Genomic DNA, 72,089 nt, shown 5'->3' with positions numbered 1-72,089 from the left:
GCACCGCCGCCGTCAGTGTCAGCCAGTTTGCCGTGGCATACGGAGCTCCATCGCAGTCTTTAACACTGGTAGCATGCCGCGACAGCGTGGACGTGAACCGTATGTGCAGTTGACGGACTTTGAGCGAGGGCGTATAGTGGGCATGCGGGAGGCCGGATGGACGTACCGCCGAATTGCTCAACACGTGGGGCGTGAGGTCTCCACAGTACATCGATGTTGTCGCCAGTGGTCGGCGGAAGGTGCACGTGCCCGTCGACCTGGGACCGGACCGCAGCGACGCACAGATGCACGCCAAGACCGTAGGATCCTACGCAGTGCCGTAGGGGACCGCACCGCCACTTCCCAGCAAATTATGGACACTGTTGCTCCTGGGGTATCGGCGAGGACCATTCGCAACCGTCTCCATGAAGCTGGGCTACGGTCCCGCACACCGTTAGGCCGTCTTCCGCTCACGCCCCAACATCGTGCAGCCCGCCTCCAGTGGTGTCGCGACAGGCGTGAATGGAGGGACGAATGGAGACGTGTCGTCTTCAGCGATGAGAGTCGCTTCTGCCTTGGTGCCAATGATGGTCGTATGCGTGTTTGGCGCCGTGCAGGTGAGCGCCACAATCAGGACTGCATACGACCGAGGCACACAGGGCCAACACCCGGCATCATGGTGTGGGGAGCGATCTCCTACACTGGCCGTACACCACTGGTGATCGTCGAGGGGACACTGAATAGTGCACGGTACATCCAAACCGTCATCGAACCCATCGTTCTACCATTCCTAGACCGGCAAGGGAACTTGCTGTTCCAACAGGACAATGCACGTTCGCATGTATTCCGTGCCACCCAACGTGCTCTAGAAGGTGTAAGTCAACTATCCTGGCCAGCAAGATCTCCGGATCTGTCCCCCATTGAGCATGTTTGGGACTGGATGAAGCGTCGTCTCACGCGGTCTGCACGTACAGCACGAACGCTGGTCCAACTGAGGCGCCAGGGGGAAATGGAATGGCAAGCCGTTCCACAGGACTACATCCAGCATCTCTACGATCGTCTCCATGGGAGAATAGCAGCCTGCATTGCTGCGAAAGGTGGGTATACACTGTACTAGTGCCGACATTGTGCATGCTCTGTTGCCTGTGTCTATGTGCCTGTGGTTCTGTCAGTGTGATCATGTGATGTATCTGACCCCAGGAATGTGTCAATAAAGTTTCCCCTTCCTGGGACAATGAATTCACGGTGTTCTTATTTCAATTTCCAGGAGTGTACTAAAGTAATTATCTGGGATATAAGTTAACTTTTTAAGTAGTATTTGTGAGATGAAACTTCGTTCCCAAGACATAGAGTTTTAATGGATTATAGTGAGCTATGTGACTGGGCCATGAATGGCTGCAAATAGTCTCCAAGCAGCCGGACATAACCATCTCCAGTCAAGTATCAGTTCAGTTGGATCTTCCATGTAAATATAGCCGGCAACATCGTGTACCCACCACCAGCTTGCACATGCCTTGTTGACAAATCGGGACCACGCCTTCGTGGGGTCTGCGCCAGCCATGAACCCTATCATCAGCCCTTACCAAATGAAATCGGGACTTATCTGACCAGGCCACGGTTCTACAGTCACCTAGTGTGCCGTCGATATGGTTACAAGCCCAGGAGACGCCTGCCATGGCTCATTAACGCCAAATCTCGCGACGCTGCCCTGACAGATACATTCGTCGTCGTTCGTCGTCCATGGTCGCCTTACCGCCAAGCAGTACATCGAACGGATCCTGTTGGCCCATGTGATGACTGCTCAAGACGGTAGTGGTCTGAATTCATCCTCACGTACGATAATGCCAAGTTCCATAGTGGCACACGTCACAAAGGATGACTTGCGAACCGCCGGCTGGGGTGGCCGAGCGGTTCTAGGCGCTACAGTCTGGAACAGCGCGACCGCTACGGTCGCAGGTTCGAATCCTGCCTCGGGCATGGATGTGTGTGATGTCCTTAGGTTAGTTAGGTTCTAAGTTTTAGGGGACTGATGACCTAAGGCGTTAAGTCCCATAGTGCTCAGAGCCATTTGAACCATTTCTTGCGAACCCTGGACAGTAGAGAAATGGAATGGCCAGTGGTGAATCTCGAAGTAAACTCCATATAGCATGTGTCGTGCATGCATGACAGACGTGTTCATAGTCATCCTGTTACATCACACACTAGAAGAAATAATTGAAGAATGGGAACGGGTACCACAGGGTTGTCTACATAAGCTTATTCTGAACATGCCACATAGGTGTCAAGCAACGGAAAACGGTCACGATGAGCATACAAAAAAGTCCAATGGAAAGCACCCAGTATGACTGATAGCACTTTCTGTACTATATTGTAGCGTTCTTTCTACACTCCTGGAAATTGAAATAACAACACCGTGAATTCATTGTCCCAGGAAGGGGAAACTTTATTGACACATTCCTGGGGTCAGATACATCACATGATCACACTGACAGAACCACAGGCACATACACACAGGCAACAGAGCATGCACAATGTCGGCACTAGTACAGTGTATATCCACCTTTCGCAGCAATGCAGGCTGCTATTTTCCCATGGAGACGATCGTAGAGATGCTGGATGTAGTCCTGTGGAACGGCTTGCCATGCCATTTCCACCTGGCGCCTCAGTTGGACCAGCGTTCGTGCTGTACGTGCAGACCGCGTGAGACGACGCTTCATCCAGTCCGAAACATGCTCAATGGGGGACAGATCCAGAGATCTTGCTGGCCAGGGTAGTTGACTTACACCTTCTAGAGCACGTTGGGTGGCACGGGATACATTCGGACGTGCATTGTCCTGTTGGAACAGCAAGTTCCCTTGCCGGTCTAGGAATGGTACAACGATGACGGTTTGGATGTACCGTGCACTATTCAGTGTCCCTCGACGATCACCAGTGGTGTACAGCCTGTGTAGGAGATCGCTCCCCACACCATGATGCCGGGTGTTGGCCCTGTGTGCCTCGGTCGTATGCAGTCCTGATTGTGGCGCTCACCTGCACGGCGCCAAACACGCATACGACCATCATGGAGACGGTTGCGAATGGTCCTCGCCGATACCCCAGGAGCAACAGTGTCCCTAATTTGCTGGGAAGTGGCGGTGCGGTCCCCTACGGCACTGCGTAGGATCCTACGATCTTGGCGTGCATCCGTGCGTCGCTGCGGTCCGGTCCCAGGTCGACGGGTACGTGCACCTTCCGCCGACCACTGGCGACAACATCGATGTACTGTGGAGACCTCACGCCCCACGTGTTGAGCAATTCGGCGGTACGTCCACCCGGCCTCCCGCATGCCCACTATACGCCCTCGCTCAAAGTCCGTCAACTGCACATACGGTTCACGTCCACGCTGTCGCGGCATGCTACCAGTGTTAAAGACTGCGATGGAGCTCCGTATGCCACGTGTGATCATTGCTTGTACAGCCCTCTCGCAGTGTCAGGAGCAAGTATGGTGGGTCTGACACACCGGTGTCAATGTGTTCTTTTTTCCATTTCCAGGAGTGTATGTGTGGTTCACATTCGATCCAGTTATCCTATCTGGCAGTGACACAGCATGAGTAATTTACTTTCGTCCTTAAGTTTAGCACACGACCGTAGAATCGTTTGGTACTTCTCTCACATGACGCCACCCCTTACGCCATTTTTTAAAAAGTTGTGTGAGTTTCGTTTCGGCCAACCGTGTCTACCAGTCACTGATACTCTAAAATTTATATGTATTATTTATAGGCTTAGCCACATCGCATAAAATACTATATCTAAAGACATCTCTTTAATTTCCAGTGGCCCGTACCTCTGCGGACCTTCTGCGAATGATGGTTGAAACAAACAGGAAGCTGCACGTTCAGGAAAAGGTAGTGGCCAAGTTTGTTCCGTTTGTCAACTAGTTCTAGATTTATCTGCGAGGTTGTAAACCTCTTCAAAGAAATCTGACGTGGGAGTCTGGTCCTTTGAATTCAGGACGGACTTAAAGTCACCGATAAAAAAAAATGGATGTATTTATATTACAGAAAAGAGGAATCACCTCATAACCAGAAAAGTCACGTCTGATAAGTCTAGTTTTGATGAAGTTGGTAAAGTGATGTGATACGAGACCTTTCACAGTATATCCAGAGTAATTTTATTCGAATGCGTGTCTGTTAGATTTATCTAGAGAAGCGATTAGAAATAATACAAGCCACCAGTAAATTCAAAACAAAAATATGTCTTAGAATGGTGTGTTCTTCTACGGGATGGCAGGAAAGACTGCTTGTTGTCATGAGCACCAGAAATTATCGGAGAACGAAGGTTCGAGTTAACATTCAATCAGGGCCAATGTTATTGGTCAAGGAACACAGTTTCAGATTGGAGACGAATGTGAAACCAGTTGATCCCTTCCATTGTTTGAGAAGCCAAACCTAATCAGAATCGATCTGTCGTGATTCACCTGTCAATTGTGGGAATACGCCCGAGTACAGAATCCCAAGATAGCGTTCTTTGTCACATCTTGAAAGTGTCATTTCATTCGATGTGTGCTTGACGACGGAAAGAGATAAGGCGATATATTGGTTCACAGTAAATTATCTGATGGTTATCTGTTGCTAAGAGTGTGGCGCGAAATGACTTTATCTTGTAGGCCCGCCTGCACTGGAGAGTGCACACTCGGTACACTTTGTCAACTTATGCGTTCCTCAGCCACTGTGACTTGTGATATTTGCGCAATAACTCTACCTCAAACGAATATAAATGGCTTTCCGATCTACCTGTATTCTCTATAGTTAAATACAGGGTGTTTCAAAAACGACCGGTATATTTGAAACGGCAATAAAAACTAAAGGAGCAGCGATAGACATACACCGTTTGTTGCAATATGCTTGGGACAACAGTACATTTCAGGCGGACAAACTTTCGAAATTACAGTAGTTACAATTTTCAACAACAGATGGCGCTGCAAGTGATGTGAAAGATATAGAAGACAACGCAGTCTGTGGGTGCGCCATTCTGTACGTCGTCTTTCTGCTGTAAGCGTGTGCTGTTCACAACGTGCAAGTGTGCTGTAGACAACATGGTTTATTCCTTAGAACAGAGGATTTTTCTGGTGTTGGAATTCCACCGCCTAGAACACAGTGTTGTTGCAACAAGACGAAGTTTTCAACGGAGGTTTAATGTAACCAAAGGACCGAAAAGCGATACAATAAAGGATCTGTTTGAAAAATTTCAACGGACTGGGAACGTGACGGATGAACGTGCCGGAAAGGTAGGGCGACTGCGTACGGCAACCGCAGAGGGCAACGCGCAGCTAGTGCAGCAGGTGATCCGACAGCGGCCTCGGGTTTCCATTCGCCGTGTTGCAGCTGCGGTCCAAATGACGCCAACGTCCACGTATCGTCTCATGCGCCAGAGTTTACACCTCTATCCATACAAAATTCAAACGCGGCAACCCCTCAGCGCCGCTACCGTTGCTGCACGAGAGACATTCGCTAACGATATAGTGCACAGGATTGATGACGGCGATATGCATGTGGGCAGCATTTGGTTTACTGACGAAGCTTATTTTTACCTGGACGGCTTCGTCAATAAACAGAACTGGCGCATATGGGGAACCGAAAAGCCCCATGTTGCAGTCTCATCGTCCCTGCATCCTCAAAAAGTACTGGTCTGGGCCGCCATTTCTTCCAAAGGAATCATTGGCCCATTTTTCAGATCCGAAACGATTACTGCATCACGCTATCTGGACATCCTTCGTGAATTTGTGACGGTACAAACTGCCTTAGACGACACTGCGAACACCTCGTGGTTTATGCAAGATGGTGCCCGGCCACATCGCACGGCCGACGTCTCTAATTTCCTGAATGAATATTTCGATGATCGTGTGATTGCTTTGGGCTATCCGAAACATACAGGAGGCGGCGTGGATTGGCCTCCCTATTCGCCAGACATGAACCCCTGTGACTTCTTTCTGTGGGGACACTTGAAAGACCAGGTGTACCGCCAGAATCCAGAAACAATTGAACAGCTGAAGCAGTACATCTCATCTGCATGTGAAGCCATTCCGCCAGACACGTTGTCAAAGGTTTCGGGTAATTTCATTCAGAGACTACGCCATATTATTGCTACGCATGGTGGATATGTGGAAAATATCGTACTATGGAGTTTCCCAGACCGCAGCGCCATCTGTTGTTGAAAATTGTAACTATTGTAATTTCGAAAGTTGTCTGCCTGAAAATGTACTGTTGTCCCAAGCATATTGCAACAAACGGTGTATTTCTATCGCTGCTCGTTTAGTTTTTATTGCCGTTTCAAATATACCGGTCATTTTTGAAACACCCTGTATATAAAGAGTTCAAAAATGGTTCAAATGGCTCTGAGCACTATGGGACTCAACTACTGTGGTCATAAGTCCCCTAGAACTTAGAACTACTTAAACCTAACTAACCTAAGGACATCACACATCCATGCCCGAGGCAGGAGTCGAACCAGCGACCGTAGCGGTCGCGCGGTTCCAGACTGGAGCGCCCAGAACCGCTCGGCCACTCCGGCCGGCCTATAAAGAGTTGCTGTTACTCGGAAACACTGCGGCACGGATTAATTTTACTGAGTTACAGATAAACAATCACTGACAAAGTCTGTGAGATTGCTTTTGAGAGTTTCGACATACTTTCTCGCTATCTTAGTTTTGCTTGACCTGCACGACAATACTCGTTTTTCCTTCTGGCTCGCTACTGCCACATTTTATAAATGTTCTAATGTCAGTGCAGGACTACAAGTCTCCCTTATCATTGTTTTACAATGAATTTACTGTCTCACTATATCGCAGTTCTACATATTGTCAGGATTGGCTTGACGATGCATACCATCACTAGATTCATATTACACTCGTTACATATACGCATCAGTTCTGATATTACTGTATTTGAACGAACACATCCTCTGTCAACTCTGATCAAGTGTATTTATGACGGTTCTTCCGTAAATGCAGCTACTTGCTCCACTGTCACAAATGTCTTGTTTGGAAGTTCAGTTTTTTACCGGACAGAGATTCTTCAGTTTCACAATTTTTTTTCCTATCAAAGACTACTGGAAGTACGCTCCCTACCTTTTCCTTTACCATTCCTCAATTCTTATTGGAAGAAATTTCAGTTTACAGACAGTAGCTCTCAGTACTCTTACGAAACAACGCCTGTCTCTGTAGAGGTAGCAGCTGTTAAAAGATGAAAACAATAAAATTTATACAGAAGCATGGAGTCTATTCATACTCCTTTCACACACCTTGGGCAACATGAATCGAAATTCCACTTTCAGTGTAAAAAGTATTCATCCTGCTCTAATGGCTCTGAGCACTATGCGACTTAACTTCTGAGGTCATCAGTCGCCTAGAACTTAGAACTAATTAAACCTAACTAACCTAAGGACATCATACACATCCATGCCCGAGGCAGGGTTCGAACCTGCGACCGTACGGGCGCTTGGCTCCAGACTGCAGCGCCTAGAACCGCACGGCTACTCCGGCCGGCCATCCTGCTCTAATCTGTATGCGAAAATTAGCACGGTTTGCTACAACGCGATGCTGTTCACGTACAAGGCAAGCCAAATGTGTGATATTCGGGTATAAAGCTTTTGAGAGCAGTACTGACCAGAGTATACTCTTTATTTTTCTTTATAAAACTTCTTCTAAGAGCGTTTGTTAATTGACGCAGTGGAGTATTTGGTGACGAGAATACTTCCGAGTTTTGGAGAGAAAGAGAGAGAGAGAGAGAGAGAGAGATGTGGCGTAACAGTAGTTCGTTCACTTTCACTTTGAGGTGGTATCCGAAAGTTCCCGAAATATTATTAGGGAAGAGTGGCGGAATTTGGTCAGTGGGTAAAATGATGCACATCTATACGTCTTTAACTGTGAGAGCTAGTCTTATATGATCAGTGCTGCCATCTGGTGCTTAGTTATACAAATAAGCATACAGAACCCGTGAACCGTTACTTGGCAGTAGGCGCAAGAAGCTTGAGTGTATTTTATCTTTGTTTCTTCTAATATCTGACCTCTAGTTCCTAAGAGGTAAGCCATCTCCTGTTATGTTAAAATACAAGTTTTTGTTGTTGTGCCTATCTTTGCACATCAACACTCACAATTATACAGGGTGTTACAAACAGGTACGGCCAAACTTTCAGGAAACATTCCTTACACACAAAGAAAGAAAATGTACGTCAGGATAGAAGTCAGGAGCGGAGGGCGTTGTAAAATGACAATTAATTGAGTGGAATGGACCCAATTTATTCTGGTAATGATGGTACAGGGGTGCCTACGTAGGGCTGAGCAGCCCCAAGAGGGGTTGCCGTCTGTTCATCAGTGAGGCAGAGGCTAGAGGAGCGACTACTCGGGGCCGAGGTCAGAAGCTAAGAGAGCGCGGAGCTGTTTCCAAGCCGCCCTCGCCGCTCCCGGCCGCGTCCCCACGTGATCACACGATTAGTCTCTGATTGGGGGGTTGATTCCGCCAACGCGCCTTGCTAGTAGCGTACCCCCGTCAGCGAAACCAACCCGTGGGACTTGAGTCTAACCGAGGAGCACGTGGCAGGAATGTGCCGACCATGGTCTTCCGGCCAGCACCTTCCACCACAGTATGCCTAAGCCGGCTACGCCGAACATTGTGCATTGAAAATTTACTTAATAAAATTTTGTCGGCAATGATCCCTCTTGGGGGGTCTCATCCCTGCACAAAAATATGTTATGTGGACATGTGTCCGGAAACGCTTACTTTCCATGTTAGAGCTCATTTTATTACTTCTATTCAAATCACATTAATCATGGAATGGAAACACACAGCAACAGAACATGCCAGCGTGACTTCAAACACTTTGTTACAGGAAATGTTCAAAATGTCCTCCGCTAGCAAGGATACATGTATCCACCCTCCGTCGCATGGAATCCCTGATGCGCTGATGCAGCCCTGGAGAATGGCGTATTGTATCACAGCCGTCCACAATACGACCACGAAGAGTCTCTGCATTTGGTATCGGGGTTGCGTGGACGAGAACTTTCAAATGCCCCCATAAATGAAAGTCAAGAGGGTTGAGGTCAGGAGAGCGTGGAGGCCACGGAATTGGTCCGCCTCTACCAATGAATCGGTCACCGAATCTGTTGTTGAGAAGCGTACGAACACTTCGACAGAAATGTACAGGAGCTCCATCGTGCATGATCCACATGTTTTGTCGTATTTGTAAAGGCACATGTTCTAGCAGCACAGGTAGAGAATCCCGTATGAAATCATGATAGCGTGCTCCATTGAGCATAGGTGGAAGAACATGGGGCCCAATTAAGACATCACCAACAATGGCTGCCCAAACGTTCACAGAAAATCTGTGTTGATGACGTGATTGCACAATTGCGTGCGGATTCTCGTCAGCCTATACATGTTGATTGTGAAAATTTACAATTTGATCACGTTGGAATGAAGCCTCATCCGTAAAGATAACATTTGCACTGAAATGAGGATTGACACATTGTTGGATGAACCATTCGCAGAAGTGTACCCGTGGAGGCCAATCAGCTGCTGATAGTGCCTGCACACGCTGAACATGGTACGGAAACAACTGGTTCTCCCGTAGCACTCTCCATACAGTGACTTGGTCAACGTTACCTTGTACAGCAGCAACTTCTCTGACGCTGACATTAGGGTTATCGTCAACTGCACGAAGAATTGCCTCGTCCATTGCAGGTGTCCTCGTCGTTCTAGGTCTTCCCCAGTCGCGAGTCATAGGCTGGAATGTTCCGTGCTCCCTAAGACGCCGATCAATTGCTTCGAACGTCTTCCTGTCGGGACACCTTCGTTCTGGAAATCTGTCTCGATACAAACGTACCGCGCCACGGCTATTGCCCCGTGCTAATCCATACATCAAATGGGCATCTGCCAACTCTGCATGTGTAAACATTGCACTGACTGCAAAACCACGTTCGTGATGAACACTAACTTGATAATGCTACGTACTGATGTGCTTGATGCTAGTACTGTAGAGCAATGAGTCGCATGTCAACACAAGCACCAAAGTCAACATTACCTTCCTTCAATTGGGCCAACTGGCGGTGAATCGAGGAAGTACAGTACATACTGACAAAACTAAAATGAGCTCTAACATGGAAATTAAGCGTTTCCGGACACATGTCCACATAGCATCTTTATTTGTGTGTGAGGAATGTTTCCTGAAAGTTTGGCCGTACCTTTTTGTAACACCCTGTATACTTCAGTCCGGAGCCACGCGACTGCTACGGCCGCAGGTTCGAGTCCTGCCTCGGGCAAGGATGGGTGTGATGTCATTAGGTTAGTTAGGTTTAAGTAGTTCTAAATTCTAGGGGACTGATGACCTCATATGTTACGTCCCATAGTGCTCAGAGCCATTTGAACCATTTGAATAATTATATAAGTTTATTTGTCTTAAGCAAAGCACGGGTGTCGAACTATAGTTTTGTGTAAGCCACGCTTGTTTGGGTAATTTGACAAACAGAGGCCGAGAACATCATTTCACCCAACTTCACTGCCACACTAATGAAAGTAGGTAGCTAACTGAGACGCGTTAATGTATATTTAATGAAAATCAAAATAAAATATTGCATCATTTTTCAAATATTCATATGTGTGTGAAATCCTAAGGGGCCAAACTGCCAAGGTCTTCGGTCCCTAGACTTACACACTACTTAAACTAACTTATGCTAAGAGTAACACACACACCCATGCCCGAGGGAGGACTCGAACTTCCGGTGGGAGGGGGGTTGGGGTTGGGTTGGGTTGTTTGGGGAAGGAGACCAGACAGCGAGGTCATCGGTCTCATCGGATTAGGGAAGGACGGGGAAGGAATTCGGCCGTGCCTTTTCAAAGGAACCATCCCGGCATTTGCCTGGAGCGATTTAGGGAAATCACGGAAAACCTAAGTCAGGATGGCCGGACGCGGGATTGAACCGTCGTCCTCCGGTGGGAGGGGCCACGCAATCCGTGACATGACGCCTAAAACCGTGCGGCCACTCAGCGCGACGCATAATTTTTATAAGAATGGGTTTCTCTGATCAGATGCCGAGGACGTACATCTGCAACACAGAAAGAGTTTCTTGGACGGCGGGTGAGTTAAGAAATGGCGTCAGTGCTGTTCCTAATGGGACTTGTATTAGTGCGCCATCGAGCAGAAACTACAAGCGGCGAAGACCTGTGCGCAGCGTGTGGTGAATTCGGCAAAGATGGCCGGGAGTGACACCAATGTATTTCTTATGCTTTTTTTAGTATCAATCTGAATGCAGTGGTTACTACAGTCCTAGAAACTGTAACGTTGACTCCTGTCTGAAGAGGCGTTAGTTGCTTTACAGATATGAAGGAGTCCAGTTACTAAATACGCTTATACTCGAGTCGTCTTCTTCATTTTCCTCACTATTTAATAAGAAAACAACTATTATTGTTTTGAATCACTTCAATAGTTAATTAAACTGCTATTTTCACTATTTTCTTCTTTTTGTAAAACTTTTTGCTTAATAAACATGATATTCGTCTTTTTACCCAGTAAGTCGGGTAAATATCTTTTGCTGTTGCGGATGTATGTCACATCAGTATTTCTTGTGATATCGTGAAATGCGATGGAGTTACTGAAAAAAGAAGTAACTTTTTAAAATCATATTAAAATTTATTTTATCATCATCACAATCTACATGGATACTCTGAAAATCACACTTAAATGCCTGGCAGACGATTCATCCAACCTCATTCACAAAAAGTTTCTATTATCTCAGTCTCGAACAGCACGCGGAAAAAACGGACACCTCAGTGTTTCCGTGCGAGCTCTTGTTTCCCTTATTTTAATGCAATGACATCATAATTACTGTTCTTTCTTAAGAAACATGTAGCTGTATATTTACTGTTTTAAGATATGTTACAGTAAACACGTTGTGCTAGTCCTCTACGAAATATGGTTCTCTAACAGTTATAGAATAAACGTTTTATTCAAAATGCCTTAGGTGCGCCGAATTTCCCCCCTTTCCTCTAGGTTTCACGTAAATCTTATTCTGCAAAATCACCTTCAAAATAGTCCCCTTTGGAACCAATAAACAGATTCCAACATCTTTGCCACTTTTGAAATGCATCGTGGAAATCATTCTTAATTTGGGCTTTCTGTGATTCCATTTGAATCTCCTCAAGTATATTCAACGTGCGGACGAACAAGAAGTTACACGCAGCTAACAAGGGTAACCCTCCAAAGGTCAATCTCTGACGCAGACCAAACTTCATACGGGGAAAGAAGGGTAGAAATAAAGGAACAACTGTTTTAGCTTGCTTGCCAACACGCAACAGTTTCCGAGGAAACGACGATTAAAGTTTCAGCGCTAATTTGTCAGTCTATTAGGTAATGCAAGAGGACGTGCGCCAGTAGCATAGTAGTTAAGGCCACAGTCTCAAATATTTAATCTTCGTGTTCGATTCGAATCTTATGCAGCTTTTATTCTTTACCTTTTGTTGTTGCGGATGTACACCGTGTGACCAAAGGAATCCGGACACCGCCAAAAACACGTTTTTCATATTACGTGCATTGTGCTGCCACCTACTCCCACGTGCTCCATATCAGCGATCTCACTAGTCATTAGACATCGTGAGAGAGCAGAATGGGGCGCCCCGCGGAACTCACGGACTTCGAACGTGGTCAGGTAACTGGGTGTCACATGTGTCATACGTCTGTATGCGAGATTTCAAAATGGCTCTGAGCACTATGGGACTTAACTTCTGAGCTCATCAGTCCCCTAGAACTTAGAACTACTTAAAACTAACTAACCTAAGGACATCACACACATCCATGCCCGAGGCAGGATTCGAACCTGCGGACGTAGCGGTTGCTCGGTTCCAGACTGTAACGCGAGATTTCCACACTCCTAAATACCCCTAGGTCCACTGTTTCCGATGTGATAGTGAAGTGGAAGCGTGATGGGACACGTACAGCACAAAAGCCTAGAGGGCGACCTCGTCTGTTGACTGACAGAGACAGTTGAAGAGGGTCATAATGTGTAATAGGAACACATATATCCAGACCATCACAGGAGTTCCACAGGAGTTCCACTTGATCAGGATCCACTGCTATTACTATGACAGTTAGGCGGAAGGTGAGAAAACTTGGATAACTGCTGATAAGCAACACGACACGCCTGCAAATGCCAAACGACGTCTCGCTTGGTATAAGGAACGTAAACATTGGACGATTGAACAGTGGAAAAATGTTGTGTGGAGTGACGAATCACGGTACACAATGTGGCGATCCGATGGCAGAGTGTGGGTATGGCGAATGCCCGGTGAACGTCATCTGCCAGCGTGTGCAGTGCCAACAGTAAAATTCGGAGGCGGTGGTATTATGACGTGGTCGTAATTTTCATGGAGATGGGTTGCACTCCTTGTTGTTTTGCGTGGCACTATCACAGCACAGGCCTACATTGATATTTTATTCTTGCTTCCAACTGTTGCGGTGATTGCATCTTTCAACACGATCGAGCACCTGTCCGTAATGCACGGCCTGTGGTGGTTATACGACAATAACATCCCTATAATGGACTGGCCTGCACAGAGCCCTGACCTTAATCTTGTAGAACACCTTTGGGATGTTTTGGAACGCCGACTTCGTGCCAGGCCTCACCGACCGACATCGATACCTCTCTTCAGTGCAGCAATTCGTGAAGAATGGACTGCCGTTCCCCAAGAAACCTTCCAGCACTTAATTGAACGTATGCCTGCGAGAGTGGAAGCTGTAATGAAAGTCACTATATTGAATTCCAGACACGAACTTGTGAGTCATTTTCAGCCAGGTGTCCTGGTACTTTTGATCAAATCGTGTATGTCCCATCAGTGTGTCTTCTGACATCATGAAATACGATGGAGTTATTGACAAGAGAACTAACTTTTTAAAATCTAATTAAAATCTGTTTTATCATTATAAAACTTATATCATTCACAGTCTACGTATACATCTACACTAATACTCTGCAAATCACACTTAAGTGCCTGGCAGGGGGTTCATCTCGAACAGCGCACGGAATAAAAGAAAACCTATATCTTTCGGTCCAAGCTCTGATTTCCTTTATTTTATTATGGAGATCATTTCTCCCTACGTAAATCGGCATCAACAGAATATTTTCGCATTCGGAAGAAAAAGCTGGTGACTGAAATTTAGTGAGAAGATTCCGCTGCAACGAGAAAAGCCTTTGTTTTAATGATGCCCACCCCAAATCTTGTATCATGTCCGTGACACTCTCTCCCCTACTTCGCGATAGTACAAAACGTGCTGCCCTTCTCTGAACTTTCTCTATGTACTCCGTTAATCCTATCTGGTAAGGATCCCAAACCACGCAGCAGTACTCTAAAAGAGGACGGACAAGCGCAGTGTAGGCAGTATCTGTAGGAGACCTGTTACATTTTCTAAGTGATCTGCCAACAAAACGCAGTCTTTGGTTTGCCTCCCCGAGAACATTTTCTGTGTGTTCTTTCCGATTTAAGTTGTTCGTAATTGTAATTCCTAGGCATCTAGTTGAATTTACGGCCTTTAGATTTGATTGATTTATCGTGCAATCAAAGTTTAACGGATTCGCTTTAGCACGTGTGTGGATGACCTCACACTTTTCATTATTTAGGGTCAATTGCCAATTTTCGCACCATAGAGGTATCTTTTCTAAATCGTGTTGCAGTTTGTTTTGATCTTCTGATGACTTTACTAGAGGATAAACGACAGCATCTGCAAACAACCTAAGACGGCTGCTCAGATTGTCTCCTAAAACGTTTATATAGATAAGAAACAACAGAGGTCCTATAACACTAGCTTGGGGAACACCAGAGATCACTTCCGTTTTACTCGATGAATTTCCATCAATTACTACGAACTGTGACCTCTCTGACAGGAAATCCAATCACATACTGACGCGATATTCCATAATCACGCAATTTCACTACAAGTTGCTTGTGTGATACAGTGTCAAAAGCCTTCTGGAAATCTAGAAATAAGGAATCAATTGAAAATGAAAAATATAAATCCTAATATTTCAACTGTTGCTTACATTTTGACTATCATGTTTCAAGAGAACCAGCGTCTTCCCCCTGACGACATCGATCACGACAACATTTAACCATAAAAATTCGGAGCACCACAAGAAATGTGCGGAGGCACGTACTGCATTCCACAATCACATTTTTTAGTATGAATCTCATTAGGAGAAGCAACATCGTTAGCGTTGCTAAATACTTCGCGATCCGGCGATAATTTCGTGGCAAATCACCATGCATATCGAAGCAATTTCTCGAAAGCTGCAGCCTGCAACTGATGATCGATCGAGGCGTGTATCTTAATTGCATCACTTCTATTCGTGATTTACCTTTGCTGTGCGAAGAGAATGGGGTACTTCAGTTATCAGAGAATGTTATTCTTCATCTGTCGGCAAAAGTGTAGGAGGCAGCGTTGACACAACGGCGTGCACGTTAGCAGAATTACTTTTAGTGAACACATTAGTATTCCGATTCCATCGACAAACAACCCATTATGTAACGAAATTGAAAAACTAGAAATGACATGTTTTTCATCATCAGCTACTATTAATACTCTACAGTTACAATGTGTACAACTTTGCATCCGCCGTTTGCCGATAGGTGGCGACAACGGTAAGTAGCGATCGAAAGAAACAGATCGCAGATGTCAGGCAGTTAGCTTGGACCTCGGTCAACATAACCTCATTCAAACATTAGTCGATTTGTGTCCACATCATAAAGTTGTTCTTGATTGAAAATGTCAGTTTACGAGCCTAATTCTCGTCATTTGAGGGAGGTGTTACTGTTTTGTTTCAGTATGAAGAAAACAGCGGCTGAGTCTCATCGAATGCTCTCAGGTACGTATGGTAAGGACGCTATTAGTGAAATAACGTGTCGTGAGTGGTTTCAACGCTTCAAGAACGGTGATTTTAACGTCGTAGACCGGCATAGTGGTGCAAGAGAGAATGTTTTCGAAGATTCAGAACTGGAGACATTGCTGAGTGAAGACTCGCGTCAAACTCAAGAAGAATTGGCACGATTAGTGGGAGTGACACAGAAAGCCATTTCAAAACGTCTCAAGGCTATGGGCATGATTCAGAAAGAAGGAACCTGTGTCCCGTGTGAGCTGAAACCAAGAGACCTTGAACGGCGTTTGTGTGTTTGTGAACAGTTGCTTCGGAAGCAAAAACGGAAAGGATTTCTGCATCGCATTGTGACCGGGGACGAAAAATGGGTGCATTACGATAACCCTAAATGCAAAAAGTCATGGGGATATTCCGGCCATGCTTCCACGTCGACGGCCAAACCGAATATTCACGGCTCCTAGATCATGCTCTGCATTTGGTGGGATCAGCTCCGCATCGTGTACTATGAGGTATTAAAACCAAGCGAAACAATCACAGGCGCTCATTTATCGAACGCAATCAATGCGTTTGAGCAGAGCATTAAAAGACAAACGGCAGCAATAGAGCTAGAGGCACGGTAAAGTGATTTTGCAGCACGACAACGCTAGACCCCACGTTGCAAAAGAGGTCAAAACGTACATGGAAACGTTGAAATGGGAAGTCCACCCGCCGTTCTCCAGACGTTGCTCCCTCTGACTATCACCTAATTACATCAATGGCGCATGGCCTGGCTGACCAACACTTCCGATCTCATGAAGAAGTCACAAAGTGAATCGATTCGTGGATAGTTTCAAAAGCTGAACAATTTTTTCGACATGGGATTCGTACAGTGCTCGAAAGATGGGATAAAGTAGTGACCAGCGATGGAAAATATTTTGAATGATACATGCGTAACCAATTTGTTTCATTAAATCCTCAAATTTCGGGAAAAAAACGGGGGAAGCAAAGTAGTACATCTTTTACATAAGATTTGTGATGATAAAATCTATTTCTTAATAAGGCTTATAACACTTATATCTGTTGACAATAGCCGGCCGGAGTGGCCGAGTGGTTCTAGACGCTACAATCTGGAACCGTGCCACCACTACGGTCGCAGGTTCGAATCCTGCCTCGGGCATGGATGTGTGTGATGTCCTTAGGTTAGTTAGGTTTAAGTAGTTCTAAGTTCTGGGGGACTGATGACCTCAGAAGTTGAGTCCCATAGTGCTCAGAGCAATTTTGTTGACAATAAATCTATTGTATTTCACGATGTCACAAAAAAATGTTGGTGTCACATACATCGACAACAACAAAAGATAAGGAAAAGAAACAACATAAGATTGGATTTGAACATGTGTCACAAAAATTCGAATCTGTGCTCTTTTTCACTACGCAGTATAGCGTCCCCAGTGCTATATTACGAAAAGACTTAAAAATTGAATAACATATTTTTATCATGTAGCCGTAAAACAATAATTTCTCTGTCGAGAAATGCAAGGAAATGCAATGCAAAGAAATAATTTATGACAAAATGATCTAAAGAGACGACAAGATACGCTCTTTTGTTAATTTTTTAGTCGTCTTCACTTCCTCTTTTGTCTTGAGTGTGTATAGACGGACATCTTTCGAGTGCTGACAAATGTAAGCATATTTGTATGAGTTAAGCAGATAATATATTAAATGAATATTATTGTGCACTTTTAATTTTTAAGAGGTGATCCCGATTTCATGTCCGCCTTCCTTGAATTAACTTGCATTCAAGTAATTTACAGTTCAACAATCGCAGCGGCCGATGCAGCTAACGACGCCATTACGTGGCGATATTAACTTCTCAAAAATTAGCGGAAGCGGAAAACTCGCCCGCTATTAACATAATATTAATTTTTCTCCACAGCCGCCCGACGTTGCAGAAAATACTTAGCTTTAAGATTCTTATTTTCAGTACCATAGCCGAGACCCAGAGCCAGGACTCCGACTACAATACAATGGTTAACGGAGGTAAGAAAAAATACTCTCGCGCGTGTGTGGGCCGCAATTGTAATTAATAACTAAAGATCTTTTGCTTTAAAGTGAATTGACTAGCCGAGGAAATTAATATAAGAAGTTTATTACATTGTTCAGCTTGTATGCTCATGTTTTAAGATGCAGCAAGTCTAACATTCATTAACGTAACAAATAATCTGAGATTAATATTGTTAAAAAGGAGAACTTCAGGAAAGCATTTAACCGTAAAATCGAAATTAAATGGAATATCATTTTTATTAAGGCCCACCACGTAAGTCGGCAACAATCAAAAAATAATAATAATAACAATAATAATATATTAAATTACGACGGCCGACGGACGCGAGAGCAGCCGACGCATTTAAAGCCAGCATTTGACTAGAGACTGAAGAAGTTCGCGCAGAAATTTTAACCGTCATCTTCTTGGAGAGTGCCGAGTGTTGACGCCTGAGCTAAAATAGGTGTCCCCTTATTCTGTCCTTCCTTTCACTCTGTAAGTTTCGTCTGTATCAGAGGGCGGCTTGTGGAGGGTTTCCCTTGTAAGTCTGGTGAACACGGCGGATGGAGAAAAATTGGAATCTTGTTTGAGTTAAAAAAAAATCATGAATAATGTATCTCGCATGCGGTCGTGTTTTGTCACAGCTGAGTACCCAGTCTTTCGTACGCCACCTCTGTTGACTTTTCCTCCTCGTGTGCTCCCTCCAGTGTCTTAGTACATAGCTAAAAAAACACTGTACTGAGCGTCTGGTCAGGAGCGACGAACTCTTTATGAACAATTCCGAAACTACACTCGAAGACAAAGAAAACGACGCACCACGAAGGAAGTATCCGAATGGAACGGAAATCGATAGATGTGATATACATGTACAAACAAGTGATTACAATTTCAGAAAAATTGGACGCTTTATTCACGAGAAAGAGCTTCACAAATTAAAGCAAGCCAACAGCACATTAGTCCTTCTCTGGTTCTTATGCAAGCAGTTATTCAGCTCGGAATTGATTGGCAGTTGTTGCATGTTCTCCCGGGGGATATCGCGCAAACATTCTGACAAACTGGCGCGCTACATCGTCAAAATCCCAAAATGGTTGGATGACCGTGTTTGGCAAGCAGAAAAACAAGCAGTAGAAAGTGTCACTGTGTGCCGACAGGCCTTCTTTAGGTCAAATGTAAGTTCAGGATGGCTTGCCACGAAGGGCAGTAAAATAGGACGTAGAATATCGCCGATATACCGCTGTGCTGTAATGGTGCCACGGATGACAACCAAAGGAAAAAAGTGGAAATTGGCGTATGGCATCGTTGGCCGGGAGACAACTATTCGGGGGAAGTTCGGCCGCCAAGTGCAAGTCTTATTTCATTCGACGCCACACTGGGCGACTTGCGCGCCCGTGATGAGGGTGAAATGATGATGAGGACAACACAACACCCAGTCTCCGAGCGGAGAAAATCTCCAACCCCGCCGGGAATCGAACCCTGGCCAGCTTGCATAGGAGGCGAGCACGTTACCACCTATGGTTTCTTTTTAATCTCATTTTGTTCTATATTGTTCGTTGAATTTGTTCGTGGCGGATGTCCGATGACACCTGTTCAGGGTTCTTTAATCTGTTCACCCAGTATTTTTTTTTTTTTATTACAGAGGGGAGCTAAACACTCTGACCGAACACACTGAGCTACAGTGCCGGCGGCCCAGCTAAGCAGGCGGACACAACCAAAGGAGTCCTGCTATGAAAGGAAATGGCTCCCCAGACCATCACTGCTCGTCGTCGGTTCTTATAGCGGGTGACAGCTTGGTATCCCATAGCTGTCCGAGGCGTCTCCAGACTCGTCTTCGCTGGCCGTTGTTGTTGTTGTGGTCTTCAGTCCTGAGACTGGTTTGATGCAGCTCTCCACGCTACTCTATCCCGTGCAAGCTGCTTCATCTCCCAGTACGTACTGCAGCCTACATCCTTCTGAATCTGCTTAGTGTGTTCATCTCTTGGTCTCCCTCTACGATTTTTACCCTCCGCGCTGCCCTCCAATACTGAATTGGCGATCCCTTGATGCCTCAGAACATGCCCTACCAACCGATCCCCTCTTCTAGTCAAGTTGCGCCACAAACTCCTCTTCTCCCCAATTCTGTTCAATACCTCCTCAGTAGTTATGTGGTCTACGCATCTAATCTTCAGCTTTTTTCTGTAGCACCACATTTCGAAAGCTTCTATTCTCCTCTTGTCCAAACTATTTATCGTCCATGTTTCACTTCCATACATGGCTACACTCCATACAAATACTTTCAGAAACGACTTCCTGACACTTAAATCAATACTCGATGTTAACAAATTACTCTTCTTCAAAAACGCTTTCCTTGCCATTGCCAGTCTACATTTTATATCCTCTCTACTTCGACCATCATCAGTTATTTTGCACCCCAAATAGCAAAACTCCTTTACTACTTTAATTGTCTCATTTCCTAATCTAATTCCCTCTGCATCACCCGATTTAATTCGACTACATTCCATTATCCTCATTTTGGTTTTGTTGATGTTCATCTTATATCATCCTTTCAAGACACTGTCCATTCCGTTCAACTGCTCTTCCAAGTCCTTTGCTGTCTTTGACAGGATTACAATGTGGTCGGCGAACCTTTAAGTTTTTATTTCTTCTCCATGGATTTTAATCCCTACTCCGAATTTTTCTTTCGTTTCCTTTATTGCTTGCTCAAGATATGGATTGAATAACATCGGGGCGACGCTACAACCCTGTCTCACTCCCTTCCCAACCACTGCTTCCCTTTTGTTGTATACATAGTTGCGCGTAGTCAGCGCGTACACAACTTTCCCACTAGGGCGCGCCCCGCCAAGCACAACAGCGCTGGCGCATCGGTCGTCCGTCTCCGCTCTGCGAGATGGCGCTGCCTTAGAGATGGACCAAATTCTGCTTCCGCCGATCCACGTATTAATATATAACACGGTCAATGAGATTGCTACTAATGTAGAACCTATTCTCCTTACGGATCACACTAGCGCAGTGATACATGAACGCGCGAGGTATTATAACGAGTGTACAGACCTCGGATTGGTCAGTCTGCATTTGTCTGCACCAGTCTGTACCAGTCTACATTAGTCTCTACCAGTCTATAGTCAATTGGTTGGTTGGTTTGGGGAAGGAGACCAGACAGCGTGGTCATCGGTCTCATCGGACTAGGGAAGGATGGGGAAGGAAGTCGGCCGTGCCCTGTCAGAGGAACCATCCCGGCATTTGCCTGGAGTGATTTAGGGAAATCACGGAAAACCTAAATCAGGATGGCCGGACGCGGGATTGAACCGTCGTCCTTCCGAACGCGGTCTATAGTCAAGTTTCAGTCTGCGCATAATAAGATTACCATATTCCTTTACATATCCGTGAAGATAAATGAATAGACACTTTGTCAAGTATCATAGATATGTGAGAATAAGATTAACGTACCTAGACCAAAGGAACTTCAGATTGTCAATTGTAAACAGCATCCAGAATCAAGTTACGTAATGTCTATGCTTTTTATTATTTTAATAAACGTGTGTTAAAATTAATCAAGTTCTGTTTAAAGTTGGTCACCATCAATCTGCTACTCTAAGCGTGTAAGTGGCATTTCTATCGTCTGACCTACCGGCAGAAGATAAACACGCCACGATAAGACCACAAGACATATTGCTGACACTAGCCTACTTCGTTAGAGCGACAAGTCAAATAATCTGATGGTGTGTGTACCGAAGGTCTTACAGTACGCACACCACACCTTTCATGTCCCTCAACTCATATAACTGCCATTTGGTTTCTATACAAATTGTAAATAGCCTTTCGCTCCCTGTATTCTACCCCTGCCACCTTCAGAATTTGAAAGAGAGTATTCCAGTCAACATTGCCAAAAGCTTCTCTAAGTCTACAAATGCTAGAAACGTAGGTTTGCCTTTTCTTAACCTATCTTCTAAGATAAGTCGTAGGGTCAGTGTTGCCTCACGTGTTCCAATATTTTTACGGAATCCAAACTGATCTTCCCCGACGTCGGCTTCTACCAGTCATCGGGGCTCAATTCGAAGCGGATCTCATCACTGACGACAATTCTACTCGAGTTAACGAGGTTCCAGGCGGAAGAAGTGTTTGGAGACGCCCCGGAGACCAGTGGGGTACGAACCTGACTACCGCCGGCAAACGACCCGACAACCAGGAGTCATGATTGCGGATGCCATTTCATTTCATAGCGGGACCATTTTGGTTGTCATCGGAGGCGCCTTTACAGAACAGCGCTACATCGACGGTATTCTCCGCCTAGTTTCGTTGCCCTTCATGGGCAGCCATCCTAAGCTTACATATCAGCAAGGTAATGTCCACCCGCATACGGCGAAAGTTTCTACTGCTTGTCTCCCTGCTTGGCAAACGTACCTTGACGAGCAAGATCGCCGGATCTCCCCCCAATTGACACCATTTTGAGCATTATGAGCATAGCCCTCCAGCACACTCGGGATCTTGACGACCTACTGCGCCAACTGGACAGTTTGGCACGATGTCCCTCAGGATGACAACCGACAACTCAGTCAGTGCCAATCCGAATAACTGCTTGCGCAAGAGCCACAGATGGACCAACGCGTTATTGACTTGCTCAATTTGTAAAGCTCTTTCTCTTCTACAAATCATCCAGTTTTTCTGAAATTGTAATCATTTGTGTATCTGTATATGAACATCACATCCACCGATATCCGTCCCATTTGGATAATTCCTTCGTGGTACGACCTCTTTTTTCCCTTTTGCCTGAGAGTGTATATCCATACTGATAAGCCAAAATACGTTGACCAGTTCCTACGGGGAGATCGAATGCCGCCTGGTGGCATTGGAGGCACGTAACGCAGTTAGGTAAGCATATAATAGACCAATGAAAAATTATTATGGGTCGCAAATGCGGCAATCCACAATTTGACAAAGGACAGAGTGTTATGCCTCGGGAACGAGCTTCACGGAAAAGGCGAAGCTACTGTCGAGAGCAGCTATGAAAAGTTGTCAAAGGAAGGAGAAACCACGCGAGTGGGCGACAAGGCTTTGGAAATCCACGACTCGTGACAGAACAAGGAAATTGTGGAAATTTGTAGTAAGATTTTATGGGACCAAACAGCTGAGGTCATCGGTTAAAAAATGGTTAAAATGGCTCTGAGCACTATGCGACTTAACTTCTGAGGTCATCGGTCACCTAGAACTTAGAATATATAAACTTAACTAACCTAAGGACATCACACACATCCATGCCCGAGGCAGGATTCGAACCTGCGACCGTAGCGGTCGCTCGGCTCCAGACTGTAGCGCCTAGAATCGCACGGCCACTCCGGCCGGCAGGTCATCGGTCCCTAAGTTTACACACTCCTTAAACTAACTTACGCTAAGGGCGACACACACACTCATGCCCGAGGGAGTACTCGAACCTCCGCCGCGGGGAGCCGGGCAGACCGTGACAAGACGCCCCAGCCCCTACCCTGCGCGGCGCAGAAGAAGCAAGTCGGAGACTCGCCTGGTCTGTAAAGGAGAATAAGCGGCTAAGTGTCGCAGACCTGACAGTCTGGTGCAAGTGCAAGTGTTGGGAGAACATCGTTCGGCGCACATTCTTGAACGTGGGCTCCACAACGTACGAGCCCTACCTGTTCCCACGTTGACGCAACGTCATAGTCAATTATGACTGCAGTAGGCGTAAGACTGGACTCGGGATCAATGGAAATAAACTGCCTGGTCCAAAGAAAGGCGTTTCTTGTGACACCAACTCGTTGGTCGTCCAAGGGGACGGCTCCTAGCAGGATACCGACAGGTGAGAGCTGCCTTACACTGTGTGGGACATTCACCTGGGCTTCCATCGTGGTAGTACTCGAAGGCACTACGACAGCTGTGTACCGCATGGACATTGTTGGGGACACCTCTTCGTGCTTGGTATCTTCGTCTACAGCGATGGCATCTTATAGCAGTATAACTGTGCGTGTTACAATGCCAGAATTAAGGCTTTTGGTGCATGATAATGAACCCAAGAATACCTGATAAACGCATGAATTTTTACGTGAAGCATTGCTAAGACTGGTGACGGAGAAGAAGGGAGGTAAAATGGAGGAGTACGCTAATGCCTGATACGTTTTGACTGATCGCAACGAAACGTTTTACATATTACAATTGATATGTGTTGTTGTTGTGGTCTTCAGTCCAGAGATTGGTTTGAGGCAGCTCTCCATGATACTCTATCCTGTGCAAGCTTCTTCATCTCCCATTACCTACTGCAGCCTACATCCTTCTGAATCTGTTTAGTGTATTTATCTCTTGGTCTCCCTCTACGATTTTTACCCTCCGCGCTGCCCTCCAATATTAAATTGGTGATCCCTTGATGCCTCAGAATATGTCCTACCAAGCGATCCCTGCTTCTAGTCAAATTGTGCCACAAATTTCTCTTCTACCCAGTTCTATTCAATACCTCCTCATTACTTATGTGATCTACCAATCTAACCTTCAGGATTCTTCTGTAGCACCACAGTTCGAAAGCTTCTATTTACTTTTTGTCTAAACTATTTATCGTCACGTTTCACTTCCATACATGGCTACACTCCATACAAATACTTTCAGAAACGACTTCCTGACACTTGAATCTATACTCGATGTTAACAAATTTCTCTTCTTCAGAAACGCTTTCCTTGCCATTGCCAGTCTACATTTTATATCCTCTCCGACCATCATCAGTTATTTTGCTCCCCAAACAAGAAATCTCATTTACTACATTAAGTGTATCATTTCCTAATCTAATTCCCTCAGAATCACCCGATTTAATTCGACTACATTCCAGTATGCTCGTTTTGCTTTTGTTGCTGTTTATCTTATATCCTCCTTTCAAGACGCTGTCCATTCCATTCAACTGCTCTTCCAAGTCCTTTGCTGTCTTTGACAGATTTACAATGTCATCGGCGAACCTCAAAGTTTTTATTTCTTCTCCATGGATTTTAATACCTCCTCCGAATTTTTCTTTTGTCTCCTTTACTGCTTTCTCAATATACAGATTGAATAACATCGGGGAGAGGCTACAACCATGTTTCACTCCCTTCCCAACCACTGCTTCCCTTTCATGCCCCTCGACTCGTATAACTGCCATTTCGTTTCTGTACAAATTGTAAATAGTCTTTCGCTCCCTGCTTTTAATCCCTGCCACCTTCAGAATTTGAAACAGAGGATTCCAGTCAACATTGTCAAAAGCTTTCTCTAAGTCTACAAATGCTAGAAACGTAGGTTTGACTTTCGTTAATCTATTTTCTAAGGAAAGGCGTGGAGTCAGTATTGCCTCACGTGGTCCAACATTTCTACGGAATCCAAACTGATCTTCCACGAAGTCGGCTTCTACTAGTTTTTCCATTCGTCTGTAAAGAATCCGTGTTAGTATTTTGCAGCCGTGGCTTATTAAACTGATAGTTCGGTAATTTTCACATTTGTCAACCTCTGCTTTCTTTGGGATTGGAATTATTATATTCTTTTTAAAGTCTGAGGGTATGTCGCCTGTCTCATGCATCTTGCTCACCAGATGGTAGAGTTTTGTCAGGGCTGGCTCTCCCAAGGCTATCAGTAGTTCTAATGGAATGCTGTCTACTCCCGGGGCCTTGTTTCGACTAGGTCTTTCAGTGCTCTGTCAAATTCTTTACGCAGTATCATATCTCCCATTTCATCTTCATCTACATCCTCTTCCATTTCCATAATATTGTCCTAAAGAACATCGCCCTTTTATAGACCCTCTATATACTCCTTCGACTTTTCTGCTTTCCCTTCTTTCCTTAGAACACCGAATGGGAGACTATTTTACCTCCGGAATATTTTACCCAAGAGGACGCCATCATCATTTAACCATACAGTAAAGCTGCATGCCCTCGGGAAAAATTACGGCTGTAGTTTCCCCTTGCTTTCAGCCGTTCGCAGTACCAGCACAGCAAGGCCGTTTTGGTTAGTGTTACTAGGTCAGATCAGTCAATCATCCAGACTGCTGCCCCTGCAACTACTGAAAAGGCTGCTGCCCCTCTTCAGGAACCACACGTTCGTCTGGCCTCTCAACAGATACCCGTCCGTTGTGGTTGTACCTATGGTACGGCTATGTAGCCTGATTTAGGACGCCCCCGATGAAATTTATGTCCGGATTTTATCAGACAGAAATATGAACAGCCTTTTGAAAATCACTTGGTTGTATATTACTGGTTTCTGTATTCTCATTCCTTCCAGATATCTTTGTATCTCTTGGACCCAGCGTACTTTGGTTTCCTTGTTCACCAGAGACTATTATTTGCTTTGTTAACTTCCTCTGGTCCATTATAAGGATGTGTCCGAAGAACACGCTCCCTTTTTTGCTGATGATGTCCGAGATTATCACTATCTTCGTATACGGTTCTTGCTTCACTCGTCTTAAATTGGCCGACTTGTGTTCTTCGAGGTCCACATAATCTCATACCAATCTTCTAATCTGTCTAAGTACTCCTGTTCTTCTAGGACTAGAGTTTCTACTGGGTAAAGGCTTCAGGACGGGTCACGGTCTGATAATTTCTTAATTTTTCATTAATTGATGTTTAGTCTGTACGTTAAATTCATTTCGTTTATTCGTGCTCCCATTGCTTCCTTTTCTCTCAGATCATTTCTGTCCATTCCCCTATGTATTTATATCTCTCCATCTTCTGAATTTCTCTCCTTCTATTGTCATGCACCTAGGAACTCCCTTGATGTTTGTCACATACTGCGTCTTCTCGAAAGAGATTTGCAGGCCTGCTTTAGCCGTTTGTCTCTGTAGCTGCGTGGTTTGGTTGACCGCCTCTTCTAACGATTCTGACAATAGCACAATATCATCTGAGGTCTTACGCTTGAAAAACTTTTCTTAGTTTAGAAATACTGTGAGATCCTGAATTCATTTAGTGTATTCGAAAACCTGTGATTCGTGGCGCTTTCCAGTAGCTGTGTTTTGCCGAAATAGTTATAGGTGTGGATCCGTCTGCTTATGAATACCTGCATTTCTAAACAGATAAAACGGTCAGGTGCTGGTTGCCAGTCTAACGGCGTCCAGGGACCACAGTTATTAGATTTTCAGTATTTCACACGATTATTGATCGAATACAAAAATATAACATACTGCCATAATATGCCCAGGAAGAAGTATAATCGTACGGTAAAACTGGCAGAGTAATTCACAGCGTGAAAATTATCTAGAATATACCGAGGTGACAAAAGTCGTGGGATAGCAATATGCGCATGGGGCCAGTATCGCGTTCCCAGGGAATAAAAGGGCAGTGAATTGGAAGAGCTGTCGTTTGTACTCAGCTGATTCACGTGAAAGGGTTTCCATGCCACGTCGATATGCAGCAATACGCCCGGCAAAAGAAGGTCCGAGACGATATTAAGAGATCCCATAAGTTCTGTCAACGCAGTGTATGGTCATGCAGTATTTGACAAAGAGAGCACTTCGTGACTTCCGAGAATGTTAACACATAATTTCAAGCCTTTTCGATAGTTTCTCCTGCTTCCGCCCGCCCTCACCCCTCCCCCCTCCCCACACACACAAAATGAAAGGAAGAAAAATTTGTCCCTCACTACACTCTCGCTGCTCGTGCACCACTAATTTATACGTCTTTAATACCAATTCTATTCGCAACACATTTTGCCAACAGTAACCATATATACCACTGAATGTATCTAAGACACTGAAACTGTTATATACTTGGGATTTTGATTCTTTAAAGAATCGCGCGATTTGGCGAAGGGGGGGGGGGGAATCACTTGTTATAAGGAAGAAGTAAGATTCTAGAACGCTCAGAAGCTTTTGAGATCATTGTCCACTTAATTATAAATTACAGCGAAGACCAAGTTGGCGCGTGATAAGACACTGGATTCGCATTCGGAAGGGCAGCTGTTCGAATCTCTGTCCGGCAACAAGATTTGGATTCTCTAGTCTAAATCCCTCTCCGCGTGTGCGAGGATGGCTTCTTTCAAAAGGACCCGCCCGATTTCCTCCCCTACCCTCCAGCATTCCGAGCTTGTGCTATACGTCTGACGACCGCGTCGTCGGCGGACATTAAACCCAGTCTTTCTCTTTCTAACAAATAAACAAACACCGTCTGGATCACAACCTTTTATATACCGACTACCGGTTACAACCTGCGTCGCAGATCATCTTTGCGTGTGGATTGGAACAAAAAAGCAGCAACAGTACTGACTTTGTGGAAGTGCGATATTGTAAACACTTGTCTCATGTGTCTTACAAATAACAACAAAATATTAATAACTTTCACAGAGCTGACGCTGCAACGTCCAGTTCGTCAACAGTTGTGTAAAACTAACATAAAAAACAATGATGTGGTGGGAAAAACGTTTTATATAGTCGCATGACGTATCGGTAAGACATAGGTGAGAGCATTAAAACAATCTATACCAATTCTCCGTAAATAAATAAATAAAAAAGTAATAAAAATTCAGACTGAAGGACACGTTACTGTAGTACATTTCAGCATGCATGATTCGTTACACAATAGCAGATAAAAAAATGTTATCAACATACTGACGGCACACTGTGCATCGTAAATTTTCGTTCTTGTTCACATATTTTTAAAGACAGTGCGAAATTACCGAACATACGTGAATTAATAAATAAGAATAGAAATACACTGAGGACTCTTACTGTAAGTTAAACAGGAGCGGAAGGAAAAGGAGTCTAGATACGAAATAACCACAAAAAAATTTAGCAAACAATTAGTACAAATCATCGAAGGTATTCGTTCACTTGCAGTCATTCTGAAGGCAGCGTTCTTTTCTGCTTCTATTAGTCGGGAGTATTCTGTCGTTCCGTATGTTCATTACATATCATGGATATCTTGAAATCGATACTGAATTCATTCGTCCGTTTTTGTAGTGGAATAGTGTGCGAATTCGGTCTGCCAAGATCACATTGTTTTCTAGGTATGTGTGTGTGTGTAAGTATGAGAAAGAGAGAGAGAGAGAGAGAGAGAGAGAGACAGACAGACAGAGACCTTATCTATGATCTTACTCGATGTCAGCTTCATTAGTACTCGTAAACGACCCCAAACGATGCAGCTGTTCTCTGAAATCTGTCGCATTAGGTCTTGTGTATGGTTACCTTTGCAGATGCTCCTCACATTCTTGGAATACTCCCAACAAATGAAACACTTCATCTAGCCTTCCCTACATCTCGTTTCATGTTGTTGTGTCAGCAAAGTGGTCTTAAATCGTGGTACCACCATCTTTCGTGAATAGTCATGTAGAACGTGCACGTAGTTGCACGGAACTTAAAGCGATTATGTGTTCTCACACTTGCTGTGAACGTGAACTGGACGTGTCCCTATGTTATCTGCACTACTCGTTGAACTTAATCACATAGCTTGTTTATCGGTATATGGCGGTCTGTGTCGCAAAACTGTTATCAGCCTGTAGCGCACGTGGACGCTGCATTATGTACTTTGGAAGTAAAATAACGCGTAGTTTATATCGACGAATGTTTGTTCGATTGGCTCAGTCTTATCTGATGTTGAAAACTTTGCTGATGTAAGGAAGAGATATCAAGAAAATATTTTACTTGATCACGAAATATCTTCTCAACAAAAGAAAATCACCTGTTTCAAGGCACTAGACATAATTCAGGAACATCTTTTCCAAGCCATGTCTTTGCAGCACTGCACTGATTTGGCATAAGAATGAAAATATGTTCAGAGACACTAACATGAAGTATACTTTGCTGGCCATTAAAATCGCAACGCCATAAAAACGGCTTGCAGTAAACGTCTAATTAGCTTGGATACGAAAATGAGGAGTATTTCGGTGCTCCACAAAGTGGGTATGGGTAATGCCATATACATTCTGTGTATACTGCCTGACGAAAGAAAGTGACGTACCTATGAGACGCGGACGGGTGTCAATGTAACATCGTACACATGCACAACATCGGCGGGTATGCGAATGGTTAGAGCTGCAGTTCTCTGTGACCCGTAGGACGGCCTCCAGAGTGCGTTAGTGTTATTAATGTTGAGTGGTGTTACAAGGTCCGGTAGGACATGCCAGGGGGGTGAACAGCTTTAGATGTTGAGAGATTACTGTGAAGTCCACGAAGTGTGGTCAGCACCTGGCAGAGTTTGGAGCCTCATTCTGGGTCTCCACTTTGCCCAGCTGGTCGAATCGTACAGTATCGAAATTTGTGGGGCATTCGGATGTGACACGGCCCGATACTGGCGTGGGAGTGAGAGGGTGGACACACTCGATGTCATGGGTCCAGTCGATCACGTCTTATCAGCACAAGGGCAGATCACTGTATTCTGCACCTGACAGATGCCAACCCCGTCACAACTATGTTATAAAATGGAACACTTACAGCCGTCCTTATGATGATGTTTATTATATTTGGGTTCTTCAGTGCACCATATTAGGGAATTATCGCCACGGGGGTTAGTCGCGTGGTTTGAGGGACCTTGTCACGGTTCGCTCGGCCCCTCCCGTCGGAGGTTCGAGTCCTCCCTCGGGCATGGGTTGAAACGTCCCCTTAGAAAAATTTATACACGACTGTGCTTAAACTGATACACAATATTTTTAGCGCAACGCAATCTGACTTTCAGAAAGCCCTACAAAAGAATGGCCCTGACTAACATTAACCTGTACCTTTCACAAATCACTTACCTCACCAAAAATCTTCGTTACTCGAACTACTGCAATACAGCGAGCGCCACTACTGCCAGCTAGATAAAAGATTCAAACTACTGAAGGCACTAACTACTGATAGGCATAGTGAGCAAATGAAAGATTTTAATAGAGAACAAACAATGTATTTACCTTAATAATCATAATATATATGCCATCCAGTCTTACAAATTTCAAATCTCCGCCATTTCTCTCCCCACATCCACCACTGCTGGCGGCTCACCTCCAACTGCGCAACGCTACGCGCTGTTCACATCCAGCTGCCGCTGCCCAACACTACAATGGCAGACAACAATGCAAACTAGCCACAGACTGCACACAGCACAGCCAGTGATTTTCATATAGAGCGCTATGTAACGTTGACAATAAGAAAACATAAACAGCCTACTTACATAAAGAAAACATAAACAACCTACTTACATAGCCCCCATGCTCCCTACAAAAAATTTTACAAATTGTTTTGGGCAGTGGCCAATAATGATTTGAAAAAATTTTTCATAATTACAATAACAAAGATATCAAATGCACACACTTATTTCTACAATGTTGGTCAAAAGCTAAAATTTTCACACAGTCCATAAAGATAGTCCTGATCATTCATCACAGTATTAATTACCATTTTATGCACAAAGTCTGAGCAGTAAATGAAAATGCACACGGAAGTACTGGATTTCCATGCAGTCTTGTAGAAGTAGTGTTGTCCTTCCAAAATTTTTTGTGGGGAGCATGGGGGCTATGTAAGTAGGCTGTTTAGGTTCTTATTGGCAACGTTACGTAGCGCTCTGTACGAAAATCACTGGCTGTGCTGTGTGCAGTCTGTGGCTAGTTTGCATTGTTGTCTGCCATTGTAGTGTTGGGCAGCGGCAGCTGGATGTGAACAGCGCGTAGCGTTGCGCAGTTGGAGGTGAGCCGCCAGCAGTGGTGGATGTGGGGAGAGAAATGGCGGAGATTTGAAATTTGTAAGACTGGATGGCATATATATTATGATTATTAAGGTAAATACATTGTTTGTTCTCTATTAAAATCTTTCATTTGCTCACTATGCCTATCAGTAGTTAGTGCCATCAGAAGTTTGAATCTTTTATCTAGCTGGCAGTAGTGGCGCTCGCTGTATTGCAGTAGTTCGAGTAACGAAGATTTTTGGTGAGGTAAGTGATTTGTGAAAGGTACAGGTTAATGTTAGTCAGGGCCATTCTTTTGTAGGGATTTCTGAAAGTCAGATTGCGTTGCGCTAAAAATATTGTGTGTCAGTTTAAGCACAGTCGTGTATAAATTTTTCTAAGGGGACGTTTCATGGTGTGTCTGCTGTCCTTATCGTAAGTTAGTTTAAGTTAGTTTAAGTAGTGTGTAAGCTTAGGGACCGACGGCCTCAGCAGTTTGGTCCCATAGGACTTACCAAAAATTTCCAATTTCCAGGTCTTAACTGACGCTACGGAGGCTAACTCCAGTCATATACACGACCCATCAGTGGCCAACGTGTATGAACTCGTTTTCGCAGACTGCCTGTAACAACATTGTTGTGTCTCAAACCACCAACTAAAACCTTTTCAGCGTCAGTTAAGGCCTGAAGATGGTGCACTGAAACACTAAAACTTGTATCCATGTAATAAGTAACGCCAATGGCCTTGCCGCAGTGGTAACACCGGATCCGGTCAGATCACTGAAGTTAAGTGCTGTCGGGCTTGAATAACGCTTGGATGGGTCACCATCCGGGTCTCCCGAGTGGCCGGCCGCTGTGACCGAGCGTTTCTAGGCGCTTCAGTTCGGAACCACGCGGCTGCTACGGTCGCAGATTTCTAATCCTGCCTCGGGCATGGATGTGTGTGATGTCCTTAGGTGAGTTGGGTTTACATACACTCCTGGAAATTGAAATAAGAACACCGTGAATTCATTGTCCCAGGAAGGGGAAACTTTATTGACACATTCCTGGGGTCAGATACATCACATGATCACACTGACAGAACCACAGGCACATAGACACAGGCAATAGAGCATGCACAATGTCGGCACTAGTACAGTGTATATCCACCTTTCGCAGCAATGCAGGCTGCTATTCTCCCATGGAGACGATCGTAGAGATGCTGGATGTAGTCCTGTGGAACGGCTTGCCATGCCATTTCCACCTGGCGCCTCAGTTGGACCAGCGTTCGTGCTGGACGTGCAGACCGCGTGAGACGACGCTTCATCCAGTCCCAAACATGCTCAATGGGGGACAGATCCGGAGATCTTGCTGGCAAGGGTAGTTGACTTACACCTTCTAGAGCACGTTGGGTGGCACGGGATACATGCGGACGTGCATTGTCCTGTTGGAACAGCAAGTTCCCTTGCCGGTCTAGGAATGGTAGAACGATGGGTTCGATGACGGTTTGGATGTACCGTGCACTATTCAGTGTCCCCTCGACGATCACCAGTGGTGTACGGCCAGTGTAGGAGATCGCTCCCCACACCATGATGCCGGGTGTTGGCCCTGTGTGCCTCGGTCGTATGCAGTCCTGATTGTGGCGCTCACCTGCACGGCGCCAAACACGCATACGACCATCATTGGCACCAAGGCAGAAGCGACTCTCATCGCTGAAGACGACACGTCTCCATTCGTCCCTCCATTCACGCCTGTTGCGACACCACTGGAGGCGGGCTGCACGATGTTGGGGCGTGAGCGGAAGACGGCCTAACGGTGTGCGGGACCGTAGCCCAGCTTCATGGAGACGGTTGCGAATGGTCCTCGCCGATACCCCAGGAGCAACAGTGTCCCTAATTTGCTGGGAAGTGGCGGTGCGGTCCCCTACGGCACTGCGTAGGATCCTACGGTCTTGGTGTGCATCCGTGCGTCGCTGCGGTCCGGTCCCAGGTCGACGGGCACGTGCACCTTCCGCCGACCACTGGCGACAACATCGATGTACTGTGGAGACCTCACGCCCCACGTGTTGAGCAATTCGGCGGTACGTCCACCCGGCCTCCCGCATGCCCACTATACGCCCTCGCTCAAAGTCCGTCAACTGAACATACGGTTCACGTCCACGCTGTCGCGGCATGCTACCAGTGTTAAAGACTGCGATGGAGCTCCGTATGCCACGGCAAACTGGCTTACACTGACGGCGGCGGTGCACAAATGCTGCGCAGCTAGCGCCATTCGACGGCCAACACCGCGGTTCCTGGTGTGTCCGCTGTGCCGTGCGTGTGATCATTGCTTGTACAGCCCTCTCGCAGTGTCCGGAGCAAGTATGGTGGGTCTGACACACTGGTGTCAATGTGTTCTTTTTTCCATTTCCAGAAGTGTACTTCTAAGTCTAGGGCACTGATGACCACAGATGTTAAGTCCCATAGTGCTTAGAGCCATTTGAGCCATTTTCTTCCGGGTGATGTTGGCAGCGGGGTGCACCCAGCCCTTGTGAGGTCAGCTGAGGAGCTCCGTGGCTGAGAAGCAGTGACACCGGTCTGTAAAACTGAAAAGAGCAGTGTGCACAACACATGCCCCTCCGGATTCGTAGGTGTTTCATTTTATTACATAAGTGAGCAGTGGAAGTCCCACAAATCTCAAATCGAAAGAATGGACGTAAAAAAACCTTCACAACTACGCCTGCCATCCGAGAACAAGTGTATTGGACTCCCTGCAACATTTTGTTTTATTTCACATCATTTGTAACGGACTAACAGCAGCCGAATTAGGGAATTACGGCACCATGTGTAGACTGCCGTTGACACCACAGCACAAACAGTTACGTTTCGAGTGGTTCCTCGGCCAGAGAGCACGGACTACCCATGAGCGGCGTCGCACTGTGTTCAGCGATGAGTCGTGTTGTGCCCTACGCCAGATGACCGTCCTCGGGGAGTACGGTGGCGGTCCGGTCTTCCAACATTTTGGTGAAGCACAGCGGTGTTCCTCGTGGTGTCTCTGTGATGTGAGCCATTGGATATGACATCAGATCGCGGCTGGCAGTGATTGGTGGAACTCAGTACAGTGGTACGTCACACACATTCTGCTTCCTCATGTGTTACCTCTCATTCCACTATTTTGAAAGGCCAAGGCCGTACACACACGGCACAAACGTCTATGAACTGTGTGCTTAATGTTGAGACACTACCGTGGCCAGCAGTATCCTGAGATCTTCCCCAATTACACTCCTGGAAATGGAAAAAAGAACACATTGACACCGGTGTGTCAGACCCACCATACTTGCTCCGGACACTGCGAGAGGGCTGTACAAGCAATGATCACACGCACGGCACAGCGGACACACCAGGAACCGCGGTGTTGGCCGTCGAATGGCGCTAGCTGCGCAGCATTTGTGCACCGCCGCCGTCAGTGTCAGCCAGTTTGCCGTGGCATACGGAGCTCCATCGCAGTCTTTAACACTGGTAGCATGCCGCGACAGCGTGGACGTGAACCGTATGTGCAGTTGACGGACTTTGAGCGAGGGCGTATAGTGGGCATGCGGGAGGCCGGGTGGACGTACCGCCGAATTGCTCAACACGTGGGGCGTGAGGTCTCCACAGTACATCGATGTTGTCGCCAGTGGTCGGCGGAAGGTGCACGTGCCCGTCGACCTGGGACCGGACCGCAGCGACGCACGGATGCACGCCAAGACCGTAGGATCCTACGCAGTGCCGTAGGGGACCGCACCGCCACTTCCCAGCAAATTAGGGACGCTGTTGCTCCTGGGGTATCGGCGAGGACCATTCGCAACCGTCTCCATGAAGCTGGGCTACGGTCCCGCACACCGTTAGGCCGTCTTCCGCTCACGCCCCAATATCGTGCAGCCCGCCTCCAGTGGTGTCGCGACAGGCGTGAATGGAGGGACGAATGGAGACGTGTCGTCTTCAGCGATGAGAGTCGCTTCTGCCTTGGTGCCAATGATGGTCGTATGCGTGTTTGGCGCCGTGCAGGTGAGCGCCACAATCAGGAGTGCATACGACCGAGGCACACAGGGCCAACACTCGGCATCATGGTGTGGGGAGCGATCTCCTACACTGGCCGTACACCACTGGTGATCGTCGAGGGGACACTGAATAGTGCACGGTACATCCAAACCGTCATCGAACCCATCGTTCTACCATTCCTAGACCGGCAAGGGAACTTGGTGTTCCAACAGGACAATGCACGTCCGCATGTATCCCGTGCCACCCAACGTGCTCTAGAAGGTGTAAGTCAACTACCCTGGCCAGCAAGATCTCCGGATCTGTCTCCATTGAGCATGTTTGGGACTGGATGAAGCGTCGTCTCACGCGGTCTGCACGTCCAGCACGAACGCTGGTCCAGCTGAGGCGCCAGGTGGAAATGGCATGGCAAGCCGTTCCACAGGACTACATCCAGCATCTCTACGATCGTCTCCATGGGAGAATAGCAGCCTGCATTGCTGCGAAAGGTGGATATACACTGTACTAGTGCCGACATTGTGCATGCTCTGTTGCCTGTGTCTATGTGCCTGTGGTTCTGTCAGTGTGATCATGTGATGTATCTGACCCCAGGAATGTGTCAATAAAGTTTCCCCTTCCTGGGACAATGAATTCACGGTGTTCTTATTTCAATTTCCAGGAGTGTAGAATGTGCGTGGGACCAGCCTTGACTACTCCGTCCCACTGCCAGTGTCCAGGATATCAGGACCAGTTACAACTGGTGTAGGCCAGCTTGCCTCAGAAGACGATACAACGGTCTGATGACACATTTCCCAACAGAATTGGTGCATGCGTCCAGGCCAGATGGGATTGAACGTCACTCTGGTAAGTAGGATCATTGTTCCAAGTTATTTATAAATGTGGCTCGTTCTTGTAATCACCAAAGTAACATCGCATAGACGTCTTCCCCGTCTGGACGCTTCACTTTTTTTTGTCGGTAGCGTACAAAGAAAGAAATAGCATTCGAATGTTGTTGCTTGAGAAGAGATCGTGTGTGAAGTACAGACGTCTACCGGCATGTTTCCGCGTTCGACAGCGTTCGGACCGCTGCCCATAGAAACTTCGATTTATCGTTGTACGATAGTGATTCCCGAACTGGGGGTATTTATCTCCTGAGGAGTTGGGAAATGGCTCTGAGCACTATGGGACTTAACTACTGAGGTCATCAGTCGCCTAGAACTTAGAACTACTTAAACTGAACTAACCTTAGGACATCACACACATCCATGCCTGAGGCAGGATTCGAACCTGCGAACGTAGCGGTCGCGCGGTTCCAGACTGTAGCGCCTAGAACCGCTCGGCCACGCCGGCCGGCTCCTGAGTAGTAAAATGAAATTTTCTGAGGGTTAAAAACTAAACAATTCCGTTTTGTTTCAGTCACGAAACTAAATTATTTTCAAAAGAACATTACTGTTATCATAATTTTGTAAGACTCTATACTGATTATATAAGTTATTAATGATGATTATGATTATATAAGTTATTAATAATTGCTTTTCCTCAATTAGTAGCATTAATGCGGTGGAGGTTACAGGTTCCTCACATAGTCCACCCACTACACACATATGTCGTGCTTTGTCCCGTACATCGCTCATGATAAAAGTGAGACATATACGTAAGAAATGCAAAATAACTCAAGAAAATCTCCCCAAGTTGTAGATAGTACCCGCAATAGTTCATAAACTGCTACATTATTCGTCTCGAAACAGATAAATGACTTAATTGACAGCACGACACAACTGTAACTACGTAAGAGCTATTATAGTTCTGTACACAGTACTATTATTATTATTACTATTAGTACCTATGGTCAGACACAAAGTATTAACAGCCTGAAGTCGTCCAATTTCTGCCAGTTTATAAGAAAGGAGACCAGCAATCAAGTGATTTACAAACAGTAAGTATAGTGCTCACACTTTATCTTGTTTGATTTTAAATGGGGTTGCTGTATGTAGGTCAAGCAAGTGTCGCAATGGAGAGGAGTAATGCAGGGAAAGTATGTTTTGTAACAAGTCTGTGCCCTCACTGGGCATAGTTAGCTTTCTTATCTGTGAAGGAGTTGTGGATAGCACTTGCGATGCACTGCGAATTTCTTCAATATTCATACCAAAACACAAACACACACGCACGCACACGCGCACGCACGCGCTCACACACAAACTAAATATCCCTCATCTTTCATGTTTAAAAATAAAAGTGTTCCAAGAAAAGTCTTTCATTCTATAGTTTATTTAGGTGCTAAAGTTGGTGATAATATGGGGCACGGGGCACACAACAGATAGCAGGGTGGGGGCAAGGGTACTAGCTAATGTCTGTTTGAACTCAGGGGCCTAAGAAAGGTTGGGAACCACTGTTCTATGATCTTGCTGCTCGGGTTGGTCGGGAACCCACGATTTTCATGCGAATATCACATCACTAGGTTCAGGCGTGCATGATCACATAGCCACGTCATGTTCCTTGATTCAGGAATCGGGCTTGTTCGCAGCCAGGCAAGAATCCACATGGACTGGGTATGGGAAACCATAGATTATCAGCAGTGCGATGATTCACTGGAAGTATGAAATAAAAACGCCTTCAGTCACAAATTCTCGTGTCTTATTAAATACACGATGCACTTCGAACCCTGTGCGTCCATCATCAGCTGTTAGTTGCCTCACTACATGATTTATTTTCGCTCTTGAATGGTGTGAGATGCATTTTGCACATAATCCAAGAAATGCATAGTGTATTTAATAATACACCCCCATGAACCATGGACCTTGCCGTTGGTGGGGAGGCTTGCGTGCCTCAGCGACACAGATAGCCATATCGTAGGTGCAACCACAACAATGGGGTATGTGTTGAGAGGCCAGACAAACGTGTGGTTCCTGAACAGGGGCAGCAGTCTTTTCAGTAGTTGCAAGAGCAACAGTCTGGATGATTGACTGATCTGGCCTTGTAACACTAACCAAAACGGCCTTGCTGTGCTGGTACTGCGAACGGCTCAAAGCAAGGGGAAACTACGGCCGTAATTTTCCCGGGGGCATGCAGCTTTACTGTATGGTTAAATGATGATAGCGTCCTCTTGGGTAAAACATTCCGGAGGTAAAACAGTCCCCCATCCGGATCTCCGGGCGGGGATTACTCAAGAGGATGTCGTTATCAGGAGAAAGAAAACTGGCGTTCTACGGATCGGAGCTTGGAATGTCAGATCCCTTAATCGGGCAGGTAGGTTAGAAAATTTAAAAAGGGAAATGGATAGGTTAAAGTTAGATATAGTGGGAATTAGTGAAGTTCGGTGGCAGGAGGAACAAGACTTCTGGTCAGGTGACCACAGGGTTATAAACACAAAATCAAATAGGGGTAATGCAGGAGTAGCTTTAATAATGAATAGGAAAATAGGAATGCGCGTAAACTACTACAAACAGCATAGTGAACGCATTATTGTGGCCAAGATAGATACGAAGCCCACGCCTACTACAGTAGTACAAATTTATATGCCAACTAGCTCTGCAGATGACGAAGAAATTGAAGAAATGTATGATGAAATAAAAGAAATTATTCAGATAGTGAAGGGTGGCGAAAATTTAATAGTCATGGGTGAGTGGAATTCGTCAGTAGGAAAAGGGAGAGAAGGAAACGTAGTAGGTGAATATGGATTGAGGCTAAGAAATGAAAGAGGGAGCCGCCTGGTAGAATTTTGCACAGAGCACGCCTTAATTATAGCTAACACTTGGTTCAAGAATCATAAAAGTTAGGTTGTATACATGGAAGAAGCCTGGAGATACTGACACGTTTCAGATAGATTATCTAATGGTAAGACAGAGATTTAGGAACCAGGTTTTAAATTGTAAGAAATTTCCAGGGGCAGATGTGGACTCTGACCACAATCTATTGGTTATGACCTGTAGATTAAAACTGAAGAAACTGCAAAAAGGTGGGAATTTAAGGAGATGGGACCTGGATAAACTGAAAGAACCAGAGGTTGTACAGAGTTTCAAGGAGAGCATAAGAGAACAATTGACAGGAATGGGGGAAAGAAATACAGTAGAAGAAGAAGGGGTAGCTCTGATGGATGAAGTAGTGAAGGCAGCAGAGGATCAAGTAGGTAAAAAGACGAGGGCTAGTAGAAATCCTTGGGTAACAGAGGACAAATGTAAGGATGTAGAGGCTTATCTCACGAGGGGTAAGATAGATACTGCCTACAGGAAAATTAAAGAGACCTTTGGAGATAAGAGAACCACTTTTATGATATCAAGAGCTCAGATGGAAACCCAGTTCTAAGCAAAGAAGGAAAAGCAGATAGGTAGCAGGAGTATATAGAGGGTCTATACAAGGTCGACGTACTTGAGGACAATATTATGGAAATGGAAGAGAATGTAGATGAAGACGAAATGGGAGATACAATACTGGGTGAAGACTTTGACAGAACACTGAAAGACCTGAGTCGAAACAAGGCCCCCGGAGTAGACATCATTACATTGGAACTACTGACGGCCTTGGGAGAGCCAGACCTGACAAAACTCTACCATCTGGTGAGCAAGATGTATGAAACAGGCGAAATACCCTCAGACTTCAAGAAGACTATAACAATTCCAATCCCAAAGAAAGCGGGTGTTGACCGATGTGAAAATTACCGAACAATCAGTTTCATAAGCCACAGCTGCAAAATACTGACGCGAATTCTTTACAGAAGAATGGAAAAACTAGTAGAAGCCGACCTCGGGGAAGATCAGTTTGGATTCCGTAGAAATGTTGGAACACGTGAGGCAATACTGACCCTACGACTTATCTTAGAAGATAGATTAATAAAAAGCAAACCTACGTTTCTAGCATTTGTAGACTTAGAGAAAGCTTTTGACAATGTTGACTGGAATACTCTCTTTCAAATTCTGAAGGTGGCAGGGGTAAAATACAGGGAGCGAAAGGCTATTTACAATTGGTACAGAAACCAGATGGCAGTTATAAGAATGGAGGGGCATGAAAGGGAAACAGTGGTTGGAATAAATGTTGAGGTTCGCCGATGACATTGTAATTCTGTCAGAGGCGGCAAAGGACTTGGAAGAGCAGTTGAACGGGATGGATAGTGTCTTGAAAGGAGGATATAAGATGAACATCAACAAAAGCAAAACGAGGATAATGGAACGTAGTCGAATTAAGTCGGGTGATGCTGAGGGAATTAGATTAGGAAATGAGACACTTAAAGTAGTAAAGAAGTTTTGCTACTTGGGGAGCAAAATAACTGATGATGGTCGAAGTAGAGAGGATATAAAATGTAGACTGGCAATGGCTAGGAAAGCGTTTCTGAAGAAGAGAAATTTGTGAACATCGAGTATAGATTTAAGTGTCAGGAAGTCACTTCTGAAAGTATTTGTATAGAGTGTAGCCATGTATGGAAGTGAAACATGGACGATAAATAGTTTGGACAAGAAGAGAATAGAAGCTTTTGAAATGAGGTGCAACAGAAGAATGCTGAAGATTAGATCGGTAGGTCACATAACTAATGAGGAAGTATTGAACAGGATTGGGGAGAAGAGGAGTTTGTGGCACAACTTGACTAGAAGAAGGGATCGGTTGGTAGGACATGTTCTGAGGCATCAAGGGATCACCAATTTAGTATTGGAGGGCAGCGTGGAGGGTAAAATCGTAGAGGGAGACCAAGAGATTAATACATTAAGCAGATTCAGAAGGATGTAGGTTGCAGTAGGTACTGGGAGATTAAGCAGCTTGCACAGGATAGAGTAGCATGGAGAGCTGCATCAAACCAGTCTCAGGACTGAAGACCACAACAACAACATTTAATAAAGAACGAAAATCACTGACCGAATCGTTATTTAATTCATACTTCCATCGTATTGAATACAGTCACGTTTACAGCTGCGAAACACGGATAAAATGAAAAAGTGTGACGGATGTTGCGGGCTGCCTTGATGCAGCAGCAGTAGGAGGCGCGCAACTGCGGTGCAGGCCACGCCACGGGAGTGGTGCCACGTCTTGTTTTCGGACGATTCTTGTTTCTTCGTACGACGTCATGATGGACACATCCGTATGCGAAGGCTCCGAGATGTTCATTCTGTCGAGATGATCACTCCAGTTTCTTCTGTACTCTTGAGTTTTGTTTCTTACGTTAAATGTGTTCAACTAATTCTAATGTCGCTATTTTTTCATCAGGTTAATCTGGTAGAGCCCTTAGAAATTTCATTTCAACTGCCTGGATCTTACTTTCTTGTCGTTTGCATATGACCGACGACTCACTCACGTGGAGTAAAGTGTGGACGGCCACGACTTTACAAAACTTCACTACTGTTATTGTCTTGTCTTTTAACAGTAGTTGTTTGTTGCTCCAAATGTGTTCCCAAAATTTTCTACTTTCTTCTTTGCATGTTTGTCACTTCCCAGGTAGATAAAATGGCTTACGTGTTCTATAAGGTTCGTGCGTAAGTTCGTAGCGTTTTTGTTTTGCATGATGGTATGCCGGTTTATATGGGTTTATTTATTCATTGTCATTTTTTTAAATGTAGCTCACTGTTGCTGTTTGAGTTTACATAACGTAATTTTGTCCTTAGGAGATAGTGAGTGGAGCTATGGACGCTAGAAAAGGCAGTGCCAAATCGAGAAATCGGAACATTTCCAACATATTCTTCTTTTTGAGTTCAGTGGAGAGGTAACAGCAGCCGAGGCAGCCGCAAGCATGGCAACAAAATGGTTTCCTCATTTTAAGGAGGATCATTTTGATATTAGTGACTCTCCACGTTCAGGAAGACCTTCGGGGTTTGATGAAGTTCGTTTAAACGCAATGGTACACGTCATTGTACTCGAGAAATGGCAGATGTGATGAACTGTGGTGATTCCATCATCGTGCGACATTTCCATGCAAAGACGAAGGTTCATAAATCGGATGTATCGTTATCGGATGCTCTAAGCAGAGATCACAGAACTCAGCTGGTGATTCTGTTTGTCCGTCATCAACTGACTCGTCAACAACTCCGACTATTCCTATCATGCATCGCTACTGGCGACGAGAAATGGTGTCTTTATGCTAACATAAGGAAAAGAAAGGAATGGTTGAGCGCAAGCAAAGCGCAACTCCCCTTACAAAGATATGCTCGCATCCACAAAAGCTAATGTGATGCATCTAGTAGTATAGCGATAGTGTGATGCACTACGAACTGCTTGCCCGAATTGTAAACGTCATTGCTGACAATTGTTGTCAACAAGTGAGACGCAAACGCAATCCAAGAACAACTATCATGAAGACTGCATGAAGTTATGCCACTCCAAGATAACACCCCCCCCCCCCCCCCTCCCGTCGCATTTTGTTAGATCGATAAAAAGCACTGCACAGGAGCTGGTTTGGGAAGTCATGCCGCACACATCTTATTCGCCTGATCTTGCTCCCTAGATTTTCACTTTTTCCGCTCTCTATCAAACAACCGTCGAGTAACTTCCTTTCCGGATTAAAATGCGCTCCCAACAATGCGCGATGAATTTTCCTACAGTCGCAGAATCGCAAAGCTATTCCAACGTTGTCAGACGGTTCTAAATAGTGAAGGAGAATATATTATTGATGACTGAAGTCTCTGTTACGTGTATCTGTTGAATTTATTAAACGTATGGAAAAACGGTACGAACTTGTCCACCAACGCAGTAGTACTCTATTTTCCACCAATATTTTCGTTCCTATGGCGTCCCGTATTGTGAAGGTCATTCGTTCAGTTTTCTTCGTTATATATTGTAGTCCACCGCTATTTCACTTAGAAACTAAATTCTCTTTCTCTGCTAAAACTGTGACACCATCTGCATATAAAAGACAGTCAGTTTAATTTCTTTGTCTATTGTAATACCAACATGAAAGTTTGTTTTCCAAACGCGCGATAATTCGTCTATATACAAAAATTGTGGACGAAGTGCTATACCCTTGTCAGAGCATCGCCATGGTGACGAAAGGTGCTGCTAGCCCTCCTTTATATCTATATGTTTGCTGTATTTGTGTATAGTTTTCTTCTTTGAGCTCCACAGTTTTTCTCTGTTACCTTTATCAAGTACATCTTCCTGAATAACAAATGCTAAGTGACTCCCTCGATTAAATTCTGCATGTTTTTTCAGCGATCTATTTTATTAAAAATGCCGCGTGCGTTGTCGATCTTCCTTTACGCAATGCCATTTGTTATTCACTTAACACACACTCTGATATTACCTTTACTCTTCTGTTCAGGATCCTAGTGTAATAGTTGTTTATTGCGTCCAGCAAGCTAATCCCTCTATAATTCTGGCAATTAATTCTATATTCTTTTCTAAAAAGCTGTATAACTTTCACTTGTTTGCAAAGTTCATGCTCTGAGCCCCTTTTCCAATACGTACTGAATAGATTCAACAATCTCACTTGTCAGGTGGACGGAGAGTTCATTGTATATTAAGCCTTCATTGTTGATGCTGTCCGTGTCTGTGGCTTTTCTGTTTTTCACGGCCATTATAGCCCCCGTCACCTCTTGTACACATATATCGTCCACACTTCGCTGATTCGTATGTTCTGTCTGTCCCTCTGCATACCAAAGGCATATGTAGTGTTCGAACCAATGCTGTTGTTCTGTGTTATTAATCTGTATTGTTTCTGCGATTTGCTGAGAGGTTTCACTGTCTTATTTAGTAGTGCTTGTCTTTCGTGGATTTCATATTCAACTCTACCTACAAATCATTCCCAAGATTCTCGGTAAGTATTTTTTACCTCTTTTTTAGCAATGTTCCTATTCTGTTTGTAAATCTGATGATTTTATTCTTTTAAGTTCTTAAGGTAATGGAGATAAGCCTTTTTTCTTGATTTTTATGATCGCTTCAAGGTCTGATGCTCAGATTTGGAGGTCTCCTTCCTACCGTGTCTTTTTCTTCTTACCCAGTGCTTCATCGCAGCTCTCGTTACTACCCTCCTTACTACCATTTCTGCTCAACACCTATGGTTGCTTCTGCGTTTTGAAGGTACCTGTTTCGTCATCTTTGACGCAATTCCCTGACACTATCTTCGCTACGCAAACTTATTTTATAAACGTCTTCATTTCTCGTGCTTTGTGCAACTTGCTTTTCGTCTTCCATTTTGTGAACATGTGTGTTTAGGAATTACTATTAAATGACCTGATCCCACGTCGTATCTGAAAACACTGATGTCTTATTGTTCTTCCTTATTTATCATTGATTTTTACATAGCCTTGCTGATCATGTAAATCTGTGAGTGTGTTATTTTTCGGAAAGAATCTGTTTGTAGCCTCAACGCAACCTCCTATTTTCGATTACAGCTTCCTACTACTCCTGTTCCTACTACTCCTAGAACAGGAATATTCACACTGTGGAAGTTAAGTCCCCGAGAAATATTTTTGGTGTTTATCGTCATATTTAGTTAGTAGAAAATATCATTTTAATATTACTAAAGGCCACTACAGCTGTATTTATGTACATTTATTACGTCACCACCGGTTTCGTCAAGTGACATTCTGCCAGCAGTCTTCACAACAAAATTAATCACAGCTTGCCCTTTTTTCACATGGTATCCTACAAAGCACGAAAGGCAGATTCCATATTCCTAGATTTCCGGAGCATTTGGCACGGTGTCCCACTTCAGACTGTTGTCGAAGGTCCGAGCATGCGCCTTAGGTTCCCACGTATGTGAATGGCTCGAAGAATTTTTACGTAATGGTCCGCTGACCTCTACAGCTAGAGTACACCAGAGATAAGGGTGTCACCAGAAGTGCCCCGGGTAGTGTGACAGGGCCGATTTATTCTCTGTATACATAAATGATGTAACAGGACAGCCATTTACGACTGTTTGCTGATGTTGTGTTCAACGGGAAGGTGGCGTCGTTGAGTGACTACACTTTCCAAAACTTCTCCACGTAAAACGAAGTCGAGCATTCACCTTCCCTACTATCAAGCTGAAGTGCACATTCCATTTCATATCGCTTTGCAACGTTACGCCTAAATATTTAATCGACCTAGCTCTGTCAAACAGCACCTTACTAATGCCGTACTCGAATGTTTCAGAATTGTTTTTCCTACTCAACTAGACGACTCAGACAGAATTTCTAGTTGGTGTGATGAATTTCAGCCTGCTCTAAATGTAGAAAAATATAAGTTAATGCAGTTGAGTAGGAAAAACAATTCTGAAACATTCGAATACGGCATTAGTAAGGTGCTGTTTGACAGAGCTAGGTCGATTAAATATTTAGGCGTAACGTCGCAAAGCTATATGAAATGGAATGTCCACTTCAGCTTGATAGTAGGGAAGGTGAATGCTCGACTTCGTTTCATGTGGAGAAGTTTCGGAAAGTGTAGCTCATCCATAAAGGACACGATGGGTAGATCACTAGTGCGACCCGTTCTGAGTACTGTTGCAGTGCCTGGGATCAACACCTGGTCAGATTAAAGGAAGACGTCGAAGCAATTCAGCGGCGCGCTAGTAATTTGTTACCGGTAGGTTCGATCAGGACACAAGTATAACAGAGATCCTTCGTGAAAGACGCTTCGAAAATTTAGAGAACCGGCATTTGACGTCGACTGCAGAACGATTCTGCCGACGCCAATGTACATTTCGCGTAAGGACTACGAAGATCATATGCGAGGATTTAGGGCTCGTATGGAAGCTTTCAGACAGCCATTTTCCCTCCCTCTTGTCGCGAGTGGAACAAGAAAGGTAATCACTAGTAGTGATACGAGTTATCCTCCGCAGTGCACCAAAGGATCGTTTGCGCATTATATATGTGGATGTAGAAAAACTGTGCGGATATCGTAACTGAAGAAGTCTAATTGTCTTACGTCACGTTGAAGGCACATTCTGGAACGTGAATTGTGTGTAACGTCGATTGAACGAAACTGATCTTGACATAATAAATGTGTATCAATACAATTGTCGCGCTTCACAGTATTAACGTGGGTCAGCGGTGGATCACATGATGATCGAGACTGCGTTCGTGATCGTCATGTAGGTCTAGCACAAGGTGTGGTGGCATCATGTGGTGCCGACGTGTGCAGGACACGATCACCTCAGTTTCGTATAACCGGTAATATGAACAGCTGGCGTTGCATTTCTGACAAGTTAAGCGGACCTGGACAGGAAATGACTGAAATTTTCGAAAACAAAAATGGTTCAAATGGCTCTGAGCACTATGGGACTTAACTTCTGAGGTCATCAGTCCCCTAGAACTTAGAAATACTTAAACCTAACTAACCTAAGGACATCACACACATCCATGCCCGAGGCAGGATTCGAACCTGCGACCTTAGCAGTTACGCGGTTCCATACTGAAGCGCCTAGAACCGCTCGGCCACACCAGCTGGAGTTTCTCGAAAACATTTTTTTGTCGCCATCTAAAAGACAATTTTATCCCGTTTCGTAAAATTTATTTTTAACTACTTTTAAGTTGTTGATTTGGTCTTAAACACTCTTTGAACAAATGTCTGCAAACCAGCCACGCTCATGCGACAGGCAAGGAATATCACCATTAACATTTCTTGCCTGCCGCAGTCATGGAAACAATAAAGCCAATATACAGGGACCTTGCAGATACAAAATTACTTAGCAAATGTCTACATGGCCGTACACGAAACCCTAATGAGAGTTTCAACAGCTGCGTGAAGCAACGAGTACCAAAAACAGTGTCTGTTGGATGGACGGTACTCAAAATGGGTATGATGGAGCTGTCATCTGTTTCAATGATGGTGTAATCAGCAGGACAAAAGTAATGGACAAATCAGGCATCCAGCCAGGAAATAATACGATAGCTGCTCTGACTGCCATAGATCATCAGCGACTAGTTGAAGCTGAATGGGCTGTGGAAGCCGCCACTAAAGAGTTCAGAGTAAGCGAAGTAGTCTACAAAGGATAAAGAAGCAGCTGGCCAGCAAGATTATGCTGCTGGAATGTTCTGAAGGAGGCATACGTGAGTCAAAAACACGGTGAACATTCTTTTTTCATTTTCTCGAAACTACATTTTCAGAACATTAGGTATATATAAATTCACAATGGTTTTATCCATGATCACCAAATTTCTCTCAAGTGAAGAATGGGATAGTATCTTTCTATTATGCCTAACACATCGCAGAAATGATCAATGTTTGTCATTCTGTATATAATTGTAGCGGTATTTTCTAGACAAAATAGTAATGTGGTACAATAAGGGTTTTTCTATTTCCTCAGATATACTCCAAACTACAAAACGAGAGTCATAATGTGTTCCTATGAATGTTGACAGCAGCCAGCCACAGTTTGAATGCTATTAGACTGATGATGGACCAGAATGCGAACATGTATTATAAAAACATGTATTAGGCAAAATACTGTAATTCTTCAACTATAACAGATATTTCAATAAATTTCCTGTTACAGCTTGAGTTAATGTCATTCATTGTTGGTAAAAAACCACAACTTCCTCCACATTGTAGATCTCGAGTAATATGCACTGAGAGCGAAGTTTAAAAATGCAGCCCGTTCACGTCCAGGTCCCCTTAAGGCCGGTGATTACGCCCTATTTTCGAGGTCTCCGTACCAATATTTTTCAACAAGATAACGCAAGACTGCAAGCTGCTTATTCTTCATTGACCTACCTCGATACAGAGCCGGTTCGACTGGTCTCATGACCAGCGCCTACGTATCTCTGAGCCATTAAAATGATTTGGTAATGGGTTTCCAACACTCGCCAGCCACTGTTGTTTGATGACTGCTGGAATACAGCTGAAGCAGGATGTAATGAAGTAACTGTGCGTTATCGAAGCTCAGACCAATTTCATGCCCAGTCTGTTTAGAGCCGTTATGGGTGCCAGAGGTGGCAGATATGTGTGCTAAATTTCGGACCTTGTATACCATGAAATTCTCTACAAACTTAACCACATGTTCCCGAACAATAAGCAGTTCTTTATTTACTGTCCTTCCTGGAAACGCAAGTTTAATAGCCATTTGGTGCAAATACGAAATAATATATCTGTGTATTGATAGGAGGTGAATTATCATTACCAAGCTCTAAATCGGGAGACAGTGAGCGCCACACACCGAAAGGGAGTAAAGATATCCGATCCCCCTCCTCTGGCTGGTGCTATTATAATTTTCCCGTTCAAAGACAACGACTGTATGACTAGCGCTATTATAACTGCTACTGTAATCCAATGTTCACGCGTCTGTGCTCACAGAAGAAACAGAGGTGGTGGCAGTGCTAGTATTAGTAGTACACTACTGGCCATTAAAATAGCTACACCAAGAAGAAATGCAGATGGTAAACGGGTATTCATTGGACAAACATATTATACTAGAACTGACATGTGATTACATTTTCACGCAACGTGGGTGCATAGATCCTGAGAAATCAGTACCCAGAACAACCACCTCTGGGCGTAATAACGGCTTTGATACGCCCGGGCATTTAGTCAAACAGATCTTGGATGGCGTGTACAGGTACAGCTGCCCATGCAGCTTCAACACGATACCACAGTTCATCAATAGTAGTGACTGGCGTATTGTGACGAACCAGTTGCTCGGCCACCATTAACCAGACGTTTTCAATTGGTGAGAGATCTGAAGAATGTGCTGGCCAGGGCAGCAGTCGAACATTTTCTGTATCCAGAAAGGCCCGTGCAGGACCTGCAACATGCGGTCGTGCATTATCCTGCTGAAATGTAGGGTTTCGCAGGGATCGAATGAAGGGTAGAGCCACGGGTCGTAACACATCTGAAATGTAACGTTCACTGTTCAAAGTGCCGTCAATGAGAACCACAGGTGGCCGAGACGTGTAACCAATGGCACCCCATACCATCACGCCGGGTGATACGCCAGTACGGCGATGACGAATACACGCTTCCAATGTGAGTTCAGCGCGATGTCGCTAAACACGGATGCGACCATCATGATGCTGTAAACAGAACCTGGATTCATTCGAAAAAATGACGTTTTGCCATTCGTGCACCCAGGTTCGTCGTCGAGTACACCATCGCAGGCGCTCCTGTCTGTGATGCAGCGTCACGGGTAACCGCAGCCATAGTTCCGAGCTGATAGTCCATGCTGCTGCAAATGTCGTCGAAATGTTTGTGCAGAAGGTTGTTGTCTTGCAAACGTCCCCATCTGTTGACTCAGGGATCGAGGCGTGGCTGCACGATCCGTTACAACCATGCGGATAAGATGCCTGTCATCTCGACTGGTAGTGATACGAGGCTGTTGGGATCCAGCACGGCGTTCCGTATTACCTCCTGAACCCACCGATTCCATATTCTGCTAACAGTCACTGGATCTCGACCAACGCGAGCAGCAATGTTGTGATACGATAAACCGCAATCGCGATAGGCTACAATCCGTCCTTTATCAAAGTCGGAAACGTGATGGTACGCATTTCTCCTCCGAGGCATCACAACAACGTTTCAGCAGGTCGCCGGTCAACTGCTGTTTGTGTATGAGAAATCAGTTGGAAACTTTCCTCATGTCAGCACGTTGTAGGTGTCGCCACCCGCGCCAACCTTGTGTGAATGCTCTGAAAAGCTAATCATTTGCATATCACTGCATCTTCTTCCTGTCGGTTAAATTTCGCGTCTGTAACACGTTATCTTCGTGGTGTAGGAATTGTAATGGCCAGTAGTGTAACACGAATGTACAGGAGCCAAAAGAGAATTAAAAAAGTGGAAGGCAAAGAACGAAGTACTCCGATTAAAAAAGGGTGTAAGATAGAGATGTTGTGTTTCGCTCCTATCGTTGTTCAATCGATACATCGAAGTAGCAATAACGAAAATAAAAGAAATTTTCAAGAGCGGAATTAAAATTCATGGTGAAATGTGCATGGGGGCTTAATTTATATAAAATGCAAATATTTTTGGTAGCTGTAAGTCCGATTACGCAAGTCTCGTAAACGGCTGGCCCTGACTAGTTTTAGTACGCAATCTGACTGCTTAGAATGACAACAAAGAATGTAAGAAAATTTTCGTTAACACAGTTAATTAATTAAGTCCCCAGCAACTATAAAACCTACGAAACCAACAAAGCACAAGTGTAGCTGTTCTGTATGTGGTAGTATGACTCAACGCACATCTGGCACGGTTCTTCTTCAACAAGACAAGAATTTTTAAATACCAATTATACTGACGTGATAAAAGAAAATTACAAATACTATAATTGTGCAAGAAAACCAAAATTACACTCTAATACAAGAACACAAGCCAGATGCTTTGTTGACTGAACCTGTAATGACACATTATTCAGGACACACAAATAATAAAACAACCTAATATTTATTACCTTCATATATATTGACGAAAAGCACTCAGATCATTACAATATCTCCATTGGAATAACATCTGCTATCTCTCCCATCAAATAACTGCATAAAACATGGAACAAACACTCTCCACTATCACATCTCACTCCGACTTCACGACAAACAGTGTCCACCACAACTTCTCGGCGAGAACTGCTTGCCGCTACGTCTCAATAATCACTGCCAGTGGAGGCGGCGGAACAATACTCTCTGGCACGGTGGCTCAGTGTAGCCACCTTTCAAATGATATCATAAGATTCGCTAGTGACGTTACTATTCTCAGAGAAAGTGAAGAAGAATTACAGGATCTGCTGAATGGAATGAACAATGTAATGAGTACCGAATATGGATTGAGAGTAAATCAAAGAAAGACGAAAGTAATGAGAAGTAGCAGAAATGTGAACAGCAAGAAACTTGACATCAGGATTGGTGATGACGAAGTAGAAGAAGTTAAGGAATTCTGTTACCTAGATAGGAAAAGAACCTGTGACGGTCGGAGCAAGGAGGACATAAACAACAAACTAGCAATGGCGAAAAGGGCATTCCTGGCCAAGAGAAATCAACTAGTATCAAACCCAAGCCTTAATTTGAAGATGAAATTTCTGAGAATGTGCGATTGGAGTAGTGAAATGTGGATTGCGCGAAAACCAGAAGATAATCGAAGCATTTGAGATGAATGGTGCTACGGAAGATTGTTGAAAATCAGGTGGACTGGTAAGGTAAGGAATAAGGAAGTTCTCCACAGAATCGGAGAGGAAAGGAGAGTATGGAAAACACTGGTAGCAAGAAGGGATAGGACGGTAATAGAGGGAGCTGTAGAGGGTAGAACCTGCAGAGGAAAACAGAGTTTGGAATACATCCAGCAAATAATTGAGGACATGGGTTGCAAGTTGTACTCTTAGATTTACAGGTTGGCACAGGAGAGGAATTCGTGGCCGGTCGTAAGAACACTGATAACTCAACAAGAATGATGTTAGTAATCGTGATATTGTAGTGTATTTTGAACTGTAGTGTCATTATTATTCAATCTAAAGATGGTAGAAATTTAGTTGTAGATGAAAATAGGGTCTGTTGTAGAACAAAAAGTAACTCGCTATAATACAGAACTAATAAGTAACCAGTCTGCATTCCAGCTGCATGACGATGGACGAAGACCAAAGAAACGGTTACACGAACACTAATGAACATATGCGAATTGCAGAACTAAGTCGAAAAGACGCGTTTGGTGGACAAAAGTGGCGTTTGTTGATGCACAAAACGAACCCTGTGAATATGAGACAGTTCTAGGAAGAGGGAGAAGAATAAGAATAAGAAGAAATTGATACATGTAAATTATGACAATTTATTTCTATGTTACAAAAATGTACTAAATCCTCACTTCTTACCAGTCTGTACTGTTACGAAAAGAAGTGACCCGCTGTACATCACAGTCTGCGTCCTATACAGCTTGCTTGTAACCGTTTAGCGAGCTTGCTGTCTGCAATTATCGCATGTTCTACATTTTGTTTATACGTTTAACTCTGACATACCAAACTCAGCATATGTGATCCACTCCGCTCACACAGGAAGGATTGCCCTTTCTGCCGGAAGTTGTTGATTGCCATAAACCGTAACTATTTCTAAAATTTTTTAATGATAACGCTCAAATCAGGTAACTTATAACTAATAATGAGAAAACCTGTCAACCAGTATGTGGCTTGCATAAAATAATTACAATCAAAGTTGGGATTTCTCTTTCTAATACTTGGACTACAGTGCAGTATTTCATTGACAAGATTTTAGTTGTACCTTGACATTATCTAATCTGTACAACAATACATACTACACACAGTACTCATAAGCTGATAAGAAACAGCTCTCCGCGTTAACTCACTCCAGGATAATGTACTAAAAGCGAACTGATATCACTGCCGTACAGTGTCACAACAACAGAGCAATAGCATTGACACCTGAGCCACTCTCTATCACTTTATTCTTATCGTTTAATCTTAACGATTATTTTACATCAGAATGCTGTCAATACTGTGTCAACATACTTACATATGTTCCTGATTCCACTTTCTTGTTGCACTGCATTTATACTGAAATTAATGACAGGTTCAAGCATATCTCCCGCCAGTAAAAAAGAGTGGTTAATGCGCATAGAGTGGCACGTGAACTGTTGCTGTCAATATGTGGAAACACTCGTAGAACGTAACTTTCTTTTTCGTCCTTGCATACGTCTGTGTGTTAACAGAGGGAAGTTTCTTGTGAATGGTGTAAACGACTTTTCACTGCAGCAAGAGACAGCTAACAGTTGTGCGAACTTTATCATTCCCGGGGAACAACTGACTGGCATGTTGAAAAATAGCCGGTCTTAGATGTTCTTGAAACTCCTTTTGTACTGTTTCTGGGAACGGACCACTGTTTCTGGGGAACGACGATTAGCAGGTAGAAAAATTACTGGCTGGTGACTTCCCGTCTGAGTTTCTTGGAACTGCTGTTGTCACATACAGCTTACCGCTGCTGCTGCTATAGGTAGGTAGGAATCTAACAGGTGAGCTGCCATTGGCTAGCGCCCCTGACGTCATCAGAGAGACAGCAGTAACGCAGACTTCAGACCTCCATTGCGGCTAAGCGATGGCATTGTCTAAACTACTGACATAAATCGTCGATGAATTTATTATTGGCTGGCAACGGACATGATAAATACCTCATAGCAAACAGCGGTAGTCCAAAAATAACACTCTTTGATCATGAGCATCCGATATTCACCATGCCAAGGTATAATTCGGTAAGAAATAATGATTTGAATTAACAAGTTTCAGTGGGGATTTGTTAGGAGTTTGTAAAATAGTAGTCGTAGAATACTAATAATTTTCACGTGGGAATTGTTGAACAATAAATGAGCAGATCTCGTTAAACACAGTTACACGCGAACTAATAATTGAAGCTGGTCCTCACAGTTCATAAAATAATCAATTTAGCACTCATAAACGTGTATAATAATAAATAATATAATGCAATATATGTATGTTCCTACACATGAGTGATAGTTAAGAGCATCAAGTGCATAACGGAACTGAGGACAGGCACGTAGTAATAAAGAGCGCTCATATGCAAAACGATAGCAGTCATGCGCCCGTGGATTCGACAGACTACACGTAAAAGATTTCTCTGTTACAGTTCAGTATCATGCAAGCACTATTCCCAACTGACAGAAAGGTAGGACTGTGTCCACATGTGACTGGCAAAAATAAACAAAATACTGATTAATTCAAGAACCACAAAACTAATTGGAATTTACGATACATGTAGATAATAGATAGACTCATAAAATTGACGTCTATTCATTTAGCGACATTACTGGTGCCTACCCACTGTCTGATGGACAGGAGTGAACAGGAGTGAAATTAACAAGAAAGAACTTAAATATCTCACCTTGAAATTACGTAAGAACGGAATTTAGACACTCTTTAATCAACTAAACCATTTACACTGAACAGCCAGAACATACGACCAACTAGCCAATAGCCGGCATCTCCAGCTTTGGCACCGATAACAGCGGCGACGCGTCGTGGCAGGGAAGCAATGAGGCCTTGATAGGTCGCTGGAGGGAGCCGACACCACGCCTGCACACACAGGTCACCTGATTCCCGTAAATTCCCAGGAGGAGAGCGACGACCTCTCACGCAACGTTCAGTCACATCCCAGATGTGTCTGATTGTGTTCATATCTCGCGAGTTGAAGGGGCCAGCACATCAACTGGAACTCGCCACTGTGTTCCTTCAACCACTCGTTCACACTCCTGGCCTTTTACAATGGCGCATTATCTTGTTGAAAAATGCCACTGACGACGGGAAAAACGATCGCCATGAAGGAGTGTGCGTGGTCTGCAACCTGTGTACGATATTCCTTGGCCGTCAGTGTGCCTCGCACGAGATTAATTGGACCTGTGGACGCCCACACGAATGTTCCCCAGAAAACAATGGACCCGCCGCCAGCTTGTCTCTGTCCCACAGTGCAGGTGTCTAGGAGCTGTTCCCCTGGAAGACAACGATACGCGCCCGCCCGTCGGCGTGATGAAGAAGGTAACGAGATTCATCAGACCATGCAAAGCTCTGCCACAGCGTCAGCTTCCACTGTGGATGGTGGCGTGCCCATTTCAGTCGTAGTTGCCGATGTCGTGGTTTTAACATTGGCACATCCGTGGGTCGTCGGCTGTGGAGGCTCACCGTTATGAGCATTCGGTGCACTGTGTGTTCAGACACACTTCTACTCTACCCGGCACTAAAGTCGGAAGTAAGTCTTGTTTTACCAGCCTGCCCAGCCTTCGACGTCTAACATCTGGCCACCCAACCCCAGGACGTTTGGACTTCGTATCGCCTTGGTTTCCCCACATGTTTAAGACACCCACCACAGCACTCTTCTAACGCCCGAAAGCCCGTGTAGTTTGCTTAATGCTCGTGCCGAGCCTCCAGGTCATCACAATCTGCCCTCGGTCAGACGCAGATAATTGCACAGCTTCCCCATTCCACTCACAGACACCATGCTCACTGATACTACACTCCTGGAAATGGAAAAAAGAACACATTGACACCAGTGTGTCAGACCCACCATACTTGCTCCGGACACTGCGAGAGGGCTGTACAAGCAATGATCACACGCACGGCACAGCGGACACACCAGGAACCGCGGTGTTGGCCGTCGAATGGCGCTAGCTGCGCAGCATTTGTGCACCGCCGCCGTCAGTGTCAGCCAGTTTGCCGTGGCATACGGAGCTCCATCGCAGTCTTTAACACTGGTAGCATGCCGCGACAGCGTGGACGTGAACCGTATGTGCAGTTGACGGACTTTGAGCGAGGGCGTATAGTGGGATAGTGGGCATGCGGGAGGCCGGGTGGACGTACCGCCGAATTGCTCAACACGTGGGGCGTGAGGTCTCCACAGTACATCGATGTTGTCGCCAGTGGTCGGCGGAAGGTGCACGTGCCCGTCGACCTGGGACCGGACCGCAGGGACGCACGGATGCACGCCAAGACCGTAGGATCCTACGCAGTGCCGTAGGGGACCGCACCGCCACTTCCCAGCAAATTAGGGACACTGTTGCTCCTGGGGTATCGGCGAGGACCATTCGCAACCGTCTCCATGAAGCTGGGCTACGGTCCCGCACACCGTTAGGCCGTCTTCCGCTCACGCCCCGACATCGTGCAGCCCGCCTCCAGTGGTGTCGCGACAGGCGTGAATGGAGGGACGAATGGAGACGTGTCGTCTTCAGCGATGAGAGTCGCTTCTGCCTTGGTGCCAATGATGGTCGTATGCGTGTTTGGCGCCGTGCAGGTGAGCGCCACAATCAGGACTGCATACGACCGAGGCACACAGGGCCAACACCCGGCATCGTGGTGTGGGGAGCGATCTCCTACACTGGCCGTACACCACTGGTGATCTTCGAGGGGACACTGAATAGTGCACGGTACATCCAAACCGTCATCGAACCCATCGTTCTACCATTCCTAGACCGGCAAGGGAACTTGCTGTTCCAACAGGACAATGCACGTCCGCATGTATCCCGTGCCACCCAACGTGCTCTAGAAGGTGTAAGTCAACTACCCTGGCCAGCAAGATCTCCGGATCTGTCCCCCATTGAGCATGTTTGGGACTGGATGAAGCGTCGTCTCACGCGGTCTGCACGTCCAGCATGAACGGTGGTCCAACTGAGGCGCCAGGTGGAAATGGCATGGCAAGCCGTTCCACAGGACTACATCCAGCATCTCTACGATCGTCTCCATGGGAGAATAGCAGCCTGCATTGCTTCGAAAGGCGGATATACACTGTACTAGTGCCGACATTGTGCATGCTCTGTTGCCTGTGTCTATGTGCCTGTGGTTCTGTCAGTGTGATCGTGTGATGTATCTCACCCCAGGAATGTGTCAATAAAGTTTCCCCTTCCTGGGACAATGAATTCACGGTGTTCTTATTTCAATTTCCAGGAGTGTACATGCAACTGAGTGTGTCTGACTAGCAGTCATTCCTCACCAGGTGACCCTGATTTCGCCTGGACGGATTTGTATCTACACCCATGCTCATAAATTAAGGATAATTGCAGAATGTGGTTCCACACAACGTGGCACTACACAAAACTGGCCCTAATAGCATAGGCACATAGGGAACACACACGACACAGATCTGTAAGTCCACGCTATTGGTGATAAGTTGAGAAAACCGTTCCGAAACACATGTTCTACAAAACGCAACTGTTTCCTGCGCATGTACCCCGACATCAGTATGGGATATGATCAACATGCACACGTAAACAGGGGGGAGGGGGGAGAGAGAAGTATCCCAAAGAGGCAAGCTGCACCCTCGCCAACTTAGTAGAACCACCGTGACCAAGATCCCTGTCGTGCCAGCACAGTTAATATCTCTGCTCCGGCGCTAGAATTCCACAAATTGGCAAACCTTAGTTAGCAGACAACGAATTCCATACGTTCGTCTCAATTTATACGTTCGTCTCAATTTATCATGCAGTTAGAGTTACACGCAGGATTAGGATGAAGGGAATAATGCTGATATCCTTTATATAGAGGTAAAAATAAAGAAACAAAACTCTTTTCTGCCCTCAAGGTCAGCTACTATGCCAAACTGGTAGCGAGAGGTATAGACAACACCACAAGATTCATTATTATGAAAGAGATGCGACATATCCATTTCAAACTACGCCTGCTCTTATTCTTTTCATCGAAATCGCAATTTTCACTAGAAAAGTAGCACTCCTAACCTACTCTACAGCAGTACTCGGTCAGGAAACCATCACTGCTTGAAGGGTGCAACGAACGGAAATATCCGTCAGCTGTCGTGCGTCTGAATCAGTGACTTCAGAGCAGGCAGCCCCCGCTGCGCGAGATGCGCGCCCAAAGTCGTCATACACTTCAGTGGCATATGTTAATTTCCCGTAATAGCGTTCCTACGAGACATGCATGGAAGGATGTTGTGTACCTCGTTAAATCTACTGCAATTGATACAATAAGGAACGCACACGAACATCAAGTCTCAATACATCCGGACGGTGGCGGTTCAGTTCCCCGTCTGGTCATCCAGATTTAGGTTTTCTGTGGCTTAAATCGTTGAAGGCAAATATCGGGATGGTTCTGTGGTAAGAAAACGCGCGATACCCTTCCCCTCCCTCCCCAATCCGACATTTTTCTCCGTCTTTACTGACCTCGTCGTCATTTGGATGTTAAACCCCAGCCTTGTTTTCGTTTCTTAAGACATGGACAGCGTTATGAGGTGTATGAAAATTAAATGATCGGCTCCCATAACCGAGGTCACTGGTACACTTTCTTACAGTAACGCTCGACTCGAAAGCAGCCAGTTCCAAACCCTTATAGATCCTGACCACCAGAAGAGTCACGTCTGACACCGTCGATGGTAAACCATCCGTCGAATGGGGCCTCTTTAAGATCGGTGGTCTCCTTGGTGCTGTTCTGGAGGAATAGTGTCAACAATCGGTTCCACTTCCGCACTTTTATCTCATTGTCAACATCTAAGATGCAAACATGACTTTAACCTACCGAGCATAGACTGGTATGTCTATGGATTCATTGCAGGTGGTACAGACAGATAGCTTTATGAAGTACGTTTGAACACTTCCCCCAAAGACTGTCCTGAGCAGCTGTTTCGGCAGCCCATACGAAATGAAAGGAATTTAGAGGTTGTTACTACAAATAGGCCTGACTTTACGACAGTGTCAGTATAGAAACAAGGATTAATGATCATGATGTCATCATACCGACGATGGTTACAAAAGATAACAAATCCGAGAATGTTAGGAGATATTTTTGCAAAAAAAAGCAGATACGCAGTTGTTGTCATCTCACTTACACAATGAATGGACATGCTATAGTTCGTATAAGATGGATGTGAAGAGACTGACGAAGTTGAAACTGAATGTGAGTTTCGCTCTGGAGATATATCTGTCTAGTAAGTGCATTAAGGGTGGAAATGACGCACCGTGGTTTAACGACAAAATTCGGAAAATGCTGAGCAAGCAGAGACTGTTGCACTCTCGCTTAAAAAAAGAATGCGCAAGTGAGGACAGGCAAAAGTCAGCAGAAACTCGTGCGTCTGTAGAAAGACTGGTGCTCGAAGCATACAACTTCCACCGCCATAACGTAACAAAGGATCTTGCCGAGAACCCGAGGAAACTCTCATCCCACGAGGGGCGTTTGATAAGTAACGCAATAAATTTTTTTCTGAAAGCAGGTTGGTTTTATTCAGTATTCCAGTAGACCAAATTACTCCTCACTCTTTTGGCTACAAAACCATTTTTTTCAACATAATGTCCGTTCAATGTGGCGGCCTGACGTCACCATCGTGGGAGGGCCTGCATGCTGGCGTAGTACCACTCTACTGGTCGATGATGGAGCCAACATCGTGCTGCATCAGTAGATTCCCCGTCAGCCACGTACTGCTTCCAGCATATTCTCTTTATGGTCTTCTGTTAGCCTGTGAGGAACCCACCGTGCACCCACCCAACTGTTGTGTCAGCACTGCAAACAGAGACGTCCAGTTGAGTGGCGAGGTATTTGATTGTGATCCGCCGATCGCCTGGAATGAGGGTGTCCGCACGTTCCAACATTGCAGGAATCACAGCAGTATGTGTCCGGCTGGAACGCTGGAGATGGGACAGGTTTGCGCGACCTTGTTACGATGACGACAGACGCCTTTCCCAACGCCTCACCGTGCTTTTGTTCACTGCCAGATCCCCCTAGACATTCTGCAAGCGTCTAAGAATATCTGCAGTGATCTGGTTTTCCGCCAAAAGAAATTCAGTGACAGTTCTCTGCTTGAATAGATGTCATTTTGAATGCTACGTATAGTGTCATCACCTATCGGTCTTCATGAAACTATAGGTTCTGAAGCGCGATTATTCCACGACGTCCCACAACAAATTTCACATTTTTTTCAGCCGGAATTGGCCGAAGGAAAGAATGTGTTGCATTACTTATTGAGCCCTCCTAGTACGTGTAATCGCCTAGTGGATCGAAGGATTCTATTGTAGCGGTAAAACAGTAAACGGAAACCTGAAGTTTTAAATTTCGCTTTTAAGAAATCATTCACGCAAAAGGGGATTATACAAATATACCGTCGTTTGACCGTCGCACAGACTCACGTACCAAGGATATAGTTATGGGCATTCCTGAGTCTCAACTGAAAGAGTTGGAAACAAATTCCAACTCTAGATGGAGTCTCAATTCTGTTTTACAGAGACGACTCTACGGCATTGGCCCCTTACCGCGAATCCCAACCGACTGGAAAAAGGCGCAGGTGACCCTTGTACGTAAGAAGGCTAAAAGAACGAATGTGCAAAATTATAGACCAATATCCTTAATTTCGGTTTGCCGCAGAATTCTTGAACATATTCTGGGTTCGGGTGTAGTAAATTTCATTGTGAGAGGAAAGCTTCTGTCCAGAAGAAAGGCACCGCACATGAGAAACTCGGCTTGCCCTTCTCTCACATGATATCCTGCGAACCATGGATGGAGGGCAACAGATAGTTACGACGTTGATAGTTCTACGGAAAGCGTTTAACACGGTGCCCCACGTTAACGAACGTTCGAGCATCCGGATTACATTCCGATATACGAGCGGCTCGAAGACTTCTTAAGTAATGGAAACCAGTGTGTTGTCCTCGACGGCGAGTGTTCATCAGAGACAAGGGCATCGTCAGGACTGCTCCAGAGAAACGTGAGAAGTCCGATCTTATTCTCTGTATACACAAATGATGTGACAGACTACGTGAGCAGCGATCTGCGGCTGTTTGCTGGTGACGCTGTGGTGTACGGGAAGATGTCATCGTCAAATGATGAGATGAATTACAACTTCTTCTAAATGTAGAAAAACAAAAGCAAATGCAGATGAGTGGTATAAACAATCATGTAGTGCTGGAATACGGCATTAGTAGTGTGCCGCTTGGTACAGTCACTTTTTTTAAGTATACAATACAGGCGTGACGTTGCAAAGCGATATGAAATGGGACGAACACGTAAGGTCCGTCGTAGGGAAGGCGAGTGGTCGACTTCGGTTTATTCGAAGCGTAGCTCATCTATAAACGAAAGCGTGTAGAACGCTAGTGCCATTCATTCTTAAGCACCATACGAATTTTTGGGATCCGCAGCAGGTCGGATTAAAGAAAGACATTGAATCAGAGGCGTGCAGTATGATTTGCTACCGATAGGATCGATCAACACGCAACTATTGAGAAAATTTAGAGAACCAGCATTTGAAGCTGATTTGGAACAGGAAGGGAAATGATTAGTAGTTGTACAAGGTACACGTCGTCATGCAGTATGTGGCGGCTTAAGGAGTACGTATATAGATGTAGATCTAGCTGACTAACTTGGCATGTACTGATCACGGTCACTTACATTGGACAGGTACGATTAAGATTCAACACACACTTTTTGGCAAGCAAAAGTGCCATTATGGGGGAAGACTGAAAATAGTCCCAATTCGGTTGGCGTAACTGTCCTTGGGGCTCTCTGGGTCACCATTGCTATTGCCAGAATGCTGGAAATAGTGTAAAGAACGCCCATTCAACGTAGTGATTTCAGAAAGTAAGTTATACATTTCAGCCCGAGCTCTGACTATTGAGCAACAAGAGTGACGCATTTGTCAGTAGAGAGAACATGCTCTGAGGATGCTGCAGACACAGTGCATCACACTGTGTGACTGAAATGTTGCTGCAACTGGAAACGCACTCGGATGTTGAAGTACACGGACACGGGACGTTCCATTCTTATGGGAAAAAAAACATCTAAATTGCACACAAATCCACCTTGAAATTCTAGCAGTAGGGCCTGTATGGACCAAATGCAATGTTTCGTCCAGCCATAGAGAATTGGTCCCAACAAGTTGACCAAGGCAGCACAGGCGTGGCTGATGCTGATCGGGAAGGAAGGCCATCGACATCAACCACGGACGAAGATGACCAGGCAGTTGAAGAACTGAATCGCAGCAATCGTTTACATTATCGAAGATACTGCTCAGCAGATGCGCATCTCAATAGGCAACGCTAATTAAATAGACAGAGGTTGTGCTCACTAGGACTGTTGATATTTTTAAAAATATCGGCAAGCCAATATATCGACATTCAGGAAACATCTGTTCTCGATTCATCTAATATAGTATCGATATAGATATATATCGACGCACCGCCCTATAAAAATTCGGCTGCGCATTGTAAATATACTGCCCGTTTTAGAGCTGTATATTTAAGTACTGATTTATTATTAGACATGCTGTGCAGCAGCCTGCCTCTCACCCTTAGAGCAAGAATTGGAAGAAAAACGATGCACGTTTATTCTTAACGATAACTAGTATGCTAACAATGGCAACTGCACGTGAGGGACATAATAAAATGTGTCCGATGGGTCTGTCGTTCGGTTTCGTCAAGTACCTGCTTCGTCTGGAGCACTTCATGTCATGTAACTGCAGTCTGCTTCACATCCCCTGTGCAGCAAGCTACGTAAATTTAAGTGTTAACTGTGTTTTCTTACTTTTCATTTTCGAGTACTAGTAATAGTGTTCCATAGATTTCATGTTTGTTTTGAATACAGTCCACAGACAGTTAGTGCTTATTTTCATTATTTCCAACAAGAAGTGTCTTGTAACCACAGTATAGTAAGCTATCAGCCGCCTCAGTGAATTAGCCTAGTTAAAAGCTGGTTACTACAGTAAATTATTGATTTCTTTCTGGCTGCTGCCTCGGAGTCTAGTTGCAGTGGGGAGTCTAGTGCGTCGCAAGGTACACCCCAGGTGTTACATGCTTCACCCACTGTCCCTGCTGTCGAGACATCTTCGCGGGTACCGGGCGCGGCTGGGCCACCCTCTCCCCAAGGGGAGCGCCGGGTTCAGCGGCGTTCGCGTCGCACGAAGCGGAGGGTCAATGTGGAGGCTGGCCGTGTGGCATTGCCCGCTCTGCCTGCCCCTTACGGAAATAGCGGTAAGGTCGGGGAAGAAGGCCAGTGTTCACACTGTCTGCTTGCCGGGGGGTCTCATCCGAGATGTGGAGGAGGCCCTGCCGGCGGCGATAGAGAGCATGGTGCTCCCGACTGCAAATTGTTCCTCATGTCGGCACCAATGACTCCTGCCGTCTGGGTTCAGAGGTCATCCTCAGTTCGTACAGGCAGTTGGCGGAGTTGGTGAAAGCGGAAAGCCTCGCTTGTGGGGTGGAATCTGAGCTAGTGTCGTTCCCAGAACCGATCGCGGTCCTCTGGTTTGGAGCCGAGTAGAAGGCTTAAACCAGAGGCTCAGACGATTCTGCGGAGATCTGGGGTGCAAATTTCTCGACCTCCGCTATCGGGTGGAGAAATGTAGGGTCCCCCTGAATGGGTCAGACGTGCACAATACGCAGGAAGCGGCTACAAGGTTAGCGAAGCACGTGTGGAGTGCACATGTGGATTTTTAAGGTTAGAGAATTCCATCAAATGGTTCAAATGGCTCTGACCACAATGGGACTTAACTGCTGATGTCATCAGTCCCCTGGAACTTAGAACTACTTAAACTTAACGAGCATAAGGACATCACACACATCCATGCCCGAGGCAGGATTCGAACCTGCGACCTTGGCGGTCGCGCGGTTCCAGACTGTAGCGCTTAGAGCCGCGCAGCCTCCGGCCGGCAGAATTCCATCCCTAGGCCCGACAAGACGCTCCTGAGACGCGACAAGGTAGCAGTAGGCAAAATGCAACAGGGAATAACAATATTAATGTGATAATAGTAAACTGCAGGAGTGTCTATAGAAAGGTCCCAGAACTTCTCTCATTAATAAACGGTCACAGTGTCCACATAGTACATGCCGGCCTGTATGGCCAAGCGGTTAAAGGCGCTACAGTCTGGAACCGCGCGACCGCTACGGTCGCAGGTTCGAATCCTGCCTCGGGCATGGATGTGTGTGATGTCCTTAGGTTAGTTAGGTTTAAGTAGTTCTAAGTTCTAGGGGACTGATGACCTTAGAAGTTAAGTCCCATAGTGCTCAGAGCCATTTGAACCATTTCCACATAGTACTAGGGACGGAAAGTTGGCTGAAACCAGATGCAAACAATAATGAAATTCTAAACTCACATTGGAATGTATACCGCAGAGACAGGTTGGAAAGTGAAGGGGGAGGCGCGTTTATAGCGATAAAAAGTGCAATAGTATCGAAGGAAATTGACGGAGATCCGAAATGCGAAATAATTTGGGTGAAGGTCGCGCTTAAAGCAGGCACAAACATGGTAACTGAATGTCTCTATAGGCCCCCTGGTTTAGAAGCTGAAGGAAAATTTGGAAAATACACTCCTGGAAATGGAAAAAAGAACACATTGACACCGGTGTGTCAGACCCACCATACTTGCTCCGGACACTGCGAGAGGGCTGTACAAGCAATGATCACACGCACGGCACAGAAGACACACCAGGAACCGCGGTGTTGGCCGTCGAATGGCGCTAGCTGCGCAGCATTTGTGCACCGCCGCCGTCAGTGTCAGCCAGTTTGCCGTGGCATACGGAGCTCCATCGCAGTCTTTAACACTGGTAGCATGCCGCGACAGCGTGGACGTGAACCGTACGTGCAGTTGACGGACTATGAGCGAGGGCGTATAGTGGCCATGCGGGAGGCCGGGTGGACGTACCGCCGAATTGCTCAACACGTGGGGCGTGAGGTCTCCACAGTACATCGATGTTGTCGCCAGTGGTCGGCGGAAGGTGCACGTGCCCGTCGACCTGGGACCGGACCGCAGCGACGCACGGATGCACGCCAAGACCGTAGGATCCTACGCAGTTCCGTAGGGGACCGCACCGCCACTTCCCAGCAAATTAGGGACACTGATGCTCCTGGGGTATCGGCGAGGACCATTCGCAACCGTCTCCATGAGGCTGGGCTACGGTCCCGCACACCGTTAGGCCGTCTTCCGCTCACGCCCCAACATCGTGCAGCCCGCCTCCAGTGGTGTCGCGACAGGCGTGAATGGAGGGACGAATCGAGACGTGTCGTCTTCAGCGATGAGAGTCGCTTCTGCCTTGGTGCCAATGATGGTCGTATGCGTGTTTGGCGCCGTGCAGGTGAGCGCCACAATCAGAACTGCATACGACCGAGGCACACAGGGCCAACACCCGGCATCATGGTGTGGGGAGCGATCTCCTACACTGGCCGTACACCACTGGTGATCGTCGAGGGGACACTGAATAGTGCACGGTACATCCAAACCGTCATCGAACCCATCGTTCTACCATTCCTAGACCGGCAAGGGAACTTGCTGTTCCAACAGGACAACGCACGTCCGCATGTATCCCGTGCCACCCAACGTGCTCTAGAAGGTGTAAGTCAACTACCCTGGCCAGCAAGATCTCCGGATCTGTCCCCCATTGAGCATGTTTGGGACTGGATGAAGCGTCGTCTCACGCGGTCTGCACGTCCAGCACGAACGCTGGTCCAACTGAGGCGCCAGGTGGAAATGGCATGGCAAGCCGTTCCACAGGAGTACATACAGCATCTCTACGATCGTCTCCATGGGAGAATAGCAGCCTGCATTGCTGCGAAAGGTGGATATACACTGTACTAGTGCCGACATTGTGCATGCTCTGTTGCCTGTGTCTATGTGCCTGTGGTTCTGTCAGTGTGATCATGTGATGTATCTGACCCCAGGAATGTGTCAATAAAGTTTCCCCTTCCTGGGACAATGAATTCACGGTGTTCTTATTTCAATTTCCAGGAGTGTACTTTCTAACATTCTGCGTGGTGTCTGTTTGTTCTAAGTCGTGTCTCCCTACCACTTTCGCGCAACGACGCTCTGAGCGTTTTTTTTAGGGAATTGACTAGTTTGAACCTGGGACCTGTTGCTGGTAAGGAGACGCCAGACCACACATGACATGTAGAGTTCAGAAGAGTTCAGTGAGACTAGCGATGATATAACCAAATACTTAATGATTTCAGCGTCAGCTCCACTGCACTCCCTGTAAAATAATCTTAGTACTAACTAAATTTAGTGGAAGGTGTTCAAGGCTTTCCTATTTTTAGTTAGGTGGTAAAAGGGGTTCAAGGCTTTCCCATTTTTAGTTAGGTGGTAAAATAACGTCGAAAAAGCAGTTAAGTTTACCATTGTAAATTTTATTCTACTCACAAAACATTGTTTATAAATTGCACTATTGATAAAAGGAAATGTTTTAATACAGGATGATAAAAACCAACTGCGTTCAACAAAAATGTGAACGAATATTCCCTGAATGGGTTTCCAAGTTCTACAATGGATCGAAGGATGACCTATGCCATATCACATCTATAATCTAGGTTTAAATTAAGTTTCACAAAAGAGAAAACTACCAAAATGGTCTACAGTGACCCTCAATTATCTTTAATTACTTATCTAACTTGTCGTAAATTACAGTAGCTGATGTGGCTTCTCAATAATTATATAACAGAAAAATCATCGCCTTTCAGATTTTAACTTCACGTAGCAAATGTGAATACCATGAGATTGAATTGACGATCGACACTAGTATTCCGTAAAAAGGGGGTGTAACAGATGAGCCTTCTGCGTTCATTACCTTGTCGGTGGTTAGACAGTGTCAGGGGGCGGCGGGCGGCGCAGCTCCATACAGCTCGCTGTCCCAGAAGCAACTCTCTCCTAACTTCTCCTTACTACAATTTACCGAAGTTCGTTTAAAAAATCTATCTGGCTGTGTTTTCATCTGACCAATCAGGGTCTCAATGTTAACCTTAAGCTCCGCCTGCAAAAATTCTGTCTATCCAATGAGAAACGTTATACTTTTCGTGGTGGGGCAATGTTTTTAACGTTTGCAACGTAACAGAGACGCGAAAAGGTCTCACGCTAAAACTTGCAGCTGGTGTGGCCCTTTTAGTGTTATCGTAAAATCTATACTGTTCTTCTGGAGGGCTCTATCTTTTAACATGGGCTGGGTGGTGGTCCTGGCGGTTACTTTTCGTGGTGGGGCAATGTTTTTAACGTTTGAAACGCAACAGAGACGCGAAAAAGTCTCATGCTAAAACTTGCAGCTGGTGTGGCCCTTTTAGTGTTATCATAAGATCTATACTGTTCTTCTGGAGGGCTCTATCTTTTAACATGGGCTGTGGGTGGTCCTGGTGGTTAGCTGGCGACGTGGGTGTCCGTCCCTTATCGTAGGGCCTTCTAGCTTAACACGGTTGTGCTCTCGGCTTCTGTTCTCGTTTCTTCCCTCGGAACTGCGTCTGTTTCACGGTGGGAAGGTATGACATGCATTTAGGCGTTCTTGTATTAGTCTATGGTATTCCATTTGCTCACTCGTTGATCGTATTACTTTGGTTAATTTAATGTCAGGATTTATTCGGAGCTATGTGACATACTGCCAGATTTGCTTATCATGTCAGGGTTTTCATGGAAGGTGTTGGATTTGCCTGACACCTTACACATCACCACTCTTCGGACTTAATTTTTGCACTGAAGTTAGGCAATGATTGAATCGTTGTCTAAGTCAGTCAAAAATTATTCCTTTATCTAAATTTTGTTGCCTACTGTTCAGCCACGTTATCCTGGTTCTATGCTAGTTTGTATTACTAATTTATATTTTTATATTCTTCCACATTATTCTCAAAAATATGTTTATATTGACAAGAGAAGAATATTTTTATGCTATTATAATTATTATTTTTTAATTATTTTCTTTCTTTATTTAAGTGTGAAGTTTGTTTTTTAAGAAGTTTGTTATCGAAAGTGAGGAGTCTTTCACATCGATTTTCTTAGAAATATTGTTTTTATAAATGTAGTAATTAAGTAAAATCTATTCCTAACACATTTTCTAAATATCATGTACAATTAAAATGTTTTTGTTTCTAGACACTCATTTCAACATTGTTTCACTAACAAATAAGAATTATTTCCAAGAATTGCTTTGACAAAGAAATATACATACACAAGTATCGAGATATTATCCTAACAAATGGTACAAATGTTAAAAAAAAGGGAAAACATCCAACAAGATAATTTTTTATTCTTTGTTTTTATAAGGAGAAAATAAGTAAAATATAGTTATTCTTTTATTTTTATGAGGAGAAAATAAGTGGCATATAGTTTTAGTGTTTATTATGCCTTACTTTTGTTCTTTATATACTGTCCATTTCAGAACTAATGACTTATTTTTATCGATAGTCTATTTTTTACTTAAGTCCATAGTCAATGACTTATTTTTTAGTTTATTAGCTGTCTGGTGTGCTTAACTTATTTAGTTTTTCACACGTTTCTTTTGCACAATTCCTACATCACATAATTTGATTTCACACATTCACACAATACTATGAATGTTTAAGCATGAGGTTGGCGAATGTTTTTGCACAAAGGTGATGGACTTGAGCGAGATGGATGTGGGCAAGTATTTGATGTACAGCTTCGTTCGTCGTTCCTTGTTGGCTTTGCAACGGTGTGTTGCTGTTGTGGAGGTGCCATAATGGAATGGCGCTGTGAGTGCAGAACCTCGTGGTTTACTGGCTTTGTATGCGTGAAAGTCATCGTTATGCGTCGCTGAAAGCGGTCGTTTTTCGTTGTAATACTTCGCAGACGACTATATTACAATAGGATAGGGATTTGGGAAAGTATGTCGTCTAGTCTTCACCCATCTTCTTTCTTGCTCTCAATCTTGCGAATCTTCAACTTCTGTTCTTCTTGCTTTTTCTCTGCTTCTTACTTGATTCTTGGTTCTTCTCTGAGCAGGATATGGGAATATTTATGATAACTAGTCGCTTTTAAGTTCTCCTCTAAGTAACAGTTTGATAAATTGTTTGGGCGTGTCATTTTTACTTTGAGGAAGTTTTCTTCAGTTTCGTGCATCAGCGTGCTGTTTAATAGCAGTAGTGCGACTTTTAAACTTTTTTTTTTCCAGTGGTGGCTTGCCCAAGCGGTCTTCTCGTCGCTCCGCAGAGTCGGGGCGTCCCAAGACCCATTTGCTCACTCGTTGATCGTATTACTTTGGTTAATTTAATGTCAGGATTTATTCGGAGCTATGTGACACACTGCCGGATTTGCTTATCATGTCAGGGTTTTCATGGAAGGTGTTGGATTTGCCTGACACCTTACAACTTCGAGTAGATTTCCCGACCATATTACAGTTTTGCGTGGAGATTTTAATTTACCAGATATAGATTGGGAGACTCAAACGTTTATAACGGGTGGCAGGGACAAATAATCCGGTGAAATTTTGTAAGTGCATTATCTGAAAACCACCTTGAGCAGTTAAACAGAGAGCCAACGCATGGCGATAACATATTAAACCTTCTGCTGACAAACGGACCAGAACTATTTAAAACCGTTAACGCAGAACAAGGAATCAGCTATCATAAAGCGGTTACTGCATCGATGAATTCAGCCATAAATTGAAATATAAAAAAGGTAGGAAGATTTTTCTGTTTAGCAAAACTGACAAAAAGCATATTTAAGAGTACTTGACGGCTCAGCACAAAAGTTTTATCTCAAGTACAGATAGTGTTGAGGATCAGTGGACAAAGTTCAAAACCATCGTACAATATGCATTAGATGAAAAAATGGATCTGAGCACTATGGGACTTAACAGCTACGGTCATCAGTCCCCTAGAACTTAGAACTACTTAAACCTAACTCACCTAAGGACAACACACAACACCCAGTCGTCACGAGGCAGAGAAAATCCCTGACCCCGCTAAGAATCGAACCCGGGAACACGGGCGTGGGAAGCGAGAACGCTACCGCACGACCACGAGATGCGGACTGCATTAGATGAGTCTGTGCCAAGCAAGATCGTAAGAGATGGAAAAGAGCCACCGTGATACAGCAACCGAGTTGGAAAACTGCTATGGAAGCAAAGGGAACTTCACAGCAAACATAAACATAGCCAAAGCCTTACAGGCAAAAATTACACGAAGCGAAATGCAGTGTGAGGAGGGATATTCTAGAGGCGTTCAACGAATTCGAAAGTAAAGTTCTATGTACTGACTTGGCAGAAAATCCTAAGAAATTTTGGTCTTATGTCAAAGCGGTAGATAGATCAAAACAAAATGTCCAGACACTCTGTGACCAAAATGGTACTGAAACAGAGGACGACAGACTAAAGGCCGAAATACTAAATGTCTTTTTCCAAGGCTGTTTCACAGAGGAAAACTGCAATGTAGTTGATTCTCTAGATTGTCGCACAGATGACAAAATGGTAGATATCGAAATAGAGGGATAGGAAAACAATTAAAATCGCTCAAAAGAGGTCTCCAGAAGAGCGTAGCGTTCCAAAAGATTGGAAAAGGGCACAGGTCATCCCCGTTTTCAAGAAGGGACGTCGAACAGATGTGCAGAACTATAGACCTATATCTAAACGTCGATCAGTTGTAGAATTTTGGAACACGTATTATGTTCGAGTATAACGACTTTTCTGGAAACTAGAAATCTACTCTGTAGGAATTAGCATGGGTTTCGAAAAAGACGGTCGTGTGAAACCCATCTCGTGCTTTTCGTCCACGAGACTCAGAGGGCCATAGACACGGGTTCCCAGGTAGATGCCGTGTTTCTTGACTTCCGCGTTTGATGCAGTTCCCCACAGTCTTTTAACGAACAAAGTAAGAGCATATGGACTATCAGACCAGTTGTGTGATTGGATTGAAGAGTTCCTAGATAACAGAACGCAGCATGTCATTCTCGATGGAGAGAAGTCTTCCGAAGTAAGAGTGATTTCAGGTGTGCCGCAGGGCAGTGTCGTAGGACCGTTGCTATTCACAATATACATAAATGACCTTGTGGATAACATCGGAAGTTCACTGAGACTTTTTGCGGATGATGCTGTAGTATATCGAGAGGTTGTAACAATGGAAAATTGTACTGAAATGCAGGAGGATCTGCAACGAATTGACGCATGGCGCAGGGAATGGCAATTGAATCTCAACGTAGACAAGTATAATGTGCTGCGAATGCATAGAAAGAAAGATCCTTTATCATTTAGCTACAATACAGCAGGTCAGCAACTGGAAGCAGTTAATTCCATAAATTATCCGGGAGTAGGCATTAGGAGTGATTTAAAATGGAATGACCATGTAAAATAAATCGTCGGTAAAGCAGAAGCCAGACTGAGATTCATTGGAAGAATCATAAGGAAATGCAGTCTGAAAACAAAGGAAACAGTACACTTATTCGCCCACTGTTTGAATACTGCTCACAGGTGTAGGATCCGTACCAGAAAGGGTTGATAGAAGAGATAGAGAAGATCCAAAGGAGAGCAGTGCGCTTCGTTACTGGATCATTTAGTAATCGCGAAAGCGTTACGGAGATGATAGATAAACTCCCGTGGAAGACTCTGCAGGAGAGACGCTCAGTAGCTAGGTACGGGCTTTTGTTGAAATTTCGAGAACATACCTTCACCGAGGAGTCAAACAGTATATTGCTCCCTCCTGTGTATATCTCGCGAAGAGACCATGAGGATAAAATCAGAGAGATTAGAGCCCACACAGAAGCATACCGACAATCCTTCTTTCCACGAACAATACGAGACTGGAATGGAATGGTGAACCGATGTACTCAAGGAACGCTCCGTCAGGTGGCTTGCGGAGTATGGACGTAGATGTAGATGTAGACTTACCTGTTTTATCATTTCTGTCAACGCCAGCGACCCAGCAGCTGTAGAGTCAAAATTACATGGTGAAGCTGCAGTTCCTGTTGGTAGCTCCGAGCGCCGAATACGTCAGCATCTCCGCTCACACGACTCCGTCCAGCGCAAAGGCCGCCCAAAGCAACTGTTTTTGAAGAATGCCGATGTGAAGAAATAGCACACTAGTTGCGTTAAAAACTGTTGTTTAACACAAGTAGTGTGCTATTTCTTCACATCGGAAATCTTGTTATTCCATTAACATCGCTCCCACACTAGTGCAATTGGACTACTTCTTTTGTGCCATCTATACTTACTTCACACACTCAAGGAGAAATACTGAACGTGACGAAACCTCAAAAAATAGTAAGACACCTTCACACAGTGAAAGTAAAATTGTCAACTACTACAATTTCAAAAGAACAAGTTCTAATATTCACCGAAAATTGTGAAAAGGATATAATATAAAATAAAAATATTGGCACTCGATATTTGAATTTTGTTACCTATGTATCGATATATAGGGGAAAAAATTATCGATATTTTATCAACAGCTCTAGTGCTGAACCTGGGTTCCGCTATCACTTTCAGCTGCACATAAAGTCGTAAGGTTTAGGACGTCTCTGTATTTCCTTAATCATTACTTGGTGGAATGCAATGCACGTCATCACGGTCAATAAGAAGAGCGTCTATGGAATGGAGACAAACCTCCTCGCTTCCGTAGATGAAATGCAAAGTTACGGCACCAACAGGGAAAAGT

The sequence above is a fragment of the Schistocerca cancellata genome, chromosome 6 (genome assembly GCF_023864275.1).
Source record: "Schistocerca cancellata isolate TAMUIC-IGC-003103 chromosome 6, iqSchCanc2.1, whole genome shotgun sequence".
Lineage (NCBI taxonomy): Eukaryota > Metazoa > Arthropoda > Insecta > Orthoptera > Acrididae > Schistocerca > Schistocerca cancellata.
The sequence above is the reverse complement of the archived record's forward strand: the minus strand, read 5'-3'. Positions refer to the sequence as shown.